This window comes from Helianthus annuus, chromosome 3 (assembly GCF_002127325.2).
Source record: "Helianthus annuus cultivar XRQ/B chromosome 3, HanXRQr2.0-SUNRISE, whole genome shotgun sequence".
Classification (NCBI taxonomy): Eukaryota; Viridiplantae; Streptophyta; class Magnoliopsida; order Asterales; family Asteraceae; genus Helianthus; species Helianthus annuus.
In genome coordinates, this window is record NC_035435.2 from 161,578,770 (window position 1) to 161,632,193 (window position 53,424).

Consider the following 53,424-nt stretch of genomic DNA (forward strand, 5'->3'; position numbering starts at 1 on the left):
CAGTCCAATCATCCCGACGGTGATTCCGTATTTCAACATCTTCTAACCTAAATAAAGTAGGAAATGCCACTTGAAGAGTTGGAGCAAAATATTATTTTTGGTAAATATTGTGCAATTTAGATGTTTTAATTAACTAGTCTTAGGGGCCGTTTGACAACATTTGAATGGTTAAGTGCTGAACCAGTAATAGGTCTGAACCATTAAGTGCTGAACCATTAAGTGCTGAACCAGTAAGAGGGCTGAACCATTAAGAGCCTGTACAATGCTTAACCGTTCAAAGGCAAATGTCTTTCCAATTCAGATTAGAGGTCTTAACCATTCAGACTCTGTATAAATCTTAACCATTCAAAGGCAAATGTCTGAACCATTCAGACATCTGCTCGTGAAACAAACAGTCTGAACCATTAAGTGTTGAACTAGTAAGAGGTCTGAACCATTAAGAGTCTCACTAAGAGGTAAACAAACAGCCCCTTACACTTCTAATCCTTTGATATTAAATCAGTTACCAACAAAAAATAAGTTATATACAACGCAATATTTTTCGATTTTATCCAAGCATAAACTAAACCCTTTCAAAATTAGATATATTGCAAATTTGCAACAACAGAATGATATTTAGTTGTCGATTCAATCCGATCCTAGTCCTTTCGAATTGATGGTACAACAATGTAACAACATGTAAAATACCATTAGAAGGTGTTTTGAGATGAGACTCCTTCAACATACATATCTAAGGACGTCAAGTCAATACACCCTCAAAAGAGAGGAAAAAAAGGGCCATTTGTTAAAAATACTATTTATAACATATTATTTATTCTATTTATTCAGTTTAAATGTTCAATTGCCTTCTCTAATCTATTTCCATGTTTATGGTTTGTGAGGTTTGCTCTGCTGTCTTGTGAGATTTGCTCTGCTGTCTTTGGGCTTGTAGCCGTTGTGCCAGGCTGTTGCTGTCTTTGGGCTTAGCTATTGATTGCTTTGGGCTCCCTTGATTCTCGGTGGCCCCTTAGGGCTTAGCCCGTATAAAGAAGGGTGTTTGGTGTGGCTGATGTATTGGAGCTCCTTACTTCACTCGCTCTCATCTTATATCATTCTGTCTTAATTCCCTCTGCTCACACGTACATTCGTGAGATTAGGGTTTCCTTTCATCTTATACAGATCATCCTACTGGAGATCTTTACTTGTAGAACAATCTGTGCTGACTGATTGTCTAGTGCGTGTATCTGTTTGCTGAGATTCTTAATAAAACTGTGTTTGTGGTTTCAATCCTTGAGTTCTGACATGGTATCAGAGCTCCGAGGTTAAACCGGTGCTCTGGTGGTCTTCCGCTGCTCTGATTCTGTCCTTGCCGCTGTTCGTAAAACCCTAAGTTCTAGGGTTTGTGGTTGTCTTCTGTTTCCGAAGCTTCTTTGACTTCCTGGAGACGGATCTGCTCTTGAAGGTTGAAACCCTAATTTTTGGGGCTTTTACATTTCTCTTGAAGAAGACTCTAGTTGGTCCCTCTTTAGGTCAAACCAACATAGTGTGTTCTTGGTTCTCTGATCAGGAAACTTGTAACCCTAAGTGAAGGTTACAAGCCTGATTGACCGGAGATTTTGCACCCACTGTGAGTCCGTTCCATCTCTTCCCTTAATTTAACCCTGCATCACTGTTAACTGTTTTGAGTCTAGGCATCTTGATACCAGTGATGTGTGTCGGTGTGTATATAATTTTGATGAGTATTTAAGCCCCTTTTTACACTTTTAGCCAAGTTTTAAATTTATAAAACACGATATTTACTAACACTAAACACACATATGGGCAAGTGCACCCATCGTGGACGTAGTATAGTGTTGGTAAGATACCGAGGTCGTCCAAGGACACAAGAGCTTTTAATACCGGTTTATCCTCAACGTCTAATCAAATCAAAAAGTGAGAAAAATGTTTTAAACTAAAAAAAATAAAAACTAACTAAATGCCGAAAATAAAAATAAAGTAAAAACAGATAGACAAGATGAATCACTTGGATCCGACACGTGTATTAGTATAACCTTTGATTATTTTCGCACTTTTGCACTTGTTTAAGAGATTATCTTAGTTATTGTAGTAGGCCCCTCTTTTGAAGGCGACGTTACCCTCAACCCAGTAGTTTGAGTCAGCAAGGATACAATCCTAAAGGGTCGGATTATTGAAAGATAATGAATTAAGTTATTAATGCAAATTGTGGTAGGCCCCGCTTTTGGCGGTGACGTTACCCTCGGCTAAGTAGTCTGAGTCAGCAGGGATACAGTCCTAAATAGCCGGGTTATAGTATTAATAGTAGTTAACTTATGAGGGGGTCAAAGAGTTTGGATCCCCGCCATCCAATACCTATGGGCATTGAAGGAGATCCTACTAAATTTGACCCAGGTCCCAAGCAGGACCTCTAAACGCTGAACAAGGGCAAGACCCTTACCAAACCGTTCCCTTAACCCCCGACCAGGTAGCCAACATACCTCCATATAGACCGTGGAGATATGAATGGTGAAAATCTTTTATTTTATATAGACAGTAAAATAATGCCAAGACACCACGGACAAACGATAAGGAAAGATCACCTTCAACATAAGTAACTAGTTATTAAAGTCATTAATACAAAACCAAATAAAAAGTGCAAAAGATTAAAAATAAAAAGTGTTATACTAAACACTTGTCTTCACCAAGTGATGTAAGAGACTTAGGCAAACATGACCTTGATTGTCAAGAACTCTTACGATCAATCTTGGATCCCGAGACGACTCACACACTCTACGATGGACAATGGATAATGGTGGTGGATGATGGTGTTATGGTGGTGGTGGGTGGTGGATGAGGTGTGAGAGAGGTGGTGTGCCAAGGGATGAGAGAGAATGAAGCCAAGCTCCTCTATTTATAGGCTGAACAGAAGGCTGGACACGGCCCCGTGTCCGCTGGACACGGCCCCGTGCCCGTCTGACATTCTCTCACTTCATTAATTGTAATTGCGAATTACAATTAATGCACCTGCTGTACTTTCACCACGCCCCCGTGCTCGCTGGACACGGCCCCGTGGTGGGCAATGGAAGCTTCTACTGGTTTGTCTTTTTCTGCTGCTTCCTGGGCACGCCCCCGTGTTCGCTGGACACGGGGCGTGTTCAGACTCTGTTTCTTCTCCTTTGCCTTGGGAGGTGCCGTTGAGGGTCCGGGCAGTCCACTTTTGTTCCTTTTCTTGTATTTATGGTAGAATTAGTAGTCTTTTTGCTTCTTTTGTGATTTTGAGCTCAATTCATCCTGAAAATACAAAAGGAAGACAAAAACACTCTTTTTCCAACATTAGTACTTAAAAAGGGTTAGTTTTATGCCTTAATTGATGTGATTTATATGTTGCATTTTACACACATCAACCAGTTTTAGGCATACCGGTTTGATTTATTGGGACACAGAGAGGGTTCACTCTGTTGCATTTAGTTGGTCAGTTGTGTTGTGGCTCCCTGGATTAAGTCTGCGGAGGCACCTTGAGTGACGAACCTCTGATCGGACCTCTGTCCAGGCTTCACCGGTCCTTGTGACTTGCTGGTTGTGTTTTTTGTTTGCCTGCCTTTGTTTCTGTGTTTATCTGCCAAATATGTCTGATAAATTTGATTCTTCTGTTACCTTGGTTAGTAAGCTTGATGCCAGTGATCCTCTATATCTGCATGCTAGTGATTCCAGTGGTCTCACTATTGTAAGTATTAAATTAAAAGGAACTGAAAATTACGTGGTTTGGTCAAATGCTATGAAGCTGGCACTAATGGCTAAAAACAAACTAGGGTTTATTGATGGTACTTGTGTTAAATCTAAAACTGATGATGTTCTTGCTAGTCAATGGGACAGATGCAATTCAATTGTGTTAACATGGATCTTGAACTCTGTTTCTGAGGAATTATATGTTGGACAAGTCTATTCTAGGCTTGCATCTGAAGTTTGGGATGATTTAAAGGACACTTATGATAAAGTTGATGGGTCTGTTGTGTTTGGTCTATTTCAAAAAATTAACTCTGTGAGTCAAAATGGTGCTAGTGTCTCTGAATATTATCATAAGATTAACACCATGTGGAAACAATATGATGCCATGCTACAGTTTCCCTCTTGTACTTGCAATGCTTCCACTAAATTTAATGAATTTAATCAGCTAATTAAACTTATGCAATTCCTGATGGGCCTTGATGATATTTATCAACCTGTTAGGACTAATCTTTTAACCAGGGATCCTCTCCCAACTATCAAAACTGTCTTCTCTATCATTTCTAGAGAAGAGTCTCATAGAGGATCAAATACTGGGTCCAAAGCTCCTAATGTTGGTTTTGCTGCTAAAATAAGTAACTTCAATGACAATAAAAAAAGGTTTAACAAGGGCCCTAATCCTAATCTTAAGTGTACTCATTGCAACAAAATTGGGCATACTGTTGACAAATGTTATGAGCTTCATGGCTACCCTACCAATTATAGACAAAAGCCAAATCAAAATGGTCAATGGTCTAGGTCTAATAATTCCACTAATAGCAACAACAGTCCATCTGTGAACAATTCTGTGTGTGACAAAAGTGCTAGTTCCTTGAACACTCTGTCTGCTGATCAGTTTTCTAAGTTGCTAGGTTTGCTGAATGAAAAAAACACTGAAGAGTCCAATGTAGGAGGTAAATGCTTTAACTCATTCTCTACTCTTAAAAACTATAAAAACCTTTTCTGTTTTAACTCTATGAGGCCTTCAACACAGAATCTGAATTGGATCATTGATTCTGGTGCAAACCAGCATATGGTCATGACCAGTGAAAACATGTTCAACTTAGTTGATGTGTCTGAATATAACATTACCATTAAACATCCAAATGGGACTGATGCTAAAGTCACTAAAATTGGGTCCTTTAAGTTGTCAGACCCTGTGATTTTAAAGGATGTTTTTGTTGTGCCAGAGTACTATGTGAATCTTATTTCTGTCTATAAGTTAGCCAAGGACAACAAACTTAGGGTCATTTTTGATGAAAATACTTGTTACATTCAGGATTCCTTCACAAAGAAAACCCTAGTGACTGGTAGACAAACTGAGGGTTTGTATTTTTATGGTAACCCTCTAGGCACTAATTTCTCTTGTTTGAGTAAAACTGAAAATATAACGCTCTGGCACTCAAGGCTGGGTCACCCAGCTGAACAAGTGTTGAAAGTCTTACAAATTGAAACTGAGTCAAATAACGTCAAGCCTTGTGACATCTGTCACAAAGCTAAACAACATTGAGTCCCTTTTCCTCTAAGTGAACACAGATCATCTAAAGTAGGGGACTAGTTCATTTGGATGTCTGGGGCCCCTACAAAGTCACCAGCATAGATGGGTACAAATTTTTCCTCACAGTTGTTGATGATTTTACCAGGACTGTTTGGGTGTACTTACTAAAATCCAAATCAGAAGTTTTTGAAAACATACAAAATTTTTACAATCTGGTCAAAACTCAATTTGAAGTCGATATCAAGGTTTTTCGTAGTGATAACGGATCCGAGTTTATTAATTCTCAAATGTCATCCTTTGTTAAAAACAAAGGGATTATTCATCAAACCTCATGCACATATACTCCACAACAAAATGGTGTTGTGGAGAGAAAACATAGACACTTGCTAAATGTTGCAAGAGCTTTATTATTTCAGTCTAAAGTTCCCCTCAAATACTGGTCTGAATGTGTGCTTACTGCTTCCTACTTGACTAACAGGCTTCCCTCTTCTGTGTTGCATGGTTGTTCTCCGTATGAAATGTTATTTGGGTTTAAACCTTCTCTTGATCACTTGAAAGTTTTTGGTTGTCTTTGCTATTTTACCATTTTAGACAACTCTGATAAACTTGAGGAACGAGCTGAAAAATGTGTTTTTATGGGATATTCAAATCTTAAAAAGGGATATAAGGTTTGGAGTCTAGAACAAAGAAAATTCATTTTTTCTACGGATGTCAGTTTTCACGAAACTGTCTTCCCTTTTAATAATACTCATGAACAAACAAGTACAAACCTTTTAAACCAACTCAACTTCTTTGACAATTTTGAAACATCAAGTGATACAAATCCCAATGATGAAGAGAAGGATATTACTGACTCAACCACTGTGACTCAGCAACACAATGATGCAGTTGAGTCAACTGTCGATAGTGATACTCAGCAATCATCAGGAGCTGATGTTGAGACTGGGAGGAATGAGTCCATGAGGGCTACAACTGAACCTGTGAGGGCTGAGTCTAGTGGCATTGGTGATGAGTCAAACCTTCCTGAGGGTACTCAAAACATTAGAAGGTCCACTAGGTCCGCTTCTGTTCCTAAAAGATTCGATGATTATATTGTTGGGAATGCAAAATATAGCTATGATAAAGTCGTCAATTATTCCAACTTACCTAGTGAGAACATTTGCTTTGCTGCTAATATCAATAAAATAACCGAACCATGCACCTATAAAGATGCTCTTAATGATAAAAGGTGGATTGATGCTATGAATGATGAATTATCTGCCTTGTATAAGAATAATACATGGGATATTGTTGATCTTCCTAGTGGTAAAAAACCTATTGGGTGTAAATGGGTATTTAAGGTCAAATACAAGTCAACAGGGGAAGTAGATAGGTTCAAAGCTTGGCTTGTAGCCAAAGGCTTTAACCAACGAGAGGGGATTGACTTTGAGGAAACATTCTCCCCTGTCGTTAAGATGGTCACTGTCAGATGTGTTGTTAGTCTAGCTGTCCAAAATGATTGGCCCTTGTATCAACTTGATATTAACAATGCCTTCCTATATGGTAATCTTAGAGAGGAAGTTTATATGAATTTACCTGATGGGTTGGATGTTAAAGGGAACAAAGTATGTAAGTTAAATAAGTCTCTATATGGCCTAAAGCAAGCTCCACGAATGTGAAATGAAAAACTTGTTCAAGTGTTGGTCAAAATTGGCTTTACACAATCTAAGTGTGATCATTCCATGTTCATCAAGTCTGTGAACTCTATATTTATTGTGCTTCTTGTTTATGTAGATGATATTGTTCTAACTGGAAACTGTGAAAAAGAAATAAACAAAATTAAGGATTTTTTAAAAACTGAGTTTTTAATCAAAGATCTTGGCCTACTCAAATATTTTTTTGGGCATTGAGGTAATTAAAAATACCAATGGCATTTGTCTTTCTCAAAGGAAATACTGTATGGACATGTTAAATGAATACGGGATGAGTGGAAGTAAGCCCAACAGCGTTCCCATAGATCAAAATCATGTTTTGACAACTCTCACCAAGTCAAAGCCTGTGGATATCACACAGTATCAACAACTGATAGGAAAATTAATTTATCTATCACATACAAGACCGGACATTGCCTATTCGGTTCATTACTTGTCTCAGTTTATGCATAAGCCAACTGAGGCTCATACCCAAATTGCCTTCAAGGTTCTACGCTACTTGAAAAGTGCACCAGGTACTGGCATTCTTTTTCAAAAGAGTAGCACGTTTCATTTAACAGCCTTTGCAGATTCGGACTGGGCCAAATGTGTTGAAAGCCGCAGATCTGTCACCGGCTTTTGTATATTCCTTGGAAGCTCATTGATCACCTGGAAAAGCAAAAAGCAAAACGTTGTCTCAAGATCCTCTGCCGAAGCAGAATATCGATCTATGTGCAATGCTACATGTGAAGTCTTATGGTTGTTAAACATCTTAAGGGAACTAAAACTGGATGTGGATATTCCTATTGTGCTGAAATGTGACAACACAGCAGCTTTATCCATTGCTGCTAACCCTGTCTTTCATGACAGAACGAAACATTTCGAGGTGGACCTCTTTTTTTGCGAGAAAAAATTGCTTCAGGCTTAATTAAAGCCACTGGTGTCAAGTCTGAACACCAACTGGCGGATGTTTTCACTAAAGGCCTGCTACCAAAAGCTCATGCAGACATGTGTAAGTTGTTAGGTCTATCTAATCCGTTTCACATTTAAACTGCGGGGGGTGTTAAAAATGCTATTTATAACATATTATTTATTCTATTTATTCAATTTAAATGTTCAATTGCCTTCTCTAATCTATTTCCATGTTTATGGTTTGTGAGGTTTGCTCTGCTGTCTTGTGAGGTTTGCTCTGCTGTCTTTGGGCTTGTAGCCGTTGTGCCAGGCTGTTGCTGTCTTTGGGCTTAGCTGTTGATTGCTTTGGGCTCCCTTGATTCTCGGTGGCCCCTTAGGGCTTAGCCCGTATAAAGAAGGGTGTTTGGTGTGGCTGATGTATTGGAGCTCCTTACTTCACTCGCTCTCATCTTATATCATTCTGTCTTGATTCCCTCTACTCACACGTACATTCGTGAGATTAGGGTTTCCTTTCATCTTATACAAATCATCCTACTGGAGATCTTTACTTGTAGAACAATCTGTGCTGACTGATTGTCTAGTGCGTGTATCTGTTTGCTGAGATTCTTAATAAAACTGTGTTTGTGGTTTCAATCCTTGAGTTCTGACACCATTATATTCCCATACTAGTGTTATCTTACTCTCACACCCTTTTTTACTTTATCTCTCTCTATATATCTATTATAGAGAGATAGAGAAAAATGAAAATGGTGTGTGCACAAAAAAAAAAAAAAAAAACGCAACTGGTTGCCCACTGCCCAAGGGGAAATAATTTTCATGATGGGTTGTGGTCTTGTGGAGTTGGATCATGTCCAATAGACTGAAACAGTTCGAGTTTGAACCTAAATGCTAAGCCCAACATAGGCAAGATGTACACATCACATCACACAATCCAAACAAAACAACACATGACAAAATGGGTTTTATACTTGTATTTTAACTCGTGTTGGGTTTAGTCCGTTTATGGTTTGAATAAAATCGAGTCTCTTTGACATATTTCTTTGTGATTAATGTATTATAAAATGATAATTAAATAAGTTGTAGTTAATGTACACATTGCTTTACGCATATCCATAGACCAACAATTGTTGTTATGCATGCAATAACTTGCATATAACAAAAAAATATGTTTATTTGCAGATAACAAAAAAATTATTAATTTTATGATAATTACTTATTAGGCCTACAATAGTAAACAAATTAAATACACAAGATACAATTATGTCAATTAGTTAGCAAATTTTTTGCTTCTTTAAAAAGTCTACTATAGTAAGACCGTAAGAGTAAGTCTACTATAGTAAGACTGTAAGAGTGTAAGACCATTCTACGTTTGAGACTTGACGGGTGCGAAGTGAAGGTAACAACTTACTTAAGGCCCGTTGTGGGTCCATGTCTGTGGACCGTGGACGTACTTCATATATATAAAAAACGAGGAGTGGGCTATAGTGTAGGGTCTTATTAGTATTTTCTTTTATTATATATTGTATATACTTTTTAAAAGTTTAAAAAATTTATATAAACATTGATATATTCATTAACCTTACTAAAGTAAAGGTTATAAATACATAATAAATATGTTTTAATACTTTAATGAAATAAATTTGTTTAACTATAAGTTCAAACAATTTACCTATATATTAAAATTTGAACAAAATGAAGAGTAACCTCGTAAGGGGATAACATCATAAGGGGATGAGTAAATGGTATCAGGTACTGGTATCGGTATAAAATTTACCAAACCGGGTATATTTTCGATACCAAATCGGTATCGATATGCATCGGTTTTTACCCGCAAATACCGGTACCATATCAGTACCGACCGGTACCGAACCGTACCAGTTGTATTCGGTACCGGTACCCACTTTTGGGGATTTCCGGTAACGGTTTTTTTGGTAACGGTATTTTCGGTAACAGTATTTTCGGTACCGGTCGGTACCGAGTTCATCAAATCCTGTAGCAACGTAGCAACCCAAGTAATTGCACCGTTTAGATTACTTTTCATACACACTATAAGTAACTGTATTTCGTTTGAATGAGGTTTTATATACACAACAACTTATTTTGTTTTTTTTTTCTTTTTCTATAATGAATGAATTGTAGCAAGTAAAAAATTAACTTGTATATTTAGATAATTGATGAGCAAATCATATCAAATCCAATAATCAAACCGGTATCGTATCGGTACCAAATTAACTACACCAATAATTTTCGGTATTAATTTGGTACCCACCTTTTGGCGTTTTTAGAATCGTTACTTTTGGTTCGACACCGGTCTAGCACCATACCTGTATTTACTGATTTTTACCTTCAAATACCATACCGTATGGCACCGAGCATTTTCGGTGCCGGTACCTATTTTCGATGGTTTTCCAGATCGGTGCCGTTACCGGTACCGAGCTCATCCATATTTTAATGTGTTAGCACCGTAATAACTAAACTGAAAACAACCGAATTTACAACGTGTAGGACGTGTGGGTCCTATTATTATATATTAGAATATTTAAAATCGCTTTTTTTGTGACGAAGTGACTATCGTTACCACGACATTTTCATTTATGTTTTGATATTCGGTATCTGCTTATCGTTTCCAAAACGATTTTTGCAGATATTAGATCCCCGCCGCAACGCGCGGCGAAAAATCAACTAGTTAAAATTTATAATCCGTGAGTTGAGATATGGTACAAACCATGTTAATTGTAAAAATGGTGAGAACAAATCTGAGTCATCTATATATTTAATCAATGAATGAGCGATGTACGAGGGGACGTATCCCGTATATAGAGCGACGTACAGTGGATGGTCGAGGCGATTATTGCTATGCATTCTGGAGCGCCCCTACCTCCACGAGCTGGCGCTGCACCACCACCACCGCCGCCATAGCTGCTTATTGTATTTTGGTTTTGTTATTTTACATTTGAAACAATGTAAATATTTATCTTTTATTGTTTTAGATGTAAAACATTGTAAATATTAATCTTATGTTTACATTTTATCTTGTCTGTATAATAATTGTTATACATGGACATGTTTTGCTTATCCGATTATAATAATTGGTTTTACATTTGAAACAATGTAAAACATTTATCTTTTATTGTTTTAGGTTTTGTTATTTTACATTTGAAACAATGTAAATATTTATCTTTTATTGTTTTAGATGTAAAACATTGTAAATATTAATCTTATGTTTACATTTTATCTTGTCTATATTATAATAATTGTTATCGTATTGTTTATCACATGGACATGTTTTGCTTATCCGATAATATATATAAAAAATAATACGGCAAATATTATTGTAATATAGACGTTTCACATAATAAAGTGGAAGATTATTCAATGTTATTAGTATGTTTAATTACAAACTAGTAAAAATAATAATAATTATGTACGGGTCGTATAACATTATACGGCCCGTATACAAGCGTAAAAAATACAAAAACCTGATAATATCTCACAAAAAAACACATCAGGTCGTATAACATTATATTGCTCGTATACAATTGTATACGACTCATATAATGTTATACGGCCCGTATATATGTAAAACAAAAAAATATTCCATTGCATTTATTTCTATGCAACAACATTTTATACGTGTCGCATAACATTTAAATATGTGAAAATAAGAAAAAATGGGTGTGAAAATAGCAGATGCCTTATAGAATAACTTAACCCGTTATATAATATAATAAGATAGAATGAGGAGGTAAAAAAAACAGATTTCCGAAACCTTAAAAGGAAGAGCCATACAAAATTTGTTGTCAATTATTTAATCATTATAAAATTTAATCATTATAAAATATTTGGAATATCAGAAGTACAGTTCACCTGGTGTACTTAACTACTTATCCAAATATTTAACTTCAACTCACAATATTTAACCAAATAGAATATCAATTTCAAAACGGCAAACTCATCGGTTACCACACCAATCCTATAATCCAGAATGGACCGAAAATGTAAAATATGTTTCTTTTTTTTAACCAACAATAAAAGTCTTCTCACTAATATATTAAAACAACCGACTACAATCAAGTGGCATGTAAACAAATAATAAGGTGTATGGTAACCATCTTTTAAATAACAAACCAAATCCTACTAAGGAGAAAATTATGGGTTTTAGGGATTGAGAAATTACTATCGACGACCCTCTAGACTTTATTCAGGAATTCCACAACACCCGAGGCTAACAAATCATGTGTATCAAAAGCAAACAATATATAGATGCTGTTATAGACTATACTTTTACCAATAGACCGCGCGAACTTCATTAGTGTAAATGTAAAATACATGATAGAAAAAGTAAAAAAAATAATAGAAATTAAGCAGTTAGAAAATTTTAAATATAGACATATAAATCTAATTTTCACAACTAGTTAGTCCTCGTTTCTCTAATTAGAAGTTGTCACATCAGCTACACCGTCTAACATGACTACAATTTAACCAATACTTTTATCCAAAACGGCTAGACAAACGCAAACTAAGGTGAAAAACGCCGACTAAGCCTGCGCTTTTAGACCATGTGTAGTGGTACACATGAATAATGCCCCTACCTATGGGCATTGTGCGACACGTGTTATCCCAGTCAGTAAAGGGGCATTATGGTGCGTTTTTCACAAATGGGCGTAGTGGGAGAATGCCAATAATAATCAATGATTACCCAATTATTATTTTCTTGTTTTTTTTAATTTAAAACTAATGATATATGATTTGAAATGATCTCATTGGCCAAACAATTTGAAGAAGGCGTTGATAAAAACGCGCCTTGGATGATTTCTTTTGAAAAAAACGTCTCCGGAGACAGTCATCGGGCGTTGTAAGACGTTTTTTTAGAAAGAAAAAAAAAAAGGCCCAAAAACCCCACTAGTGGTCTTAAAACATTTTTTAGGACCGACTAGGAATCCATGTCTATTTTTAAAATTTCCGGTAATTAATTTCCTGGGGACCACTATTTTCATATACGAGTCGGTGAAAAACATTTCCTCACGCAAAAGACGCGAAAAATTGGCCAGAATAAAACATATGTTGCTCTAAAAATTTTTCTCTCAACAAGCAAAGCAATCCAGTGGCTTAGTAATATTCTATCTAGGGTTTACAAATATGCTCTGTTGTATACCTGTTTTCTCCGTTTAATTCACCGAATTCGTGTTCGATTTCTTCATTCGCGACGATTGAGGTATCAAACTTACATCAACTTTGATTAATTTCAACTTAATTGCATTCGTTACGTGTTAATTGTATTAGTATTTGTAGACATTTAGTTCGAATCGTTAGTAGAACAGTTTGATTTGGATGAATTATATATAGTTCGAATTGAATAGTGTTGACTAGAAATTGATGTCATTTTTTTTTGTTATTTGAAAATATTTTTGGAGTTTTAAGCGATTGTGTTTGTTTGTGTAGTTGTTTGATTTGATATGCACTTTGTTTATGATTGGGATTATGAGGCTTGTTATTAAACCAGAGTAGTTAAATTAAATCATGAAGAAGTGTGTTGCACACTTGCACATGCCCTAGCTTTGTATCTGATTTATTCGATGCTTTACCGAAAGCATACTTTATTCTAATGCATTATTTGCCCTAGATTTGACAATTGAGATCAAAGTTGTCAGATGTGGTATTGATAGCGTAATTCGTGTATGGATTAGTAGAAACGAAACGAAGGCGGTGGTGCGATGATGATGGATTCTGTGTTATGATACGATACGATACGTTGGAAGATATATTTGTGATGTAGTGAAGTGGTTATGTTTGCTTGTGTTGATGCTGACTGTGCAAATGTTAACATTGGTAGAATGTCAGTGGTGAATTCTAACCTTAATGCATTTATATAGTCGGTGAAAAACGTTTAGTTTGACTGATTTGGAGTTAATTGCATTGAGGACGATAAAGGTATCAAACTTGCATCAACTTCGATTGATTTCGGGTTAATTGCATTGGTTACGTTTTAGTTGTAAGTAGTTTTTGAAGACATTCAGTTCGAATCGGCTGTAGAACGGTTTAACTTGAATGAATTTTGAGGTAAATGAACCGAATGTATGACTTGAATAGTGTTGACTAACAATTGATGTCAGTTATTTTTGTTACTTGAATATATTTGGGAGTTTTGGACTCATTTTTTTACTCCTAGTTGGAGATGCAGTTGTTTTTGTTCGTGTAGTTGTTTGATTTGATGTGATTTGTTTATGATTGGGATTTTGAGGCTTGTTATTAAACCAGGGTACTTAAATCATGAAAAAGTGCCTATTGCACATGCCCTAGATTTGCCCTAAACCTCACAACTGGAATCAAAGTTGTCAAATGTGCCATTGACAGCTTAATATTGTACGGATTACTAGAAACTGTACGGAGGATGGGGTAAAGTTGGTGCTAAAATGATGGATTATGTGTTATGAACTTATGATACTTTGGAAAATGTTTTCGTGGTAGAATTAGTGGTAAATTTTAAACTTGATGCATTTAATGTTATTATAACTTAATTTATGTTGTTTATCGTTCGGATTCTTGTTAGAGGGCGTTTGCTTGTGTTGATGCTGACTGTACAAACTACAAAGCTTAACATTGGTAGATTGGACTCGAGGTAGAAATCAATGGTAAAATTCTAAATTCGCGTTGTTTTATGTCATGAGCTTGTAATGCATTTAGGGTTGTTATAAAGTTTATCCATGTTGCTTATCCTACAAAATCTTATTAGAGGACATTTGGATGTAATTCTAAACTAGTTATTGCATTTTTGTTTCTTCTGATTATTGCGATTTGATGGAGCAATTATTAGATCTGAGTGTTTGAATAAAGTGATTATGATTTTTTACTTATTTAGGTTAAAAATATTCGGACTAGGTAAAAGTCGATAGGAAGTTCATCATCGTCATCATCATCATACTCGGTAAATCCCACTAATAGCAAAGCAAAGGTAGGGTCTGAGGAGGGTAAGATGTAGACAGCCTTACCTCTACCCCGTAGGAATAGAGAGGCTGCTTCCAGTGAGACCCCCGGCTCGAAGAAAACTGGTTATCCATTCTGATGATTGAAATAGTAATATTGTCTTTGAAAACACTCTTCCACTTGCTTAGAGATCATGCTTGCCCTTATGTTTATAACATCTCAAATGAAGAAACTTTCGAATTTTTTAACTATTTGATCATGCATCTGTAGAATAATATTATTACCTTTTCTTGTTACGGTATCTAAATTTATTATGATCTATCTGAATGAAGTTTCGTTTCAGGATCTGAGTGAAGTGATGGATAGTGAAGTGAATGCCATAAACGATATTAATATTCAAGATACGAAATCTGGCCAATACACAAATGTTTCCGATAACAAAAACAACGATCGGGTTGATACATCAAGCCGTGCATGTACCAGCCCTCGTTGTACCGATAATCCTAAGGTTTCAGTCGAAGAATTAACCATAACAAATCTCAGTAGCGGGAAATCAGAAATAATCAATGCATCAAACACGATAGACGGAATTAAAACCACCAGTACACCAAACCCTAGAGTTTGGCAAGATTCAGATTCTAACATTTTCTCAGAATTTCTAGAGAAAAAACAAGAAATCGTAAGTCAAATACAAAACGAGACAGCTAACAATTCCCCACAGGATGAACAGCAATCATCTCATGGAGGTATTCGAACAAAGATTCTTTCAAAATCTGGTTTCTCTGAGTTTTTTGTGAAGAACACACTAAAGGGCAAAGGAGTCATTTTCAAAGGTCCAGCTCGAGACAGAGCCGGTGTTCATATTCGTGGTCAAAGTGATACCATTGTGAATAAACTGTCATCTATTGTTGACAACAATAATAATATGAGTTTAAGAGAATGGTTGACAACTCGCAGGAATAAACTCGATAAATCTAAAAGCCTGTTTATATTTAAACAAATAGTAGATTTTGTAGATTCATCACATTCTCGAGGTGTGGTCTTGCAAGCCTTAAGACCATCGTGCTTTAAGTTGTCACCTTCAAACCATGTTTTATACCTCGGTGACAAGGAACTCACGGAAACCAACAAAAAGCGAAGACTTGAGGACAACCGTAATTCATCTGCCAGGTGGCTACAGTTCCCAAATCGGGTATCTGGTCACGGATTAAACGAAGAGAATGTCGGTATTGACGGTGATTTATTAGAAGCACAATGGTATGCGTGTCCCGAGGAAGTTAGAGAGAGATGTTCTACATTGTCTTCAAATATATACTCTTTAGGAGTTCTTCTATTCGAGGTGTGAATAAAGTCATAAACCGTCATTTATTGTTCACCTGTTTTCCTTCTTGATTCTGTAACTTCAATAAATAGTTTTTATGTTGTTTTACAGCTTCTTGGATCGTTTGAATCGGGTAGAGAACATGTGGCTGCGATGATGAATTTACGTCAAAGGATTCTTCCACCTCGTTTCCTTTCTGAAAATCCTAAGGAAGCTGGATATTGTTTCTGGTTGCTTCATCCTGAGGCTTCCGCACGACCAACAACTAGGTAATGTGGTAGAATTTATGTAGTTATTGAGTAAAATGCCATTTCCGTCGCTGACGTTTGGCCAGTTTTGCGACTTTCGTCCAAAGGTTTGTTTTTCCGCATCTGGATCCAAAAGGTTTGAAGTCGTCTTTTTCGTCCAGCTCGTTAACTCCATCCATATTTCTCCGTTAAGTCAGGGGTATTTTTGTCTTTTTTTTTATTTAGTAAGGGTATTTTGTATGGCTGATTCTAAACACACCCCCCCTCCCCTCCTGATTATACCCCCTTTGTGAGACGAAAACTGTCGGTCCCACGCGGGCCCCACCTGTAAGTATGTGAGAGGAGGGGGGTGTAAAAAAGTAATTAGAGGGGGTGTAGAAAGTAGCACCCTTTTGTATACTTGTACATTATGCTAAATGCTTATACATAAAGTGAACAAGACCGAATTGCCCTTTGAGTTAACATAAAAATGAAAATACCTCTGACTTAACGGAGAAAAATGGATGGAGTTAACGAGCCGGATGAAAATGGCAAGATTTCAAACCTTTTGGATTCAGATGCGGAAAAACAAACCTTTGGACGAAAGTCGCGAAACTGGCTAAACCTCAGGGACGAAAATGGCATTTCTCGTAGTTATTTTTTTTATTATGTTTATGGTGTCAACCATGTTACCAAAGCTATTCTATTTGAGTAATAATTTAATGTTTTGAATTAAATGATTTAGAAGGTTTTAAGCTATTTTTTAGTTTGCTCATTTGATCCGTTAAGTTATAAAGCATAACCAAGTAAATGGGTCGATCTTGCCACCTCTCTCTCTCTCTCTCTCTATATATATATATATATATATATATATAGAAAAAGTATATCGTACATTACGGCTTAACGTACTTCACGTACAACAACGTGCGTGATTTGTTATATAACATGCGTGATTAATGTTTTCAACATGCGTGATTATTGTGTTTCAACATGCGTGATTTTGGATTTTTGAGTTATAACGTGCGTGATTTTAAAATGAACGTGCGTAATTATCTGTCGTACGTGATGTACGTTAAGCTGTGATGTACGTTAACCTTCCTCTATATATATATATGTCTGACAACTATGATTTTGTTTATTGTAATTTGTAAATATCTTTGCATTGATGTACAACGGGTGCTTGTAAGTGGAACGTCATTAGATAATTATAAATTTTTTTTATATTTTGTGTTTTTCAACTACAATCTAACAGAGATATCTTAAAATCCGAACTTGTAAGTGGAATAGAAGAAACGTCAACAGCCGAATTACTCTCTTCCATTGTTCAAGAGGATTCCGAATCAGAATTGTTATTACATTTTCTCGCATCATTAAAAGAGCAAAAGCAGAAATGCGCCACCAAATTGGTTGAAGACATTAACTGTATAGAATATGACATCTCAGAGATTGAATCACGTCGTGCAGATAGTTCAACGTTTGAGACAAACGTAACATCATCAAGTATGATAAAAACCAATTTAATTCATCTTGAAAACGCTTACTTCTCGGTGAGATCCGGCATCAATGTTTCTAAAAATGATACAACGGGAATTTCTGATCGGCTTGGGGAATTTTATAACGGTTTTTGCAAATTTGCTCGGTTTAGCAAGTTTGAAGTTTCTGGTAATATAAGGAACGGTGATTTTAGTAGTTCTGCAAATGTTATATGTTCTCTTGGCTTTGATCGGGACGAGGATTATTTTGCAACTGCTGGAGTGTCGAAGAAGATTAAAGTATATGATTTTCATATGTTATTGGATGATTCGGTTGACATTCATTATCCTGCTGTTGAGATGTCGAATAAATCGAAGCTTAGTTGCATTTGTTGGAATAGTTATATCAAGAATTATCTTGCTTCTACGGACTATGATGGCGCGGTGAAGGTGCGTTCACTTAAGATTTTACCTTATTTTTTGATAAGCGATGTCTAAAATTGTCATAAATAGTGATAATAAAGTAACCTTTTAATACTTAATAGCAAATAAATTGCGTTTCTCATATTTAGTTATAAAGCTTCTTTAGATAAGCTTGAAATTAATTTTATTCAAACAAAAACTCTTTACTTATTTACTTATTTATGCTTCTGGGCTAATATTATATGATTTCAGTTATGGGATGTAGGAAGTGGTCAAGCAGTTTCTCATCATACCGAGCATGAACGGAGGGCATGGTCGATTGACTTTTCTCATGGGGACCCCACAAAATTTGCCAGTGGAAGTGATGACTGCTATGTCAAACTTTGGAGCATTAATGAGGCAAGCTCGCTCTTTCCGTTGCAATATTATCGATTCTCCACCCTCTAATTTTTTATATTTGAGTGATTATCGGTTTTGTGCATATAGATCTAATAGTTCTAGTAAAATATATTTGAAATGCAGAAGAAGAGCATATCGACAATAAAAAACATTGCAAATGTTTGCTGTGTTCAGTTTTCTCCGTACTCTGCTCATTTACTGTGTTTTGGGTCAGCCAATTATCAGACGTATTGTTATGATCTTAGAAACGTTTCAAGTCCGTTGTGTATATTGACTGGCCATGACAGAGCTGTTAGTTACGTGAAGTTTTTGGATTCCGAAACCTTAGTCTCTGCATCCACTGATAACACATTAAAGCTTTGGGATCTCAAGAAAACCGCCAATGGTTGTGCCTTAACGTTTAGAGGACACACAAACGAGAAGGTTCGTTCTTTTAACTTAGTATTTCATAATATTGGATTTACTATTTATTCTAATATGGAAATGATATATTTATAGAATTTCGTCGGTTTATCTGTTGCTGACGGGTACATTGCTTGCGGTTCGGAAACAAACGAGGTAATGCTTCTTTCTTTAGTCTTTATATTCAAGATGAAAAATCGTATGTGCCTTCAGTTTGAAACGTATTAGTCAGCTTTTGACTTTCAAAAGTCAACATTCTCATTTGAAACATATCCAGTTCCTTTTGTAGTAATTGCGTTTTTTTGTACAGGTGTTTGCTTATTATAGATCACTGCCCATGCCGATCACATCCCACAAATTTGGCTCGTTAGATCCCGTTTCTGGCAAAGAAACCGACCATGGAAACAACCAGTTTGTTTCAAGTGTGTGCTGGCGTCAGAAGTCAGATATGGTGGTTGCCGCCAACTCCAGTGGCTGCTTGAAGTTATTGCAGATGGTGTGAGCCATTTGGGTACCCCAAGTGTATATAGTGCGCTGAAAATAAAGCAAACATCCGGTTCCGATAGATGCGCCTTTAGGCTGATCCAATCGTCTGTTTTTGAGACGAGGTCGAGAATTTTGCAGCTTTTCGTTGGAAACTATAGAGTGGTTATAGTGCAGTCCTTTCGTAAGGAGTTTTGCAAGTTAAGTATACATAGATAAGTATACCTAGATAGTTTTTAACTGGAAGAAAAAGGTTATGTTTTTTGCTTTTGATGTATGGTTAGTGTTCATTTGTAAGGCTATAGGGTGTGGGGATCATGGTTGGGACATGATTTGTCACCTAGGAACATGAATGGAAGGCTACACCACCCCCTTGATTGATCCACCATGGTTTGCATGGATTAAACCATGGCAACCATGGTCCTCCTTTCCATTTTTCAACAAATCATTTCCTTTTTGTTTAGACAAAGATAATAAATATGGGGCTAATGGTTTGGGTCATGACCATACCCTTAGGGTAGTGGTTTTGGATGGTGGATTAAAGATGAGTTACATGGCACTAACATGGAGGGTCATGATGGTCATAAGGGTCATGACCACACCCTATAGCCTAATATGTTGTATCTAAATGTTGGGTTGGTGTTCATTGGTTTAAAATCGAACCTCAGAATAGAATAGAAACGAAACGAAGGAAACCGGTTTGGTAATTGGTAATGGTTAAGTAGCGGCCCTAAACTGGACCGCTATCGGTGGTGAGGTGGCACGGTGGCGCCCTCCATACACTCCGGGCTAACTAAAATGAACCGCATACGAGCTGAGTTTAACAATCTCGAGCCTAAAAACAAGCTTGCTTACTAAACGAGCTCACTGTTTCTATAATTTTTAATTAACAAATTAAATATATATTTAAATAGTAATAATTACGGTCTATAAAAGTATAAAATAATAACTAAATTGTATATGAAATAATAATTATAATTTATATAAACTTTTTTTGAACGACCAACAAAACCATTTATATAAAAGAAAAGAAACGTCGCTAGCCAGCAGAAGCTGGCACTTACAAACAACCCCAAACATACACCGAAAGAACAGGGCATACACAGAAAGCCTAACCAAAAGCCTTGATATCAAACTTCTTTCACTCGTCCCAAGACAAAGACATCATCCTCGACTGGTTTTTAACCCAAAGGATGCTTAATATTTTCGACTCCTCGATCACGCCCGAAACAAGGGGTAGGGAGTTTTTCAAGCTCGAGCTTGGCTCGTTTATTATTTATTAATTTATATAAATTAATTAATAAATAATAAACGAGCCAAGCTCGAGCTTGAAAAACTCCTTATGAGCCGAGCTCGAGCTTTAGAAACAAATCTCGAATCGAGCCTAGCTTTTCATGAGTTAAACGAGCTTGAGCTCGGCTCATGCCAAAGCTTGTAGGTTTTACGAGAGGGAAAGAGAGAGAAAGATGTGTGGTCCGTGACTTTGGAGGATGTAGAAACCGGTTCACTTAAACGACCACTACGGACGGTCTTATCGAACATGGTAATGTGGCTGCGGTCCATGACCCCATACAACAACAAAAGCTTACCAAAGATGTCAAAATCAAAACAAAATACTAACTTAAATAGTCTTTCTATCTTCTTTTCAGACACATAAATGTACATATGGGGTCAAAAATTAAATCATGAATTTTATCCAAAATCCATGTCAGCACACCAATAACTCTCTGCCACACAAAATCATTCCTTCTAAACACCTTCTCCATAGATCATGATTCCCAAGATTTCAATCACACTGTTCTTAACAAATATATTTTCTTGATCAACTTGTAGCTTAACCAAAATGGAAACAATCATCACATCTCACACTGTTTCATCACTTAATCTCAAAAGCCCATCACTCAAATCCAAATTTAACCCATCATTGTTCCAGCATGGACCTAAGTTGACATCTTTTCAACCCTCTGTGAGATTACAATATAGTTTTAATGATGAACTGAGACTATGTTCACACAGAGGTTTGGTAAGGGCTTCAAGTGCTGGTCAAAGTAATGCAACTGATGATGAAGATAGGTGGCTTCTTGAGCCTGTGGGTGAGTAACTTTGTTTGTTGTTTTTCTTCATTTTCTCATATGTGTTTCTTTCAAATGAAAATTGGTTTTCTTGTTTTTTGCTTAGTTGGTTTGTTTATTGGTTTGAGATTTATGTTGGGTTTGTTTAGGTTGATTACTATTTTAAGTAGAAAACTACGAAAAGCACATAAGTACTTTTACATATTGTTTTGATTATCTTATGGGAGAGAGAAAGAGGTTAGATAACCGCCTTACCATATCCTACTAAAATATGTGATTATCTAGTTAAGGTCGATTACGTATTAATCGAGCGATCCTATAATTATAATTGATACCTAGTTGGACAAAGTCAAACGCATAAAAAAAGGGCCCAACTTAAAACACCATAACTTGAGGTAATCTGAAGTTACGAGACCCGCTAATGAAAGGTGTTAACGGACCGGATCATGTGACAAACCTCCACGGTTTGGGAGACCCAAATTCATCATGAGCGCCTAATTTTAGAGAGCGTTATATATTTCCCTTTTATTGGAAAACCGCTTAATCTTTTATTTAAATAAAGTCAGATTTGTATTTAGACGTCTACGATATTCTACATCTATCTATCTATACTAATAAAGCAGAATCTAAGCCAATTATTAGGTGTCACTTGGGTCAGTTAGGGCTGACAATTGGGTACCTGTTAAGACACGATTAGACTTAAACAAATGTTGTTTAAAAAAATTGACTTAGTAAACTTCAATTAGGATTTAGATACATTGGTTTATTTATTTTCTTGTGACATCCTTTTTCTTGTATTTTTAATTTATAGATAAACACTTATACTTGTATATTTATCTAATAGTGATTCAAAAGATCTAAACTTTATAAGTTTTCACACCGGTAAAATTGTTTGTTTTTTAAAGATTGTATTACTTATTTGATTAGTAACTCTACATTTTATTCAAATCAATTATTAGTTTACAAATCTTAGTTACTTACATAATCTAGTTATTATAACCTATTAAACTATAAAATATGTATAAGTGCTTTTAACAATCACTATTTCAATCCGTTAGTTTAAAAATTGCGATTTAAGTCCCTGTGGTTTCACTTTCGTAACCATTTCAGTCCCTGTTGTTTCACTTTCGTAACCATTTCAATCCATTATTCTGTTAAGTACATGGACTGAAATGGTTACGAGGTGGACTGGAATGGTTACGAAAGTGAAACCACAGGGACTGAAATCGCAATTTTTAAACTAATGGACTGAAATAGTGATTTTTGACAAACCACAGGGACGAAAACAGTAATTAACTCAAAACTTTAAGTTCAGTTCCTAGATTTATTGAATTTTATTTATAAACATATATATTATGATTTTAACCTATCTATACTACAAAATTAAAAAAAAAAACATTTATTCAACATGTGTAATAGATGGGTTTTATTTCTAACCTAGTACCTAATAAATAAGTAACCAGTTGTGCCACATGTCACAATTCTGTTGGCCAGTATTATTTTTTCCACTTATCTTATTTCACTCTTCGTATACTAATTCAATCATATCCTATCTCAATATATCGTTTTATAATTCCTAATCCTTCGTTACCACAGGTGACGGAGATTCACGACACATCGGTTTTAAGGTTGCTATGCCAACTGCATTTGAGATAACATCTGTAAGTTGTTTAAACCCTTTTGTTTTTTACTTTTTGACATTTGAAAATAACCTGCGAGTGTGGGCATGAGCTAGAATGTGGTGACCGTTGGACGTGTTCCTGAGAAAGCCGATATAGTTATTCCAGTTGCAACAGGTATTGTTATTATTATGACATCTAGTCGTTTTTCGCGTATATATTTTAGATCATTTCAGTTGATATATGCAATATCTTCATGTGTAGTATCGGGTACACACGCTAGATTTCAAAAGCAGGGTGGTACTCTTTTGGTCACGGATTTAGACAGCACGAATGGCACGTTCATTGACGAAAAACGCCTTACACCAGGCGTGCCCGCCATTGTCCCCCCTGGGAGATATATCACATTTGGTGCGATTTTCATCCCTACTACCATTACTTGCATGTTTATTATTCATTCAGACTATTCATAACCGGTCTGATTGAGTCTATTTAAACCACCTCCATTTGAATTGGTCAGATTGGATTTCAAAATATTTTTTAGTTCTTTCAACATATTCATTTAATATTTCAGGCTTTATATTTTATTTATCATTGGTTTCATATTTAAATATATTATTATTTACGAAGGCATCCGGTTTAAAAACCGGTTGAACCAATGCGACCGGCCCGTCCAGTTATGAAAACACTAAACGAAAAAACAAATATGCCCTTTTGTGCATCCCATTAATATTCTATCAAGAGTAAACTGCCAAAATGGTCCCTGAGAATTGGTCACTTTTGAGCTTTAGTCCAAAACTCAAACCTTTTGAATCTAGGTTCCTGTGGTTTCAATTTTGTTGCTATTTTCATCCAAAATCAAAATCTGGTCAGATTTTTTAGTTAGCATCCAACTTTTTTGTCTTTTTCCTCCCTTTTAATGAAGGGAAAAATAGTCTTTTAACGTTTTATTATTACAAATTTAAAAAATCTAGCAATTTTGCCCTTCGTTAGAAGAAAGGAAAAAGAAAAAAACTGGATGTTAACTGAAAAATGTAACCATATTTTGCTTTTGGATGAAAATGACAACAAAATGATGTGTGCTCTATGCCTTGATAGGTGCCAAAGCCACTGTTCCACACAGTGGCGGACCCAGGAATTTTTCCATGGGGGTGCGGAACATTTTTAAAAATTTTAGGCCCCTAGGTATATGAGTAAAAATATCGGTTCGTATCGGGTCGGGTCGGGTCGGTCATGTAAAACAAACGAACATCAAACTAAATTTATATAATAATCAAAAACATGTAAACTTTGTTACAAACATAATTAAAACGTCGACACCCTACGGGTTTTCATTTTTTGAAATCTATCCAAAACATCATTTAAAACTAAATTTTTTAAACAATTCTTTCTCTATATAACATAAGTTCATCGCTCCATAACATAATGTTTCAATCTTAATTTTCAACTATTCAAGCCTAGAAATCATAACGTTACTTGTAATCACCCTAAAAATATATAAACAACATAATCACCCTAAAAATCATCTAAAAAACCATAAACAACGTTAAAACACACAAAATTTCAAACACATTTAACAACTTTATTACCTTTTTTTCTCCTATAATATCAACCAAAATCATCAAAATACAAAAACTTACCCGTGTTCGAATTCCGGTTTGATTTGGTGTCAAACGACGGTGGTATGGTGGCTGATTACGGTGGTCGCCGGCTGCTGGACTGTTGTCGCTGGGTGATGTTGTTCGTTGGCAGTGCAGGGACGCAAGAGAGGGAGAGAGCGGGAGAGAATTTCTAAAGGTTTTGTGCTTTAATTATTTTATTATAGTTTGAAAATTATTTTATTATAGTTTGAAATATTGTTGGGTTTGGTTAATGGGGTAAGACTTAGTGGGCTAGCTAGTTAGGAATTATAAGTGGGTAAATGTATGGATATTTGGGTTTAGTTAGTTAGGTATTAAAAGATATATAATTTAGGTAGTATTTTTTTTTAAATAAGAGTTTACCAAAAAATTAAAATATAAATTGATAACACTTTTTACCTAAGGGGTGCGTTCAAGGGTGCGGTCGAAAAATCCAAGGGGTGCGGACGAAAAATTCCAAGGGGTGCGGACGGGATTTTCGACGGAATTTAACACTAATTTTTTTTTTCCCCGGGGGTGCGCCCGCCCACCTTGAAGTGGGCTTGGGTCCGCCCCTGGTTCCACATTAGTTATATTAATTATGTCATTTACTTTCAGTTATCTTTTATTTCCAAGTCTGATGTTTTCTTTCAGTTACGTTAGTAGTTTGTGAGTCAAGGAGTGTTCCTAAAATAAAGGAGTGGTGATCCATGATCTCCTCCATGTTGAGTAGTGGTTAATTGTATTTCCTTTATATGTAATTGTTTGAAGTTAGTAATGGATATGCAGAAAATTAGTCTCAAGTATCTCTCTAAAATTCTATCAAATTTCTTTCTATTTTCTTAGGCCAATCGATTACCGGTTGGAACCACATCACAAAAATGAAACCACATGAACCCATATTCAAAAGGTTTAAGTTTTGGACTAAAGTAGCAAAAGTGAACAAACCCCAAGACCATTTTGGCAGTTTACTCTTCTTTCAATAATTGAAAGATAACCAGTATAAGTATTAGTGAACAACACTTGCTTATGGTAAAAAAAAAAAGATTGTGTTCCACACGTTATTATATTTGTGTTTGTAGAAGTATTTATCATTTCTGAAATTTGTTGCAGGTGATACCAATCTAGCTATCTTTCGTGTTTCAAAGCTGAAACCTATTCCGAAACCTAGCGAATCCGAGCCCGCGGTTGAGTTAGAAACCGGAGATGCTACCAATGTTGTGGAGAGCACGAGTCAAAACGCTTAAGTTGATATAATTTTCTTTTGTTGTCGCCTTGTTGGTATTGTCAACATAGTATAAGTTAACGCTTTATAGTCAACCCTAGGATTTGGATGATCGGTCAAAACGGGTAATTTTTTGGTATGGACAGAGTCCATAATCAACGTTTTTGTTTTTTTTTTCCTTTATTGTAAAATATCACATTATTATGGCATTAATGTAATTTACTTAAACAAAAATATTATGAGGTTTATGAGATATTTCTGAAGGCTAAATTTAGTAACTTAACTTGTTAATCAAATAAAAATGCATATAATGTATATGTGTGGGCATATAATGTATATATGTGTGGGCGCTCGGGGGGAAAACATGAAAGTGCACTAATTCTAACGTTATTTTACTAATTTTGTGAAAATAACGTTAAAAGAGGCGGATGGTTAATCATGCATCATGTGGTGGCGTTGATAGCCGAAAGACAAGGGGGTACATGCACTAATCGGCATTCGTCTCAATTGCTGAGTGTTATGTGCCTTATGTCCAAGGCTTGATGCAAAACTACAATCGAGCCGGGGGTCTCACTGGAAGCAGCCTCTCTATTCCTACGGGGTAGAGGTAAGGCTGTCTATATCTTACCCTTCTCAGACCCTACCTTAGCTTTGCTATTGGTGGGATTTACTGATGATGATGATGATATGATGATGATGCAAAAAAAGTTTCACTACATTCATTCGTGTTCTCTACCTCCAATTTGTGTCCATCAACTAGATTACACAAGTCAAGAAATGGATCATTTAGCCAGTGGAATTTACCTTTTTGTCCTTGTTATATGAATACTATGAATGTGTGTTCCGTTATGTGTTCAAAGTAATCGACGTTATGTAACCGTTACTATTAAATAAAGCAATGACTTCGGTTTACTCACTTTTTAGTGTTATTTACATATCCGACAATCAAGTGGCACTCGACATTTTTTATGAGTGAAGCCAATATGTTTAATGTCTTAAATGAAATTTTATGCTTATGTTTAATCGTTAAACAATTATTAGTTTACTAAATTTATTGTTTTCTCCGCTTTTTAAACACGAAGAATCACAAATATATAAACTCCAAACACAAGATGCCTTGATTCATTCAATTCCCCAACTACCTCACATAGGATAGCACCATTGCTTTTGTTTGTATCCATTTGTAAACATGTTTGATGATCGATTAGATACATCGATATCATGATCATAGCTAGAATCAAAACATTAGTATATATCAGGATTTCTAAATCTTCACTGATGTCCTGTTGTTCTTTATATTTTCCCCTAAGGTAGATTATTCAAAGATTTAGGTAGAATTCTCTCTTCATCAAATTGATATATTTAGAGAAGTTTTGGATTTTATGTATGTTCTATGTAATTACTAAGAAACACACCCATTTTTGGGTGAAGGTTTCACTTGATTGATTTAATGGTGATGCTGCTAGCTTTGTTGGTCACATACATCCCTCGAGCTCGAGAAACTTCTCAGAAGCCGAGCTCGAGATTAGGCGAGCTCTGGCTAGGCTCAGCTAGTTTACAACCCTAGCTTCGACCCAATTAATATATGCTATAATCAGGCAAATCAAAAAGTTGAAATTTTTATAGAAAATGAAATCAAAAGAGAACAGAACATTTTTACTTTTCCAAGTCTATCTTACAATTAAACACAATTCACAGTTTTCATCAACTCCAACACTTTTAGGAATAATAATAATGAAAGAAACAGAGACCAAAAGGTAAGGGAAAAGAAGCCCTTCTCACAACATCCCATACCTTTGGGCAGCACAACTAGCCCATGGCATACTTTTGAGTCCAGCTTCGTGCAGTCGTCTCATACTTGTTCCGGTCAGTTTTGTACATGTGAGCAATCTCGGGCACCAAGGGGTCGTCTGGGTTTGGGTCCGTCAACAGGGAGCATATTGACAATAATACCTAATATATTTGTGTCCCCAAAAATAAATCATCACTACACATGAAATTATGTGAGCCCGGAATGGGTAAAATTCAAATACGGATATAAAGGTTTGAGGCTTGGGCTCATATAAAGTTTGATTACAAAAAAAAAAAGAGTAAAATGCCATTTTCGTCCCTGAGGTTTGGCTAGTTTTGCGACTTTCGTCCAAAGGTTTGTTTTTTGGCATCTGGATCCAAATGATTTGAAATCTTGCCATTTTCATCCGGCTCGTTAACTCCATCCATCTTTCTCCCTTAAGTCAAGAATATTTTTGTCTTTTTTGTTAACTTAAAGGGCAATTCGGTCTTTTTCACTTTTTAAAATTTAAAATACCCCTGATTGAGAATTCGTTAGACCGAATTGACCTTTAAGTTAACAAAAGGATGAAAATACCCCTGACTTAACAGAGAAAGATGGATGAAGTTAATGAGCCGGATGAAAATGGCAAGACTTCCAACCATTGGATCCAGATGCGGAAAAACAAACCTTTGGACGAAAGTCGCAAAACTGGCCAAACTTCAGGGACGAAAATGGCATTTTACTCAAAAAAAAAAAAAAAAAAAAACTATTATTACAACCAACTTTTACTTAGGTAGTGAAGCACAAACCTTAGAGATAGTAAGAGCTGGGCTCCACTGTTCTTTCAGAATATCAAGACAAATGCTACCATTGCTGTTGATGTTCGGGTGGAAAACTTTCGTCCTGAAAGCTACCTAAACAAGTATACCACAAATGCATGATAAGCAGCAAGCAGAATGAAACATGATATGCAGATAACTCATTATAGAAACGTATATATTTAAGAAACTTTGAACAATAAGTGAGAAGTAATAATATTATTCAGCATTGAATATGATGAGTATGCGAAAAATGTAACGGTTACCTTAGGTGGCTTAAAAGGATAATCTGGGGGGAAATGGATGGTAACTAGAAAGACACCACCGGAATAAGGACTATCAGGAGGACCCATAATTGTTGCTTGCCAGTGAAACATGTCTTCTGCCACCGGGCCTAAAAAGCAAAAAAGTTAGGGTAAATGAAATGAAGAACTGACGGGTTTTTACACTAATGTTACCACGAACATCCACCATGTGGAACAATATATGAGATAAGTAAGTGATGTTGGTATGCAAATGCACAGGGGGCTTCACTATATCAAAAAGATAGGTGATGCATATGGTGTCATTTTGTTATATATGTACTTTTTTTTTAAACACATGAAGACAATACACCATCATTGCAATCTACAGATTCAGTTTACCTAACTAAACGCATCAATGGAACGACTAACAACAATAAAATAAGAAAAAACAAGTGGGATTTTTTTTGTAATGAATTGCCATAAGAATATAAGATCCAACCGTTTTTGGTACAATACCTATTCCAGAAATTTTGATAAAAATAGAAACTTGCTCCAGTTACATACAACGGCAACAAGAAAGTGCAATATAGCGCTTATCCACTTCAATTGGAAATTTTTAAGAGATCACAGAAGCTGTGTAATCTTAAAGCACCTCAGACATGTGTTTACTTAAATACAAATCACAGAAGCTGTTTCAAATAAGCTGACCCAAACACCCCCATAGCAATTATCTTATCTTTTGCTGTTTCAAACCAATGTATTTGACACAAATCACTTGAATTATTACCATAATAATACCCTTTCCCACTAGCTGCAGTATTACTTAGTAAAATTCACTTATGAACCTCCAATCATTCTGTGAGATAGATATGCTCCTAAATTAAAAATCAGATTTTTAACTCAATATCCATTAAAAAGCCCGAGCTAGCGATCTATGAAGCATGTAGCATGCTCATAATATAAAGCTACAACTCCATAAAATCTTCATATAATACAATATCAATACAGTAATCCTCGAAAACAATTCAAATGATGTAATTATAACAACACCATCACTATGTCACACCTCAAGGTTTATAAATAACCCAATCTAAAACCTAAAAAGACATGCTATATATACACAAGACGATCGATCGATCAATCATACATGATAACTTCTCCCACACACAAAGCGGTCACGATCTACGACATACACCAACAAACAAGCAAACCTATCCTACAAGCAGCTTCACCTACACCTTAACCAGAGAAATCAAACCATATTCGCAACAACATCCACCTAATCACCAACAAATCAACCATTTCCTTACATAAAAACACCAAAATCAAAGCCAAATTCACCACACAACACATACATAACCCTAAATCACACAAGATCTCATAAAAAAATCATACAAAACAGGATCTAACAGATCGAAATGGATGCAATACCTGCACTGCAAGAGGTAGGAGGATCTTTCTGAAGATCCTTGAGCTCTTTCAAGATCCGCTTCGAAGCCATCGCTCGAAAATCCTGAAATTTGAAACCCTAGGTCAAATTAAATTGTGTAAAAAGTATGTGTTGAATTAGATAATGAAATTAGAGAGGAATCGAAGAGATAATGGAGAGAGATTAGGAGAAAAGTGCGTAATTGATCACCTCAAAGAAGATCAAAGATCCTGACCTCTGGTTGTTGTTGTTGTTGTTGTTGCTTCTTGTTAGGATTCCGTGAATAAAGTGATGGTGTGTGTACAGATGGTATCTTATTATTATTTATATCATCAGGATAACATAATTTAATTAGCCACTAATAAATACTTTAATAATGTTTTTAAAATATTTTAATCAGAAAAATAGATGAAAAGAATATATTAGAGATGTAAATGTGTGTAAAGGAATAAGAGATGAAATGTTAATACGGAGATTATAAAAAAAAAATATCTCGTGATTTTAACCTTGTATTAGCAAGATATTCACAGCATAGTCTTTCTTAACGTCTACAGTTGGAATATGACGAATACATGTTTTTTTAATGTCTACAGATGGAATATGACATGTGGTCATAATAATCTTGCTATGACCTTTCTTTGATGTTATTCTTGGTGTCAAAACATAAGCTTGATGTGGTGATCGGCGCTGGGGCGTACCCACTCACGAAGGAAGGGCCAACCACCCCCTAAAAAATTAGTGTTGTTTTTAAGTAAAAATCCTGATCGGCCGACTTTAAAAGTTTGGTTAAGCCTCGGTTTCCACCATGAAATAAATCTTGGATTTGTCACTAGACTGGCGACACAGACATTGTTGAGAAGCTGGGAGTGGCGTGGCAACGAGAGAGGGAGAGTGTTGGAGGAAGTTTTTTTTTTTTGTTTTTGTCCTAAATTTTAGAAGCATTGCCTAGTCTATAAGATTTCAAAATCTGTCTGTATTTTTCATACATTTTCTTTTTATGAAAGCCAATTAACAGGCCATTAAAAGAAACATACACCCTGGAATACCAACAACCCTATCTGAATCTACTTGTATATTTTCCGGATCTGATCAAATATGCAAGTGGACATAAGCTCATTAGATTTTATTTTTTTTGGGTCAAATGGCCAATCGGAAACCTTCATGAGTCAAGATGGCTATTTTTGGGTCAAACACACAGCTTTCACTTGGCCACTTACCAAATTATAGGACCACTTCTAATCTTGGTGACCATTTCTTTCGTTCGTTCATCGCTACAACACATGACAAACAAGAAAACTGCAAAGGAACATAACATGTTTGAAAGCAAATCTTCCCCATAATAGATAAAAACATAGGAGCGAGTTTCGTCTATCTTACAATAGCCACTTATCTTGATTAAAACAATTTTCATTCATAACAATTTTATAAAACAAAAAACCAGAAACCATAAGACCATTCAACTGCTTCCTCGATACTAGCCCATGGCATACTTCTGGGTCCAGCTTCTAGCCGTTGTCTCGTACTTGCTCCTATCTGTCTTGTACATGTGAGCAATCTCAGGCACCAAAGGGTCATCTGGGTTCGGGTCTGTCAACAGGGAGCATATCGACAGCAAAACCTACAGATCATCCCAAACAGTGTTCATTACATATAAATTATAACGCTGAAAATCTGAAACCTTTATTTGACTATCGGGCCTCTAAATTGTGTGTGGTCAGGTAACTTGCAAGTTGCAATGCCTTGAGTTGACTGGAACTTCACATTAAAGATAGCGTTTTTGACCCGTTTACTTTATGACCGGATCAATTCACGTTATGTCTAATCTATAAAGGTCAAACGGGTACAATACTTTAAATGACTATTCAATGGTCAATACTTGCAAAGAGCTTCTAATAAGGTTATATCGATTCGATTTATATATACTAAATCACACGACGTATATTGTCTCAAAACCAATCAGAATCGTTAGCATGAATTTATGTGTGTTCGAGCGAACATGAACGCTAATACACTAACCTTGGAAATAGTAAGAGCTGGGCTCCACTGTTCCTTCAAAATATCAAGACAAATGCTGCCATTGCTGTTGATGTTCGGGTGGAACACCTTCGTCCTGAAAGCCACCTATGGAAACACAAAAGCATACATTAACTCATTAAGCAGCAAACAGAATCCAGTTAAAATTTGAACATGTAAACACAAAGATAATCAATCACATCTGAATTAAAGGAAACCGCATTTAATGATTACCTTAGGCGGCTTAAACGGATAGTCTGGAGGGAAATGAATGGTAACTAGAAACACTCCACCGGAATAAGGACTGTCGGGAGGACCCATAATGGTTGCCTGCCAGTGAAACATGTCTTCTGCCACTGGGCCTAAACTCACATTACAGAATCAAATTAAACACAAAGAAGATCAACAAATGTACAATAATACAGTGCTCGTATTCGTGTTTATTGTTTGATCCAATATAAATGTCATCATAATCATCATCATACTCAGTAAATCTCATCAATAGCAAAGCAAAGGTAGGGTCTGAGGAGGGTAAGATGTAGACAGCCTTACCTCTACCCCGTAGGAATAGAGAGGCTGCTTCCAGTGAGACCCCGGACTCGATAGTAGTTTTGCATCAAGCTTTGGATATAAGGCACATAACACTCAACAATCGGGACAAAGACCGATTAGCGCATGTACCCTTTTGTCTTTCAGCTATCAACGCCACCACATGATGCATGATTAACCATCCTCAGCTTTTAACGTTACTTTCACGAAATTAGTAAAATAACGTTAAAATTAGTGCACTTTCAGTTTTGCCCCCGATCGCCCACACATATATACATTATATGCGCTTGCGCGTATCCAATATAAATGTGTAGTTACCAAAATTTAGTCTTATGCGATACATCCCAAAATATTTTTTTTTTTTAAAAGGATCAATTTTTTTAATCATGATTACACAAACAAAATTCATGAGATGTATGCTACAATATTCACATATCTTACAACTAACTATAAGCTCTAATCATGATAATTTGTGAGGGGATCTAATTTCAAAAACCTAAAAAGCTTTACTCCTTGATTTGCAATTATAATTATAATCATTAATAATCAGCAAACTTACAAATCAAATAAACCTAGAAGATCGGAGATCAATAATAAGCTAAACTAACAACACAAAACGATGATCGAAAAGGATGCAATAATAAAACCTGCACTGCAAGAGGTAGGAGGATCCTTCTGGAGATCCTTGAGTTCTTTCAAGATCCGCTTGGAAGCCATGACTGACGAACACCTTGAAGATCCTCCTCTTGTTAAGAAGAGTTAAAAGTTGTGAAAAATGGAAGGAATCTCTCTCTTCTGGTGTGTCGTTTATGTATCAACAACAGAAGAAGAAGTAAAATAGATATTTTTTAGTCTTCCGGTGGGCTCCCGTCGTTTCTTACCCACCCACCCAGTGGAATCCACCACCTATTGTTTAGCGGGATCTCGGTAGATAAAATATGTTAAAAAGAGCTTTGATAATTAACATCCCGTCGCAACGCGTGGGTAGCGTCAACTCGTTTTTAATAATAGAGTAAACTGTTATTTTGGTCCTTATGGTTTGCGCACTTTTGCCAATTTAGTCCAAATCTTAAATCTTTTAAATCTGGGTTATTGTGGTTTCACTTTTATTGTCATTTTAGTCCAAAATTCAAAAAACCCCTTATTTAACTGTTGAAAACTAGCTATTTTGTCTTTTTGTGCAGGGGCAATTTTGTCCATCTTAATTTATTATAACATATTAATAAACTAAGGGGATGTTTGGTAGCCTCTGAATGGTCATTAAGAGACTACCTCTTAATGGAACCATTAAAAATTTTACCAATGAGAAGGTAGAAGATTGTGACATTTGATGATTTACCATTCAGAGGTTACCTCTTAACCATTCAGACTTGAGGTTACCTCTTATTCATTCAGAGGTTTTAAACCTGACAGTGGCGAAACTTGAAAATTTCCACCGGGGGGTCGAAAGTCACCGAACTTAAAAATTCTATATACGTAAATTTCTTTTTCATAAAATCGGGGGGTCGAAAACGTATATACCTAATAAAATCTATACGAAACGTACATACGTAACACTACTGAGCGAAAAGTTCAGGGGGTCGGGCACCCGCCCCCCCGGCCCCTTGAAAGCTATTGTCACACCCCAACCGATGGCGGAATCATCGAGGCGCGGCACTGAGCGAAACAGATTGTCAAAAGAAATTCCATAACAACTAAATTACCAAATAGTTAATATTATGTCCCATACCATAACCCATCAAGTAATCAAATTATTACAGACATAGATATTCTCACTACAAAACATGTTCCGACAACTCAGATTTTAATTAAAATAAACTGTCTTTGTTTCTAGACTCTCAATCCCACTTGATTCCCACATAGCAGCAAGACATCCTAAGCACCTGTCACATACGTTAAAATAAAGGTCAATACACATAGTGTAAAGGTGAGCATACAAGTTTGATATAGCATAATAGAGTTCGAAATAGTTTACGCATAACCAACATGTATCATGTAGCAAGTGAAAACTAGTAGGTTATCAACAGAGAAATATCCACAGACGTGACTGCGAGTTGTAGAATGCGCAACACATATCCCCACTAGGACACGTGAAGTAAAGCCCTTAACAACCCCTGTCCACGACAGGTGCTGAGTCCAAACTATAGTACTATCGTTGCTAAGGTGTCAGGCAACAATCACTGTGTCCATATAACATACAAGCTTTCATCGAATAATACGTAACATGCAATAACGGTCAGCGTTTAAATAGTGTTTGCGTTGTGTGTCGATTGTGATTTGAATAAGTAACGTATGTAACACCCAAAAGAGCATAAAGCAAAAAGGGATCGAGTATATTCTCAGATTGTGTTTAACAAGTAAACACTCTCTTGGATTGAAGGGAGCGTTGAGAGAGATTAGCCTGAACAGTTAACGATAGCATAAGCGAAGAACGACGCGTAAAACGGTGCAAAGTGACCAAGTGTCGGATGGTAATCCGATCGGATGGCAATCCGATCGGTTGACCATTCGATCGGATGTCAATCCATTCGGATGGTCATCCGATCGGATGGCCATTCGATTGGATTGACATCTGTTTGTTAAGGATGTGTTTGTGTATGATGGCTTTCAAGTTTTCGTTGTAGCATTTTGAAAACAGAAAAGTATCTCTACCCTTCAGGTCAGTCGTTCGGATGGCGATCCGATTAGTAGGACACTTAGTGAGAACAAGTTCACAGCAGGTTTGTCACTCGATCGGGTGGCAATCCGTTGGTTACTGAATATGCATTGAACACGTTGAAAATTGTTTAAGTGTTAAAGTTCCAAACGTCACATGGTCGGACGGTCGTTCGATCGGATGGCAATCTGATCGGATGACAATCCGTTCGACGTTCAGATCTTTGAAAAGTTGAATAAAAGTTTAAGTGTTGAACCCTCAAGTGCAGTCTGATCGGATTGCAGTTCGATCGGATGGCAATCCGTCCCGTGATCTGATCGTGTTGCTAACTTGAAGATTCGTTAAGTTTTGCAATTTGATCGAGACGATATGACAACGTGCTAACCCACAGAAACCCCATCAAGACCCAAGTGATCTGATCGAACAGGAATCACCCTAGTCTGATCGGTTAACTGTTCAAGACGCTGGTACATGTTTAACCCGAAATCAGTTGTCACTTAGATAGAATTAAGTTCTTGAACCAACACATTACTAAGAAAGAGTAGAAGATCAGAACAAGCTCCGATTCTATCGGTTTTGAGTGCATTGAGTGTAAAAGAGTTGAAAGAAAATTAGAAAACCATCTTTCAATCGTTTTAACCATGAATATGTGTAGACCTATGCGAAAACATTGTTTAATTTTGTGGAAATCCTTCAGATCTGAGTTGTTTTTGCTGGAATGAGGCCAAAACTTGGAGTTCATAAGAACTCCATGATGACATCATCCTAGAACACCTCAAATCCACTGATTTCACTGTTAAAAGTTAAGATTCAAAGGTGAAAAAGGTGAAGGAGTGCATCTAGATCATAGAAGTACAAGATTTATGTTGAAAACTTACAAGAATCGCAAGAAATCGAGAAAAAGGAGGTCTGAGTGCGGCTAGTCGAGTAGAGGAGCTGTCACATCACAAATGATGTGATAGGAGGGTATTTATAGGGTTTCCAAAAGAGGAAAGTGCGCAGGGTCGGATTGGTCACCGATCAGATGGCAATCCGATCGGATGGCCACTCGATCAGTTGGCCACTCGATCCTGGTGTCCGGCGTGTTATGTTTTGTCGTTTTGATTAGCGTGTCGAGCATTGCGATGCGTTTCGAGCGAGTGATGCGATAGATTAATAATACACACAAATACTATATCTAACATACAATCATCATAATTAACTGGCGTTTAGCATTTGCGATTCGATTGCGATAGAGTTGCGATTGCGTTTCGATTAGTCACCACAAACATAAACATAAATAAACATGCACAAGTAACACATAATAGCACACACACGTAAAACAATATCCAGAATGCATAATTCGAGTTGCAAATGCGATTGCGATGCGATAAACGATAAAGCGATAAAACAAGCGATAAACCATCGATTATTCACAAATACTCCACATAATACAACTAAAGCAAAGAAAATAAAGGTTCGATTATAAGTCAAAGAAGTTAAAACAGTAGTTGAGCAAGGAGTGACAGATCGCAATTAGCAATCTTTTCTTCCTTTACTTCAATATTGACTTTAATTTTCGTAACACGGGGTGTTACAGTCCCCTAGTTATGGGAATTTCGTCCTGAAATTAGGCATTAGCTGTAACAAACAACTGCGGTTACTTCGCCTTCATGTCGTTTTCGAGTTCCCAAGTGAACCCTGCGTCGCGTTTGCCTTCCCAGCGGACCTTCACAATGGGAATGCGTGAGCGCCTAAGCTTCTTGGTTTCTCGGTCCATGATCTCGACAGGCTTCTCCACGAAGTGTAATGTTTCGTCCACTTGAAGATCCTCTAGTGGAACTTGTAAATCATGCTCAGCCAGACACTTTCTGAGGTTCGAAACATGGAAAGTCGGGTGGACGTTGTTAAGTTCTTCCGGTAGTTCGAGTCTGTAGGCCACGTTGCCGATCCTTTCCAGAATCTTAAAGGGTCCAACATATCGAGGCGCGAGTTTCCCTTTCTTGCCGAATCTGACCACACCCTTCTAAGGTGATACCTTTAGGAGTACGTGATCGCCAACGTCAAACTCAAGGGGCTTGCGTCGTCTATTGACGTAACTTTTCTGACGACTCCGAGCTTTCAGCAGGTTGTCTTGAATTTGGAGGATTTTGTCAGTCGTTTCTTGCAACAGCTCAGGACCGGTTATTTGCGAGTCTCCGGTCTCATGCCATACAACAGGTGATTGACATTTTCTTCCGTATAATGCCTCAAACGGTGCCATTAGAATGTTGGAATGATAACTGTTATTGTACGAGAATTCGACTAAAGGTAAGTATGCGTCCCAATTACCACCAAAATCTATGACACACGAACGGAGCATGTCTTCAAGGGTACGAATCGTTCTTTCAGTCTGACCGTCGGTTTGGGGATGGAAAGCGCTACTTAGATTAAGCATAGTACCGAGAGCAGATTGAAATGTTTCCCGAAGATGCGAGGTAAACCGACCATCGCGGTCAGAGATGATGTCGCGAGGCGTCCCATGTCGACAAATGATCTCATTGGTGTAGATTCGGGCTAATTTTTCTACCTTGTAGTCTTCTCGTATCGGTAGAAAATGAGCGGATTTAGTCAAATAGTCAAGGACAACCCAGATGCTGTCGTGACTTGATGGCGTGCACGGAAGTTTCGTTATGAAGTCCATAGCTATACTCTCCCATTTCCACATAGGGATCTCGGGTTGGACGAGTAAGCCAGAGGGTCTTTGGTGCTCGGCCTTGACTTTCGAGCAAGTCAGGCACTTCGAAACATAGATTGAGATATCTTTCTTCATGCTCGGCCACTAGTACTTGTAGCAAAGGTTCTGGTACATTTTATCGGCACCGAGATGAATAGAATATCGGGACTTGTGGGCTTCGTCCATCAGAATCTGTCATAAATCGGTCCGCTTAGGGACCAAAATTCGGTCCAGGTAATGGAATATTCCATACGACTTATTCACTAACTGGGTTCCATCGTTGAGAATTCTTTCCTTCTTCGGAGTACGCTCGGTGAAACAAGCATGTTGGGCTTCGCGGATGAGAGTTTCGAGATGATGATGGGCTTGAGCGTTACGAATGCTATGCAAATAGCTTCGTCGGCTTAGAGCGTCGGCAACGACATTTGCTTTGCCAGGATGATAACAAATCTCACAGTCGTAATCATTGAGAAGTTCAACCCATCGGCGTTGACGTATATTCAGTTCTTTTTGGCTGAAGATGTGTTGTAGGCTCCTATGGTCGGTGAAGACCGTACACTTGGTACCGTAAAGGTAGTGTCATCAAATCTTCAACGCAAAAACAACCGCGCCTAGCTCGAGGTCATGGGTTGTATAGTTCTTCTCGTGGATCTTGAGCTGACGAGATGTGTAAGCGATAACCTTGTCCCGTTGCAAGAGAACACAACCAAGACCAAGGTTTGAGGCATCGCAATAGACAACAAAGTCATCGTTTCCGTCGGGTAAAGTAAGGACGGAAGCATTGCAAAGCATGTGCTTGAGGGTTTGAAAGGCAGTCTCTTGTCCAGTTCCCCAAACAAAAGGCTTGTCTTTATGCATGAGGGAAGTAAGTGGCACGACGATTTTAGAGAATCCATCGATAAATCAGCGATAATAGCTCGCTAGTCCGATAAAAGAACGGACTTCAGACGGGTTCTTAGGTGTAACCCAACTCTTAACGACTTCAATCTTCGCGGGGTCGACATGAATACCTTCACTATTGACAATATGACCGAGGAATTGAACCTCCTTCAGCCAAAATTCACACTTGGAGAACTTGGCATAGAGTCGATTCCCTTGGAGTAGCTAGAGAACCAAACGTAGATGTTGCGCGTGTTCAGTTTTCGACTTGGAATAGATAAGGATATCATCGATGAACACGATGACGAAGCGGTCAAGAAATGGTTTACACACGAGATTCATTAGGTCCAAGAAAACCGTGGGTGCGTTGGTTAAACCAAAAGGCATAACAACGAACTCATAGTGGCCATAACGAGTGCGAAAAGCGGTTTTGGGTATATCCTCCTCTTGAATACGTAACTGGTGATAGCCTGAGCGTAGATCGATCTTTGAGAAACACGTAGCACCTTGTAACTGATCAAACAAATCATCGATTCGAGGCAGGGGATAGCGGTTCTTGATTGTCAGCTTATTCAATTCCCTATAATCGATGCACATCCGAAACGACCCATCCTTCTTTTTTACTAAAAGGACTGGTGCGCCCCATGGAGAGGTGCTAGGGCGAATGAAGCCTTTATCAAGCAATTCCTGGAGCTGACTCGAGAGTTCGCGCATTTCGGACGGAGCGAGTCGGTAAGGAGCTCTAGCAACAGGATTTGCTCCAGTAATGAGGTCGATACAAAAGTCGATGTCACGAGTCGGAGGTAATCCAGGAAGTTCACCAGGAAATACAAGAAGAAAATCACGAACTACAGGCACCTTATCTATCTCCTTAACTTCCATTTTCTCCGCTACTACAATGTGTGCCAAGAAAGTTTGGTATTCCTTGCGGAGATACTTGCTAGCCTGGACACACGACATGAGTTGGAGTTTCTTCGACGCGACTTCACCGTAAACACACAATTGATCACCATTAGCGAGCGAGAAGCGAATCATCTTATCAAAGCAAACAACTTCAGCATGATTCTCAAGAAGAAAATCCATGCCTACTATGATGTCAAAACTACCGAGTTGCATCGGAATAAGGTCGATAGGGAAGATGTGATTGTTGAGTTCGAGAGTACAATCACGAAGAACAGAATTGACAGCGACGGTTCTTCTGGTGGCAACTTCAACATCGAACGTCGAGGGGAGATGGGCGCGCTTACGATTAAGGAGTTGTTCGAATTCAAACGATACAAAACAATTATCAGCTCCAGTATCAAACAAACACGTAGCATAAATACCATTCACAAGGAACGTACCATTGATCATGTTGTTATCGGCTTGAGCTTGGCGGACATTGATGTTGAAAGTGCCTCCGCGGGCTACTGGCTGTTGTTGTTGCGGCTGTTGCTGTTGCTAGGGCTGCTGCTGTTGTGGCTCTTGTTTCACCACTCGATTCGGGCACATGTTTGCGAAGTGGTTGGGATCACCACAAGCAAAGCAAGCTCTAGCATGGATCGCGGGTGCAGGAGCCGCTTGCTTGCCTTGAGGAGCAGGAAGTAGAGCTTGTTGAGCAGGAGCTTGACCTTGAGCTGGAGCTGGAGCTTGACGTGGACCAGTACGGCAGTTAGCGGTGAAATGGCCCTACATGTTGCAATGCACACAGTATTTGCAGGCGATTCCCACCGGGTGGTGATAAGTACAAGTAGGGCAAGCCGGGTGAGGACTAGTGTACGCACGCTTAGCTGGCGGTGCGTTGGTGACCGGTGCCGCTACTTGACGGTGTTGAGGCTACGGTTGAGCAGGTACTGATTTGAGCGGGACAGCAGTGGTGACAGCGCAATTTTTGCTACTATTGTTGTTCTTCCTCTTGCGACGAGAGGAGTTTGAAGATTGCAGAGCGGCGGCGGGTTCAGCGGTTGCAGCAGTGGTAGCTTGATGCAGATTCTTGGAGGTTTTATCCCAGTATCCAGACTTGACTCGTTTGTCGTTGATCTCAGCAGCGAGTAAGATGGTTTCCTCAATCATTGTCATTTTTGCAGCCTGAACGAAATCAGGCACGCAATCCGAAAGAGCACGGATATACTTCTTGATGGTGATTTCGGGTGTAGTAACTTGGCTAGGTCAGATTATACTCAACTGCTTAAAGCGAGCAGTCAAACCAGCGTTGTCTCCATCTTTCTGCTTAATATGCCAGAATTCGTCCTCCAGCTTCTGGCGCTCATGGGGAGGGCAGAACTCTTGCATTATAACGTCCTTCAACTAATCCCACGTCAACCCGTAAGCTGTATCATTTCCGTGTTTGTTTCTCTCGGCCGTCCACCAATCTAAAGCTCGGGATTGGAAGATGCCAGTTGTGTGAGGATTACGGAGATTATCAGGACAACCACTCTGGTGAAGGGTGAATTCGATCGAATCGAACCATTGGAACATAGCCGTAGGGCCATCTTCGCCGGTAAATTCTTTTGGGCCGCAAGCTTTGAACTGTTTGAAGCTAAAAGCAGCTTTAGGAGTATCAGTCCGGGACTCTTCAGAAGACTTGCTAGCGTTTTCATTCAGCTCACTAACAATCTGAGGAATGACCTTCGCTATCTGCTTCGCGATCAGAGAGGCGATGCGTTTGTCATCGTGATTGCGGCGAGCTGAACGAGAATGGAATGATCCGAATGACGACATTATCTGCAATAGACATCGCCATAGAATTCAAAACGCTATATATAATCGAATCTCACCTCACACGTACTACTACTAAAGCGCAGGAACAAATCAATCATACAAACACATAATCACATAAGCACATAATCACAAAACACATAAGCACGTAGGGGTACGTAAGCACGTAAGACACAAAAAACACATGAGGCAGTCAGAACACAGAAACTATACTTTGCACGTATTCACCTATTATTCAAAGTTCGCGCGTTCGAGAATAGCAATTTCGATTAGCGAGTACACAGCGAGTTGTATATCATAAGCGGGGTAACATACCATGCGATCATCCACAAGTAGCAACGATTTGTTAGTGATTTGAGGTAGATGTGCAGTGCGAGTCGTGTGTGTCGATCAAAGCGAGGAGCGAAAAGCGTATAAATCACCAAAAATCGAAACACATGACCAGGTAAAAACCACATAAAACACATAAAACTCATACAAAACGGCAAATATCAGAGTCAGCAGTTGCGGGTTCAGAATCGAAACATATAAAATCAGCGATTGCGAGATTGAAATCGAGGATAGATTGTCTAAGGCTTTGATAGACGTCGACTACCCAAAGTGATTCGACTATTCACAAGGACTTTTAGGTACACACCTTGGCCTTCTGGACTGTGCTCTCGCCTCGATTTTGGGCGAATGGCACGCATCCTTACAGTTACAGTGGGTCTTCAAGTCGTTGGAATCCGTCGAGACTTTGGTGAGAGTTTTGTAAAACCAAAATAAAGGACGAAAGAAGTTGTCAAGGTTCGGGTCTCACCCCTGACTTAACAACTTCGTTCCTGTTATGATAAAATATAAAGGAAAATCTGCGTTAAAGTACGGATTTCACTCCTGATTCAACGCAAATTCTCCTGTTTATAGATAAAAATGCTGGTCGAGCAAGCGATTCAGTCGAGAGTTTGCGGGTTTTCACACCTAATCTCGACCTAACCACTCGTTCATTTTCGAGAATAACGTGCAGTGAGAGTGTAGTGCGAGTGCGAGTGAGAATAATAGGTAGGCTCGTGCGGAACCCCTAACGGGTTCGCACAAGGCGGTCTGTTGGTACTTAGACTATAGACTAGGTCGTTTCTAAGACATCGACCCGGACTAGGTCGAGTCTTGCCTAATTCCCTATAGTTATGGCTCTGATACCAATCTGTCACACCCCAACCGATGGCGGAATCATCGGGGCGCGGCACTGAGCGAAACAAATTATCAAGAGAAATTTCATAACAACTAAATTACCAAATAGTTAATATTATGTCCCATACCATAACCCATCAAGTAATTAAATTATTACAGACATAGATATTCTCAAAACAAAACATGTCCCGACAACTCAGATTTTAATTAAAATAAATTGTCTTTGTTTCTAGACTCTCAATCCTACTTGATTCCCACATAGCAGCAAGACATCCTAAGCACCTGTCACATACGTTAAAATAGAGGTCAATACACATAGTGTAAAGGTGAGCATACAAGTTTGATATAGCATAATAGAGTTCGAAATAGTTTACGCATAACCAGCATGTATCATGTAGCAAGTGAAAACTAGTAGGTTATCGACAGAGAAATATGCACAGACGTGACTGCGAGTTGTAGAATGCGCAACACATATCCCCACTGGGACACGTGAAGTAAAGCCCTTAACAACCCCTGTCCATGACAGGTGCTGAGTCCAAACTATAGTACTATCATTGCTAAGGTGTCAGGCAACAATCACTGTGTCAACATAACATACAAGCTTTCATCGAATAACACGTAACATGCAGTAACGGTCAGCGTTTAAATAGTGTTTGTGTTGTGTGTCGATTGTGATTTGAATAAGTAACGTATGTAACACCCAAAAGTGCATAAAGCAAAAAGGGGTCGAGTATACTCACAGATTGTGTTTAACAAGTAAACACTCTCTTGGATTGAAGGGAGCGCTGAGAGAGATTAGCCTGAACAGTTAACGATAGCATAAGCGAAGAACGACGCGTAAAACGGTGCAAAGTGACCAAGTGTCAGATGGCCATTCGATTGGATTGACATCTGTTTGGTAAGGATGTGTTTGTGTATGATGGCTTTGAAGTTTTCGTTGTAGCATTTTGAAAACAGAGAAGTATCTCTACCCTTCAGGTCGGTCGAACGAACGACGGTTCGATCGGATGGCGATACAATTAGTAGGACACTTAGTGAGAACAAGTTCACAGCATGTTTGTCACTCGATCTGATAGCAATCTGATCGGGTGGCAATCCGTTGGTTACTGAATATGCATTGAACACGTTGAAAATTGTTTAAGTGTTGAAGTTCCAAACATCACATGGTCGGACGGTCGTTCGATCGGATGGAAATCCGTTCGACGTTCAGATCTTTGAAAAGTTGAATAAAAGTTTAAGTGTTGAACCCTCAAGTGCAGTCCGATCGGATTGCATTTCAATCGGATGGCAATTCGATCGGATGGCAAGCCGTCCCGCGATCTGATCGTGTTGCTAACTTGAAGATTCGTTAAGTTTTGCGGTTTGATCGAGACGATATGACAACGTGCTAACCCACAAAAACCCCATCAAGACCCAAGTGATCCGATCGAACAGGAATCACCCTAGTCCGATCGGTTAACTGTTCGAGACGGTGGTACATGTTTAACCCGAAATCAGTTGTCTCTTAGATAGAATTCAGATATTGAACCAACACATTACTAACAAAGAGTAGAAGATCAGAACAAGCTCCGATTCTATCGGTTTTGAGTGAATTGAGTGTAAAAGAGTTGAAAGAAAGCTAGAAAACCATCTTTCAATCCTTTTAACCATGAGTATATGTAGATCTATGCAAAAACATTGTTTAATCTTGTGGAAATCCTTTATATCTGAGTTGTTCTTGGTGGAATGAGGCCAAAACTTGGAGTTCATAAGAACTCCATGATGACATCATCCTAGAACACCTCAAATCCACTGATTTCATGGTTAAAAGTTAAGATTCAAAGGTGAAAAAGGTGAAGGATTGCGTGTAGATCATAGAAGTACAAGATTTAGGTTGAAAACTTACAAGAATCGCGAGAAATCGAGAGAAAGGAGGTCTGAGTGCGACTAGTCGAGTAGAGGAGCTGTCACATCACAAATGATGTGACAGGAGGGTATTTATAGGGTTTCCAAAAGAGGAAACTGCGCAGGGTCGGATTAGTAACCGATCGGATTGATCGGTGGCAATCCGATCGGATGGCCACTCGATCGGTTGGCCACTCGATCCTGGTGTCCGGCGTGTTGAGTTTTGTCGTTTCGATTCGTGTGTCGAGCGTTGCGATGCGTTTTGAGCGAGTGATGCGATAGATTAATAATACACACAAATACTATATCTAACATACAATCATCATAATTAACTGCCGTTTAGCGTTTTCGATTCGATTACGATAGAGTTACGATTGCGTTTCGATTAGTCACCACAAACATAAACATAAATAAACACGCACAAATAACACATAATAGCACACACACGTAAAACAATATCCAGAATGCATAATTCGGGTTGCGAATGCGATTGCGATGCGATAAGCGATAAAGCGATAAACCATCGATTATTCACAAATACTCCACATAATACAACTAAAGCAAATAAAATAAAGGTTCGATTACAAGTCAAAGAAGTCAAAACAGTAGTTGAGCAAGGAGTGACAGATCGCAATTAGCAATCTTTTCTTCCTTTGACTTCAATCTTGACTTTGACTTTGACTTTCGTTACACGGGGTGTTACAGCTACGCCCCTGGCGACTGAACCATGGGAGGCGTCCGTGTGTCACCTTCAAGCGTCCATCAATGGGGTGCTAATACGTGTCAAGAATCATAGATTTAGTCGACGACTGACTCCTCAAAGGCAAAAAGGTGGCTGGTGCGTCGGGCTGACTCCTCCTAGCGACTTGGCTGACTCCTCCGATGCGTCGGACTGACTCCTCCTAGTGGCTTGGCTGACTCATCCGATGCGTCGGGTTGACTCCTCCTAGTGACATGGCTGACTCCTCCAAGTGGTATGACTGACTCCTCCTAGTGGCTAACTTCTCAAATTTTATTTTCTTTTCCACATTTCTTTTTAACTTTATTTAATTTAGATATCTTATTATTTTGTCGAGTCTATAAATACGCAACCTTGTTATTTGGTTCTTAAATAAAACGGTTTTCCAATGGTGGCTTAAGATGCATCAGCTTATTTTTATTAATTTTTTTAAAGCTAATCACAAAATTAAAAAGTTAATATCAAAAGTAGTCGTTTTCTTCAAACATGAACAAAAAAATAGACTTTTTTTTTTCAGCGTAAATGAAAAATCACTTATACTTCTTAACACAAAACGTCTATTTTGGAATTATTGAAGACAAAGGACACAATTTTACTCTCATGTGGGGTTCATTTGTTCAGATTTAACCACAAAAGTACCGTCATGTAGGGTCCATTTGGTCAGATTTAACCACAAAAATTAACTGTGTTAGGGCTAAAGGACATAACTTGCAAGGGTTTGTAAACATCGAGTACATTTTCTGTAATTATTGAAGACAAATGACACAATTTGCAATAAGTGACATAAATAAAGGACGATTTTTTGTAATTTACTCATTTACACCCCTTAATTGTAATAATTTTATTATACGACCCTACAATTTTAATACATTTAATAAAGTTACCTAAGCTTCAATGATTATCAACGACATCTAGCTTTCATTTTTCTTATAGTTAAATGCCTTTCCTTGTGGTTTGCAAATATTGTAAACTTGGTCCCAAGGCTTCAATAATAATAATAATTACGGAGTTGGTCCCAGTAGTTGTAATTTTTGCACTCGGGTGGTCCTTATCACTAACATAAGTTAGATTTTTCAATTAAGTAAATGTGAAATGACATATTTGCCACTCAACAGTTAGAAAAATAAAAATATAAAAATTATAAAATAAATTCAAGTGGATTCTTTTTTTTTGTTTAATATTATAACTAGGTTAGAACCCCGTGTAATACACGGGTTGAATAAATGTAATTTTATATACCAAATAATAAAAACAAATATATCTTTAAAAACTTTGTTTATTACACGGGTTGAATAAATGTAATTTTATATACCAAATTATAAAACAATATATCTTTAAAAATCTTGTTTATTATATAGGTTGAATAAATGTAATTTTATATATTAAATAATAAAAAAATTATATCTTTAAGAATCTCGTATATTGTATGGGATAAGTTAATTTAATTTTATGTATCAAATAATGAAAAAAGTTACATCTTTAAGAATCTTATGTATTGTATGGGTTGAACACATGTAATTTTATATACCAATCAATAAAAAGTTATATCTTGTTATATCTTTATAAACTTTGTGTATTATAAAACCTTTGGACTAAACTGACAAAAATAATGAAAAAAGTTACATTTTTTAGAACCTTATGTATTGTATGGGTTGAGCACATGTAATTTTATATACCAATCAATAAAAAGTTATATCTTGTTATATCTTTATGAACCCTGTGTATTATAAAACATTTGGACTAAACTAACAAAATAGCTCAAACCACAAGGACTAAAATGACATTTAACTCTTTACATTATATTAATTTATATTTAGTGTAGTCTTTTGTAAATTTCAAGATAAATAATTTTGAAATATAATAAATATTTCAAAAGACTATATTATCTCCTATACGAATTGTTTAAATTTATATTAAACGAGTTGACGCAATCCGCGCGTTGCAGCGGAATGTTGATTATGAATCTGTTTAGCATTACTATATGAGATACGGAAAATTCTTAATTTTATGTAACACATTAAGAAAATTTTATGCTTCAATAAAAAACTTATTAAAATATATAAATTAAATAAATTTAAAGATATAAATACAAAAATCGACTCCTACAGAATGATCGCAAAAGGATTTCTAGAGTTATATAAATTCTTACTTTATTACATCAACAAATAAGTCCATAGATAAATAAAGTAATATAGTTTTTAATAAGCTACCAAATATTCAGCACACCTAAAGATGAAACTAATTAAATTACTAAACCTTATAGGTTCTTTCATATAAATCTGAAAAAAAAATTAATAACACATGAAGAAAACAATAAATATAAAAACGACGGTGCATAAATTATTAAAACGTGAAGGACGATGGGATGTATTTAAGAACCAAAAAACTTTATAATTAATTAAATATTATCGAACATACATACAAAATCCAATAACTATAAAAACTTTAAAAAAGTAATCATTAGATATAAAATTGTTGTACATATTTAATTTGTTTGTATGAAAATTAATATTTACTCGTGAATTAAAAAATATTTTCCTTTTGAACGTAAGTAATTATTAGATATAAAATTGTTGTACATATTTAATTTGTTTGTATGAAAATTAATATTTACTTGTGAATTAAAATTATTTTCCTTTTGAACGTAAATGTTGAAATAAATTTGTTTTTAATTCCATTAGTAATAGTAATAGTAATATAAACTCATTTATAATTTTCAATAAAATCTCAAGGTCCAATTCAAATCCATTTCATTTTTGTTCGTAGGGCGGATTTAGGGGTGTTTTGGAGTTCCCGAAAACCCCCTTGGTTTGGGAAAGATGGAAAAACCTTTAGAGGGGCGGATCCAGAGGTGTTTTGGGGTTCCCAGAAACCTCCTCGGTTTGGCAAAAGATGGAAAAAAATAGTGAATACCTTGTATGATTTGAAAAAAAAAAATAGTGAGAATCTAAAAAAGGAAGGGGGTTGGCAAAAGATGGAAAAAAATAGTGTAAACCTTGTATGATTTGAAAAAAAAATAGTAAGAATCTAATAAAAATAACCCGATGAAAAAAATTCATGAATCCACCACTATTCTTGCCTTCACTCTCTTGTGACTCTCAATGTTCATCTTCTTTCTTCTTTCAAAATAACATTTCAAAAAGAACACTGACTTCCTTTTCTCCAACTACCGATTATGCATGTGACTTCATATATTCCACATGGACCACACATGAAACTGATCTGCAACAAATCCTTGGGTTCGGAGGCTGGGTCACAAAGATATAGACATGTTGTTCGCTTCCGGCAACGGCCGTTCAGATTGTGATATCATGGCCGGCGGTTATGGTGGCGGTGGGGGTTTATATAGGGTGTGAAAAGTGGCAAACGGTGGAAAAAGTGGCTTCTCGGCTCGAGGAGACGCATTTGTTTGGTTCTTTTTTTTTCGACGGCAATGCCCATAAATTTAAAATCATTATTCTAGAAATAAAAAGAATAATAGTAATTTATAAATTAACCACTAGAAAACCCTAATTAAGACACCCAAGCACTTCAATCAAGCAGGTAGGTAGGCATGTCAAGCAGGTAGGTAGGCACGTCAATTAAGCAGGTAGGTAGGCACGTCAATCAAGCAGGTAGGTAGGCATGTCAAGCAGGTAGGTAGGCACGTCAATCAAGCAGGTAGGTAGGCATGTCAAGCAGGTAGGTAGGCACGTCAATTAAGCAGGTAGGTAGGCACGTCAATCAAGCAGGTAGGTAGGCATGTCAAGCAGGTAGGTAGGCACGTCAATCAAGCAGGTAGGTAGGCACGTCAATCAAGCAGGTAGGTAGGCATGTCAAGCAGGTAGGTAGGCATGTCAAGCAGGTAGGTAAGCATGTCAAATTTCTGGCTATAAATAGCCGACTTTGGCACTTGATTTCTGGTGTCAAAGCGACGGAAATTCTCTGAACATACGTCGAATTAGAGTAGTTACAATCCAATTAAACACACACGAATCACGAAGTGCTGCCGCAATCAGGGTAATTACTCGATCGCTATTACGATTCATTTCCGGGATCAATATGTCCAAAGAATGTCTAAGTGCCGCCCACATTGGGTTATGCTTTGTCGTTTGTCGATAATTTAATAAATGAGTTGAAGCATTATACTTTGTCGTTTGTCGATAATTCGATAAATGAGTTGAAGTATTATACTTTGTCGTTTGTCGTTAATACGATAAATGAGTTGAAGTATTGCACTTGGTCATTCATTGGGAGAATTTGATCTCGTAAATTATCGTAACTGCTGTATTGATCACTAACCCTGTTTTGTGTATATTATTGTGAAATTAGGTCAAAAGATTAATCAGTAGTCTAAACTCTGCCCATATAAATCTAAAATATTAGCATAAGGTAGCTTCACTTTGGAGTTATTAAGGTACGGATCCTTACCCCACTCTTTATTGCTTCATATTCAAATTGTTATAAACCACTAAGTTACTATATCTGTTAAAAACTCCTCACGTCTTTGATTATCGATTCATTTGACAGTCCGTTCGATTCCTATCATTTGATTTAACTTTCATGTCATGCGATAGTATTATGTTGTTATACTCATTATCGCATGTTCCAATATATGTTCCGTTTTGTTATGAAAATAAGTTTTATAAGTTATGTGAATAAGACCATTTGTACTCTGATACCCTGAGTATCGCTTCTCGTGGAGTGTCCCACGAGCATGTTGTTGTGGCATCAACATCATGTGCTCCATCCGTGACGGAGAGATCAGTTCACGGCGTCTCTTAAGTACAAGTGTGGTACATAAGGCTATTAGGAGGCGTATGGATCGATCCTAGGATTTAAGTATAAGTATAAGGAGGTGGATAACGGGTATGCCAATTCGCCATCTCATGTGATAATTATGCAGGAGTAGCTACCTGTGTATTGTCACGTTTTCAGTTTGCTCATGGGTACATCCGTAAGATATGATTATGAAATTTTGTTCTTGCATCGTATCATTTTCGCCTAACGTTCCATCCGGATAAGATTTCATATGAAGCAGTATTTGTTATTTGAGCCTAAAATTCCGTACTGAGCATTCGGCTCATTCCGTAAACTTTTTGTATATACAGGTCCATAGGTTACTTTGGGAGGGGAAAAGAGAGAAGAATAAAGCCTAGGAATAAATCTGAAGATGTTAGTTAATTAAGACAACTGTCTCCGCTTGTATAATAATCTTAATTTTTATGGTCGTGTGGTTGTATCCTTAACAAATAAATAAATGGAATTATGACTTTTGTTTATGTTACCGTTATTGTGACACGTCAGCCCTTCCGGGTTGGTGTGTTACAGCTATGGTATCAGAGCAAAGGCTCTTTCCTGTAGAAAACTTAAAGATAGTAATTAAGACCTGTGAGGAATGGGTAGATATCTATGATAGGATTCAACTTGATCTCTTATTTGGTTTAACTCCTATGTCTATTCTTATAGATGCCTCCTCGTCGTCCGCCACGTAGGAAATATCAGTACTAATAGTCACTCTAAGTATCCGTAAGTCTCTATTGACTTTTCGTACGGTAAGATATTTTATTAAGATACGTTATAAAAGGACCATTAGGGCACATATTTAGGTAATTAACAAGTATAGTTATGACTTTAGTTACGAATTTCAGATACACATGTATGATTAGGAGATTCTGGTTATATAAGTTAGTAACTCTGCTATAAAAGTTTCGTTTCTGTTACTTATGCAATAGGTTATATTCTTATTTGAAAAAAATTTCGAGGACGAAATTTCTTTTAAGGGGGTAATAGTTGTAATGCCCATAAATTTAAAATCATTATTCTAGAAATAAAAAGAATAATAGTAATTTATAAATTAACCACTAGAAAACCCTAATTAAGACACCCAAGCACTTCAATCAAGCAGGTAGGTAGGCATGTCAAGCAGGTAGGTAGGCACGTCAATTAAGCAGGTAGGTAGGCACGTCAATCAAGCAGGTAGGTAGGCATGTCAAGCAGGTAGGTAGGCACGTCAATCAAGCAGGTAGGTAGGCATGTTAAGCAGGTAGGTAGGCACGTCAATCAAGCAGGTAGGTAGGCATGTCAAGCAGGTAGGTAGGCACGTCAATTAAGCAGGTAGGTAGGCACGTCAATCAAGCAGGTAGGTAGGCATGTCAAGCAGGTAGGTAGGCACGTCAATCAAGCAGGTAGGTAGGCACGTCAATCAAGCAGGTAGGTAGGCATGTCAAGCAGGTAGGTAGGCATGTCAAGCAGGTAGGTAAGCATGTCAAATTTCTGGCTATAAATAGCCGACTTTGGCACTTGATTTCTGGTGTCAAAGCGACGGAAATTCTCTGAACATACGTCGAATTAGAGTAGTTACAATCCAATTAAACACACACGAATCACGAAGTGCTGCCGCAATCAGGGTAATTACTCGATCGCTATTACGATTCATTTCCGGGATCAATATGTCCAAAGAATGTCTAAGTGCCGCCCACATTGGGTTATGCTTTGTCGTTTGTCGATAATTTGATAAATGAGTTGAAGCATTATACTTTGTCATTTGTCGATAATTCGATAAATGAGTTGAAGTATTATACTTTGTCGTTTGTCGTTAATACGATAAATGAGTTGAAGTATTGCACTTGGTCATTCATTGGGAGAATTTGATCTCGTAAATTATCGTAACTGCTGTATTGATCACTAACCCTGTTTTGTGTACATTATTGTGAAATTAGGTCAAAAGATTAATCAGTAGTCTAAACTCTGCCCATATAAATCTAAAATATTAGCATAAGGTAGCTTCACTTTGGAGTTATTAAGGTACGGATCCTTACCCCACTCTTTATTGCTTCATATTCAAATTGTTATAAACCACTAAGTTACTATATCTGTTAAAAACTCCTCACGTCTTTGATTATCGATTCATTTGACAGTCCGTTCGATTCCTATCATTTGATTTAACTTTCATGTCATGCGATAGTATTATGTTGTTATACTCATTATCGCATGTTCCAATATATGTTCCGTTTTGTTATGAAAATAAGTTTTATAAGTTATGTGAATAAGACCATTTGTACTCTGATACCCTGAGTATCGCTTCTCGTGGAGTGTCCCACGAGCATGTTGTTGTGGCATCAACATCATGTGCTCCATCCGTGACGGAGAGATCAGTTCACGGCGTCTCTTAAGTACAAGTGTGGTACATAAGGCTATTAGGAGGCGTATGGATCGATCCTAGGATTTAAGTATAAGTATAAGGAGGTGGATAACGGGTATGCCAATTCGCCATCTCATGTGATAATTATGCAGGAGTAGCTACCTGTGTATTGTCACGTTTTCAGTTTGCTCATGGGTACATCCGTAAGATATGATTATGAAATTTTGTTCTTGCATCGTATCATTTTCGCCTAACGTTCCATCCGGATAAGATTTCATATGAAGCAGTATTTGTTATTTGAGCCTAAAATTCCGTACTGAGCATTCGGCTCATTCCGTAAACTTTTTGTATATACAGGTCCATAGGTTACTTTGGGAGGGGAAAAGAGAGAAGAATAAAGCCTAGGAATAAATCTGAAGATGTTAGTTAATTAAGACAACTGTCTCCGCTTGTATAATAATCTTAATTTTTATGGTCGTGTGGTTGTATCCTTAACAAATAAATAAATGGAATTATGACTTTTGTTTATGTTACCGTTATTGTGACACGTCAGCCCTTCCGGGTTGGGGTGTTACAGCTATGGTATCAGAGCAAAGGCTCTTTCCTGTAGAAAACTTAAAGATAGTAATTAAGACCTGTGAGGAATGGGTAGATATCTATGATAGGATTCAACTTGATCTCTTATTTGGTTTAACTCCTATGTCTATTCTTATAGATGCCTCCTCGTCGTCCGCCACGTAGGAAATATCAGT

At 37.3% G+C, this 53,424-nt stretch overlaps 5 protein-coding genes across 12 annotated transcripts; 3 read left to right on the plus strand and 2 right to left on the minus strand.

The window, feature by feature from the left end:
• Positions 1–7,174: 7,174 nt before the first annotated feature.
• Positions 7,175–7,834, plus strand: LOC110932400 (secreted RxLR effector protein 161-like). Its single transcript, XM_022175737.1, has one exon. The coding sequence runs from the start codon at positions 7,175–7,177 to the stop codon at positions 7,832–7,834; it is 660 nt and encodes a 219-aa protein (XP_022031429.1).
• A 5,008-nt stretch (positions 7,835–12,842) lies between these two features.
• Positions 12,843–19,744, plus strand: LOC110930367 (protein SPA1-RELATED 2). Of its 7 annotated transcripts, none has more exons than XM_022173667.2 (9): positions 12,843–13,033; positions 14,369–14,450; positions 15,075–16,081; positions 16,175–16,332; positions 17,543–18,212; positions 18,438–18,584; positions 18,708–19,007; positions 19,083–19,142; positions 19,297–19,744. In XM_022173667.2, exons 3-9 carry the CDS (start codon positions 15,101–15,103, stop codon positions 19,486–19,488), a joined length of 2,508 nt encoding a protein of 835 aa, XP_022029359.1. In that variant the 5' UTR covers positions 12,843–13,033; positions 14,369–14,450; positions 15,075–15,100; the 3' UTR covers positions 19,489–19,744. The 7 variants fall into 7 exon arrangements, with proteins under 7 accessions (XP_022029359.1, XP_022029362.1, XP_035843560.1 ...); XM_022173670.2 differs by having other exon boundaries at positions 15,086–16,081; positions 17,570–18,212; XM_035987667.1 differs by having other exon boundaries at positions 14,369–14,437; positions 15,086–16,081; positions 17,570–18,212.
• Positions 19,745–21,122: 1,378 nt separating this feature from the next.
• On the plus strand, positions 21,123–26,259 carry LOC110930366. The gene is made up of 5 exons (XM_022173665.2): positions 21,123–21,562; positions 23,138–23,202; positions 23,277–23,337; positions 23,425–23,571; positions 25,893–26,259. Exons 1-5 carry the CDS (start codon positions 21,313–21,315, stop codon positions 26,024–26,026), a joined length of 657 nt encoding a protein of 218 aa, XP_022029357.1. The 5' UTR covers positions 21,123–21,312; the 3' UTR covers positions 26,027–26,259.
• Positions 26,260–27,607: 1,348 nt separating this feature from the next.
• LOC110930364 (SUMO-conjugating enzyme UBC9) lies at positions 27,608–30,611 on the minus strand. 2 transcript variants are annotated; one of them, XM_022173662.2, is made up of 5 exons: positions 30,481–30,611; positions 30,273–30,354; positions 28,863–28,990; positions 28,588–28,692; positions 27,608–27,957 (listed from the first exon to the last, which is right to left on the minus strand). In XM_022173662.2, exons 2-5 carry the CDS (start codon positions 30,340–30,342, stop codon positions 27,814–27,816), a joined length of 447 nt encoding a protein of 148 aa, XP_022029354.1. In that variant the 5' UTR covers positions 30,343–30,354; positions 30,481–30,611; the 3' UTR covers positions 27,608–27,813. The 2 variants fall into 2 exon arrangements, with proteins under 2 accessions (XP_022029354.1, XP_022029355.1); XM_022173663.2 differs by having other exon boundaries at positions 27,635–27,957; positions 30,506–30,561.
• Positions 30,612–31,584: 973 nt separating this feature from the next.
• On the minus strand, positions 31,585–33,757 carry LOC110930365 (ubiquitin-conjugating enzyme E2 28). The gene is made up of 4 exons (XM_022173664.2): positions 33,480–33,757; positions 32,518–32,645; positions 32,287–32,391; positions 31,585–31,888 (listed from the first exon to the last, which is right to left on the minus strand). The coding sequence occupies exons 1-4, from the start codon at positions 33,547–33,549 to the stop codon at positions 31,745–31,747; spliced, it is 447 nt and encodes a 148-aa protein (XP_022029356.1). The 5' UTR covers positions 33,550–33,757; the 3' UTR covers positions 31,585–31,744.
• Positions 33,758–53,424: the final 19,667 nt, after the last annotated feature.

Bases quoted from the DNA above. Each gene is read 5' to 3' on its own strand.
- LOC110932400 (XM_022175737.1), top strand. From the start codon at position 7,175: ATGGACATGTTAAATGAATACGGGATGAGTGGAAGTAAGCCCAACAGC.
- LOC110930365 (XM_022173664.2), bottom strand. From the start codon at position 33,549: ATGGCTTCCAAGCGGATCTTGAAAGAACTCAAGGATCTCCAGAAGGAT. The intron at 32,392-32,517 runs GTAATCATTAAA...GTGTTTCCATAG, and splicing joins ATCCGTTTAAGCCGCCTAAG to GTGGCTTTCAGGACGAAGGT. The intron at 31,889-32,286 runs GTTAGTGTATTA...GATGATCTGTAG, and splicing joins CAGCTCTTACTATTTCCAAG to GTTTTGCTGTCGATATGCTC.
- LOC110930364 (XM_022173662.2), bottom strand. From the start codon at position 30,342: ATGGCTTCGAAGCGGATCTTGAAAGAGCTCAAGGATCTTCAGAAAGAT. The intron at 28,693-28,862 runs GTAACCGTTACA...ATACTTGTTTAG, and splicing joins ATCCTTTTAAGCCACCTAAG to GTAGCTTTCAGGACGAAAGT. The intron at 27,958-28,587 runs GTTTGTGCTTCA...CAAATATATTAG, and splicing joins CAGCTCTTACTATCTCTAAG to GTATTATTGTCAATATGCTC.
- LOC110930366 (XM_022173665.2), top strand. From the start codon at position 21,313: ATGGAAACAATCATCACATCTCACACTGTTTCATCACTTAATCTCAAA. The intron at 23,203-23,276 runs GTAAGTTGTTTA...GGCATGAGCTAG, and splicing joins CTGCATTTGAGATAACATCT to AATGTGGTGACCGTTGGACG. The intron at 23,572-25,892 runs GTGCGATTTTCA...AATTTGTTGCAG, and splicing joins TGGGAGATATATCACATTTG to GTGATACCAATCTAGCTATC.
- LOC110930367 (XM_022173666.2), top strand. The intron at 16,082-16,174 runs GTGTGAATAAAG...GTTGTTTTACAG, and splicing joins TAGGAGTTCTTCTATTCGAG to CTTCTTGGATCGTTTGAATC. The intron at 19,008-19,082 runs GTTCGTTCTTTT...ATATATTTATAG, and splicing joins GAGGACACACAAACGAGAAG to AATTTCGTCGGTTTATCTGT.